This window comes from Mixophyes fleayi, chromosome 4 (genome assembly GCF_038048845.1).
Source record: "Mixophyes fleayi isolate aMixFle1 chromosome 4, aMixFle1.hap1, whole genome shotgun sequence".
NCBI lineage: Eukaryota > Metazoa > Chordata > Amphibia > Anura > Limnodynastidae > Mixophyes > Mixophyes fleayi.
The window spans coordinates 193015524-193085319 of NC_134405.1; the positions used below are offsets into that span (position 1 = coordinate 193015524).

The following is a 69796-nucleotide window of genomic DNA, read 5'->3' on the forward strand; positions in this document are numbered from 1 at the left end:
TTTTGAGACATGATCTTACTTGAGTCCATATGGAGAGAAAGATGCGGTACAGTAGGTTTGCAGCAGGCACCTGGGTGGGTGGGAGAGGTGTGAATTTAGGGAGAGAAGGGTGGTGCCCATAGACCACCAGAAAGAGAGACTTAGAGGTGGATTCATGGAAGGCATTGTTGTGAGAGAATTCAGCCCACAGTAGGAGATCTACCCAATTGTCCTGGTTAGCAGAGGAGAACATTCTGAGATAAGTCTCTAAATCCTGGGTTATCCGTTCAGTCTGCCCATTGGATTGTGGGTGGTAGGCAGAGCAAAGATTCAATTTGATTCCCAATAGTTTGCAGAGGGACCTCCAGAATTTGGAAACAAATTGAACGCCTCGGTCCGAGACTATTTCGAGTGGACAGCCGTGCAGATGGAAAATCTCCTTAACAAAGTGAGATGCTAAGATGGGAAAGGAGGGAAGACCAGGAAGTGGGATGAAGTGGGCCATTTTAGAAAAGCGATCGACCACGACCCATATGACTGTACAGTTCTTGCTTGGTGGAAGATCGGTTATGAAATCCATACTGATATGGGTCCAGGGTTCCTGAGGAAGCGGCAGAGGGAGCAGTTGGCCGGCAGGAAGTTGATGTGAAGACTTGCTTTGTGTACAGATACTACAGGAAGAGACAAAGTCCTTGATATCAGAGTATAGACTGGGCCACCAATATTTAATGGACACTAATTCTGTGGTTTTGCGGATGCCCGAGTGACCAGAGAAAATGGTGGAATGGAAGTGTTTCAAGAGCTTGTGGCGGAGTTTAGGAGATTCAAAGGTTTTCCCAGAAGGAGGAACAGGAGACTTGAGCTGTGTAGCAGACACCAGACATTTCGGGTCCAGGATAGGATAAGACGGTTCGTCCTCAGAGAGCACGTGCACAGGAAACGTACGGGAGAGCGTCAGCCTTTTTATTCCTATTCCCAGGCTTTAAGGTAATACGGAGCTCAAAGCGGGAAAACAACAAGGACCAGCGTGCCTGTCTGGGGTTTAAGCATTGTTCGGTTTGGAGGTATAGAAGATTTTTATGGTCGGTGAAGATTGTAACTGGGTGTCTTGCCCCTTCAAGTAGATACCGCCATTCCGTCAGGGCCACTTTGATTGCCAGCTGTCACTCACCGGACTGTGAGTGCTACTTCTAAGGTAGCTAGGAACCGTGTCCGTCCATTATAATGAGGCACTGCGCATGTGCAGTCCCTTTTAACCTTCAGTTCTGTTCCTTTAACTTAATTGGCTGATCAGGCAACACTCCCTATATTAAGCACCTGTGGTCAATACCACGTTGCCTGATCTTGGAGTCTCATTCCTCATGAGTCTCTGAAGGTGTTCCAGTGCCTGCTCGTGTGTTCAGCTTATGCTGATTCCTGTTTGCCGTTTGTGGTTTCCAGACCACTTCTACTCCTCGTGTTCCTAGTGACTTCAGCAGCTGATTCCTATCCGCTGCCTCCGTATATCTATAGTTACAGATTACTGCAAACTCTCCTGTGTTTCATCGTGACTCCAGCAGCTGATTCCTATCCGCTGCCTCCGTATATCTACAGTTACAGATTACTGCAAACTCTCCTGTGTTTCATCGTGACTCCTGCAGCTGATTCCTACCCGCTGTATCCGTGTGTCTAACAAGTTACAGATCTCTCCGTCTCTCCTGTGTTACATCGCTACTGTTCCAGCTGATTCCTGTTAGCTACTTCAGCGTGTCTACAGAGTCCTGCTCGTCTCAGCGCTCCAGTCTGCATTCTACCTGCCGTCAGCTGACCCGCTGCCTACTGCTTCTACAGTGTGTCCATTTGTGTCAACTTGCCTGTTAGCATCGAGTCTACGCTCCTCGGCTTCCAGCTCTGCTACATCGCTTCAGCTCTCCCGTGGTCTCCTGCTGTTCAATTCGATATACTACTGCTTCCTGAGTATTTGTCGTCCTTGCTGGCCTACCTACAGTGCGCTGCACCTACCTGCCGCTTCCATTCTGCAAGGACTTCTCATCTCGTCAGTTCCCTGCCGCTCAGGTATCCCTGCAGCTATCTCTAACAGCCTGCTCATCTGAACCACGGTATGCATACTTCTCATTGACTGTGCTGGTGTATTGCATATCCATCTGGACTGAGTTGTTCTCCTCCGGAGTTTCCATCCTCTGAGACTATTGCTATTATTGACTGTGTTTCCTTTTGCTGGACTATTCTAGTGACTTTGTTTATCTGTGCAGTGCTGTTCATTCATTATTATTATTGTGTGCAGTTCAACGTGGGATCAAGTTCAGTGTATCCGTGTAGACTCTGCATAGCATTTATCTCCTCGTGTCCTTCCTCACATATATATTCAGTGGTACAACTTGCTAGAGGCAGACCACTGATTCCTGTTTCCCTGTGTCACCAGTTGCATATATCCTCTCACATAAGCAGTGGTACAACTTGCTACACGCAGACCACTGACTACCTCGTTATCTTCACCTGGATTCCATTCCTTCACTACAGACAGCGGTACAACTTGCTATACGCAGACAGCTGACTTCCACCTCCTTATTACTCCTGGACATACTTCTCACTATAGCAGTGGTACAACTTGCCGTGCGCAGACCACTGACTACCCTCACGTGTCCTTGTCCATCCAGATCCTCGTGTTCAGTTACCTATTGTTTACCAGTGCTGCTAGTCATAGACTTTCTGAGCATTCTCTAACCATCTGCTGTTTCCAGTTCCATTATCACCCTGCCATCAGAGTATCATATACCAACTCTACTGCTCTGATAAGACCATCAGCGGGTGATACTGGGTAAAGACTCCTAGTGCCCGTGACACCAGCAACTCCTTATCCCCTATGGCATAATTCTTCTCCACTGGAAGGAACTTCCTTGAATAGAAGGCACAAGGGTGGAATTGACCTTGGGGAGATTTTTGAGAGAGCACCGCTCCAATGCCCACGTTAGAAGCATCGACCTCTAGAAAGAATGGGGAGGAGGAGTCGGGTTGCCTGAGAATAGGTGCTGAGGCAAAGGCTTTTTTGAGGAATTCAAAGGCCTCTACAGTGGTTGAATTTAGGGTTGGAACCCTTCCGTGTAAGGGCCACAATGGGTGCTACGATGATGGAGTAGCCCAGGATGAAGCGCCTGTAATAATTGGCGAATCCAAGGAATTGCTGGATAGGTTTCAAGCCCAATGGAAGGGGCCATTCCAAGATCGCCTTCACCTTGTCTCGGTCCATTTGTAGTTTAGATCTGGACACGATGTAACCTAAGAATGGAATTTGGTCTAGTTCGAAGGAACACTTCTCCAATTTACAGAACAAAGGGTTTTGGCGTAGCCTGGAGAGGACTTCTGCCACGTGGAAACGATGGGATGTGAGGTTAGGAGTGAAGATTAGAATATCGTCTAAGTACACGACGACACAAACATAGAGCAAATCTCTGAATATTTCATTAACGAAACTTTGGAATACAGCAGGTGCTTTGCATAGACCAAATGGCATTACCAGATATTCGTAATGACCACCATGTGTATTAAATGCCGTCTTCCACTCGTCTCTGACTCTGATCCGAATAAGATTATAGGCGCCTCTTAGGTCTAGTTTGGTGAAGACACGAGCCCCCTTGATCCGATCGAAGAGCTCAGTGATGAGTGGGATGGGATAACGTTTTTTTATTGTTATAGCATTCAATCCGCGATAGTCAATGCATGGTCTCAAAGATCCGTCTTTTTTTTCATAAAGAAAAAGCCTGCTCCAGCAGGGGATGAAGAAGGTCTGATAAAACCGCATAGAAGGTTCTCCTTAACATACTCTGACATAGAGGAGGTCTCAGGTAATGATAGTGGGTATACACAACCTCGAGGAGGAATCTTCCCGGGCAAGAGTTCAATAGGAAAGTCCCATGAACGATGGGGTGGCAGATGTTCAGAGCGAACCTTATCAAACACATCCAGGAAGGAATGATATTGCTCGGGTAGAGTCGTGGATTTAGGTGAAGTAGAAATGGCTCAGAGAGGTTGAACCCGAGTAAGACACTTCTTGAAGCACACAGGACCCCAAGAGAGAAGTTGAGAAGTAGACCAATTTATCTGGGGGGAGTGCTGCTGGAGCCAGGGTAATCGCAAGATGATGGGAGTCGTGGCAGAGGAAAGTGCTCCAACTTGCAAGATGATTGGTTTGGTATGAAGTTCCACAGTACCATTAGCAATTCGGGACCCATCTATGGTTGTAATGGAAACAGGAATCTCCAAAGTCACAGTTGGTATGGAAGCCTGTGAAACCAAAGAAAAGGAAATAAAATTCCCAGCTGCTCCTGAGTCCAGGAGGGCAGAGGTAAGAATGGGACCGGAGGGCCCATAGAGGGTAACAGGAAAGGAACAGATATTGGGAGTTTTAATGGAGGGAGAGGTTTTTGGAAAGCCCTAATCTGACCTATCCGGAGCAGGTTAGGGTCTGGCATTTCCCGGCCTCTTGGAGCAGGAGTTCAAGAGATGTCCTGGATCAGCGCAGTATAGGCACAGTTTGTTCTTGAGTCTCCTGTCACGTTCTTCTGGGGTCAGGCGGAAGCGCCCAATTTGCATGGGCTCATCCACCGGGATGGATGGGAAAAGAGAGGTGCAAGTCTAGTCGGGGTATGCCGGGAAGCATCCTTCTCAGAAGATCTCTCATGGAAATGAAAATCCACCCTGTTGCAAAGCGAAATCATAGCCTCATGTGTAGAGGGTAATTCCTGTGAAGCTAAGGCATCTTTGATTTTATCAGATAGACCTTGCCAAAAGATAGCCACTAAAGCATCATTGTTCCAGCACAGTTCAGATGACAGTGTTTGAAATTGGATGACGTATTGGGCCACCGAGCGGGAACCTTGACGAAGGCGGAGGATGCTAGATGCTGCTGAGGTGACTCTTCCAGGTTCATCGAATATTCTACAAAACGCTGTTATAAGCAGCACTATCCGCCAGGAGGATCATCATGTTCCCAAAGAGGTGAAGCCCAGGCTAAAGCCTGGCCTGATAGGAGTGATATGAGATAAGCCACCTTGGACCACTGAGTGTGAAAGTTCTGTGGCTGGAGTTCAAACTGTATTGAACATTGATTCAGGAAACCCCGGCATAATTTGGGGTCCCCGTCGAACTTAGAGGGAGTTAGAAGGCGCAAAGTAGAGTTGTAGGGTAAAGGTAAGACTGGTTCCGGAGGACTTGCTGCCTGGACAACTGGAGGTGCTTGAAAAGAATCAAAGCGGACAGCGAGGCTTTGAAATCCTTGTAGAAGCTGCCGCTGAATCGTGTCCTGTTGCTCCACTCGGCTAAGCAAATGCTGCAACATGTCTTTCGCCGAGGGTTCCACGTTGGGATCCGTCATGGTAAAGAAAAGTTTGGGCCTGTTATTACTGTCACGGTCTCAAGCGATAGCAGGTCTTTACGATGCGAATTCTAGGGTCTGTACAGTTTAGCGCTACTCCAACAGGGCGCGGAGTCTAAGGAGCAGACGGTGTTCACCAGGAACTGCCGCAAAGCAATATGGTCTTAGCTGCGCCTGCTCGCAGGTCACGGCCCCTGCCAGAGTACTGAGCGAGACCCTCTTGGGAAGTCAGGAGACAAAAGGACAGTTGAATTACCAGAACAGCTGAAGGAACGTCAGCTCCGTAGACCGAGGATGGATCTTTAGGTATTAGTTGGAGCGTGAGCTCAGAAGACAAGCAGGTAGCATAGCAGGTACTTGATTGGAGCGTAAGCTCTGTGGACAGTAGAGTAGAAGGTACTTGATTGGAGTGTCAGCTTTGCAGACAAGTAGAGTAGTCAGTACCTGATTGGAGTGTCAGCTTTGCAGACGAGTAACGTAGCAGGTACTTGATTGGAGTGTCAGCTTTGCAGACAAGTAAAGTAGCAGGTACTTGATTGGAGTGTCAGCTTGCAGACAAGTGAAGTAGCAGGTACCTGATTGGAGTATCAGCTTTGCAGATGAGTAAAGTAGCAGGTACTTCATTGGAATGTCAGCTTTGCAGACGAGTAACGTAGCAGGTACTTGATTGGAGTGTCAGCTTTGCAGACAAGTAGAGTAGTCGGTACCTGATTGGAGTGTCAGCTTTGCAGACAAGAAAACAGGATACAGAGCAGCCACGTCTTAGGCACCAAAAGGCAACTGAGGAACAGGCACTGAGTGAATGGAGGAAGTGCCTTTTTGTATTTGGAGCCAAAATTGCATGGCCAATGAGGAGGCAGCCATAGGTTTTATAAATCGCGGGTCTGCGCATGCGCAGGCCCAAATCCAAGATGGCGGCATGTGGGATCGAGCGGAGCAAGGTAAGTTTGCCAGGGGTCGGGTGGGCTGCCCGATACCCCAGCGAGTGACACAGACAATGAGCATTCCAGGAGAGAACCCGAGCAGTACACCAATCAAGGTGAGGAGAATGGAGGCGAAGCCAAGGCAGACCAAGAATCAGGGAAATGATGGCCCTCGAATAACCAGAAGTGATATCTCTTCCTTATGTAAGATTCCAACTTGATGGACGAGAGGAACAGTCTGATTTAGAATTATACCATTACTAATCCTGTTTCCATCAATCGCAGTGAGACCAATAGGTCGTTCTAAAAGAACCATATGAATTGAGAATTGGTTCACAATAGAGGCTGAAATAAAATTGCCCGCCACACCAGAATCCACGAGAGCAGGAAGGTGTATGGGCTGGGACCCAAGAACTAGGGAAACAGGAAAAAGGAGGCTATCTGCATTCTGGGAACTGGAGAGAGAAGGACAATTTAGGACCAACACGAACTCTCCTTGTCTCATTAGGCCTTGTCGTTTCCTGAGCATAATGGACAAGTACTCAAGAGATGGCCATTCCCACCGCAATACAGATAGAGCTTGTTCTTGAACCAGCATACCCTCTCCTCAGCAGTAAGGCATGCTCTACCTAACTGCATGGGTTCCTCTTCAGAGGGAGATGGGGCCTGAAAATGAGGAGATTGGCGGATGGTACTACGCCTAGACAGTTTTTTTTCTAGAGACCTCTCCCTGAAGCGCAAATCTACATTAATACACAAGGAGATAAGATCATCAAGGCTGGTAGGAAGTTCTCTTGAAGCCAATTCATCTTTTATTCGATCTGATAACCCCGTTCAAAAAGTTTGCGCTAATGCTTCGTTGTTCCAAAGGAGCCCAGAGACCATAGTTCTAAACTGAACTGCGTACTGGCCGACAGTCTGAGAACCTTGCCACAGATGAAGAATTCCGGTGGCCGCATTGGAGACTCTTCCAGGCTCATAAAAAAAAAATTCTGAAAAATAGATAGGAACTTCGAATAATTATAGAGAAGGGGGTCATTGTTCTCCTACACAGGAGATGCCCAGGCTAGGGCTTGTCCCAAAAGGAGAGATATAATATAGGCGACTTTGGCTTTCTCTGCAGGGAAATTGCCAGGAAGAAGCTCGAACTGAATGGCACATTGATTCAAAAATCCCCTGCAAAGCTTGGGATCCTGTAGAACTTGGGAGAATTGGGTGTCCGCAATTAAGACTAGCTGCCAAATAAGTGATAACTACCAGTTTAGGAGCAGAAGCAGTAGAGCTTGATGCTGCAAGGGTATTCTGGAGGGTGTCGATACAAGCAGACAAACCCTGAAGAAATTTCAACAATTGCTGCTGATTTGCTTACTGTTTGTCCACTCTTCCTACCAAACTTTCCAGTAGATCTTTGGAGAAGGATTCTCCACGGGGTCCATTTTAGGGTCAGAGCAAACTGTTACAATCCAGAAGCAGTGGACCCTTGTACTAACTCTGATTGACGCTGGCAGACCTAGAGGTGCAGAGCTTAACGGATTCCCTGGTATTCACCAAGAACCGTCGCAAGGCAGGATGGACTTTGCTGGCGGGAACCCATAGGTCGCAGTCCTCTAGGGTGCCCCAAGGAGTAGTACACGGAGATAACTGGTAGCAAGGTATACAGGGGAGTAAGTAGGAGTGAGGTCTATAGGCCGAGGTTCGGTACACCGGAGAGAATCAGAAGCATGGTCAATCAAGCAGAAGTTCGGTACACTGGAGAGTAATCAGAAGCATGGTCAATCAAGAAGAGGTTCGTTACACTGGAGAGTAATTAGAAGCGTGGTCAATCAGGCAGAGGTTCGGTACACAAGAGAGTTTCCCTACGAACAAGCTGGCTAGACACAGGAATCACCACCAGGGGTCAGGAGCGGGCAACAATGCTGCTCTGACACTGAGCGAGTGTCAGAGCCCAGATTAAATACCCTTTGCAGATTTGAAACTCCCACCCCAGACTGCAGTCACGTGAACCACCACCCGGAAGTGCCGAGCAGTGGCAAAGCGAGACAACATTGAAACGAGGGCTGCTAAGTCAAACCGAAGTTTGAAAAGCCCACCCGAAGTTTGAAAAACCCACCCCAGGTTGTGAGCCGCCACCCGGAAGTGCCGGGCAGCAGAACCACAAGACAGCACTGGAGCGAGGACGGGTAAGTCGTGACAGGTGCATAACAATATATAAACAGTGGTGGCCATCTTGAGAAGGTCACTGTTAAGGATAATGATGGCCATCTTTGTATTGGGCAGATATAGTGATAATACCTAATTATGCACAAGAAAATTACATATACAATAATATAGACTAGTAAATATTACAATATTATAAATATTAGGTAAAGCAATACTAAACATAATCATGATAAAAACAATATAAATATCTAAAGTGCAAAATCTAATATAAATCTTATATAAATATAATCTATTATTCCAACTGTTCCCAACGATTATAATGGAAGGACACTAAACCAAATCTAAAAGAATGATAGGGCTAATATGAAAATGTTAAAAAAAAAGTATATATATATATATATATATATATATATATATATATATATATATTGTCATTTCCAGTCATTTGGTTTTCACAGTAAATGCAGTTTTATTGAATTTTTCCTGATTCTAATCATTCTGAAGAACTAATTCTACCTCTCTAAGTGATTTTTATATTATAAAACTATAAAGTATATTCTTTGTGTGTGGAATGAGAAACATTGTTGTAACCTATTTTTACATTATTGACTATATTCCAAGAATTAAAATAATTAGTTCCTCAAAACCTAATGGTAATATTTTTAAATATAGTTATTTTAGCAGGTAAACCAATACCATTTGCTTTCTGCTAGTGTCATCTCAAACATTGTATGCATCAGGGCTGGTGTTGGGATATTTGTCAATCTACAAATTAGCACCCTTTTATAAATTAACATTTGTTCACACCTACCTACAACCCAGGAACACTGTGCATGCTCAGCTCCCTTCATCCGCACCAGAAGGATCAATTTATCTCTTCTGGGGGGTGTAGGAATCTGTATTCAGCTCCCCAAAGTAAACGGAACTGGTAGCCATGTAGCCAGAATCACTTATCCAAGCACCCTACACTTACACACTCCTTATCCATATCTCCCAACATTTGTGAATCATGATTCTATTCAGAGTATAGGCACCCTTGTGGTGCTCTGTCAAGAAGGGTTGTGGCCATGTCCCATTGCAAGCCATTCCCATCCCGTCCCCTAAAATCACCCCATCACTTAGTGGGTCATACTTCCCACATGTCCCCAAATTGAGACTAAAGTCCTTTTACGTGGGACTGTTGGGAGGTATGACCATATTTCAACTTATTACCCCAAACCACTTTGATGCTTAGATTTCTAACTACTAAAAAATGTAGTTACTCACCTCATTGCTTTATACACTTTGATCACTGGGTTAGTTATATCACAAACATAGTACATGGTCATAAACTACCATACAAAGCTCATGGGGACACTTATTCACTTTATGGGTGTAACATTGGGCTAAAACTAGATCAGCCCAACTGCATTTCCTGAAGTGGCCGCATACGATACATGCCAGTCATCATGATTAACTAGTTTTAATGTACATTAAAAAAGGAAGAAATAAGTGAAATAAATAAATAAAATACACTGTACTAGGGGTGAGCTGCTGTGACGTCCCTGTAATTAACAAGAACCAAAAAATAACAAGAACCAAAAAATAGGAAATACATTGTTTTAGATATAAAAATGCTTTTACATAATTTATTTTAAAAAGTCTGTAACTGAAAGGCTGTTTTATAATCGCAAAAAATGTAAATAATATATTTTAAAAAACATGAATGTAAAATATACAAATAATGTACACTTAACTAAATAAAATATGATATAATATTTCCTCTTTGTATCTTCTGTCTTCTTTCTGTTGTCTATTGGGCTGGCCTAGTCAAGATGATGCAGGCTTTGAGGTTTGTTGGTGGTGAATGAAGAGGCTTCATAGGGCGCCCATAGTCAAAGTTGACTAATGATGCTTGCGCTAGCATGACAGGGTGTGCAGACAGTGGCATAACTACCATTATTGTCCCATAGATTGTAAGCTTATGAGCAGGGCCTTCTCACCTCTTTGTCTGTTTTACCCAGTTTGTTTATTAGTTTACTGTGTTTATCCCCAATTGTAAAATGGAATATGTTGGCGCTATATAAATAAATGTTAATGATGATTATGATCATTGCACAGTGTGGTGCCTATGGGGTCATCTCTGGACACCATAGTTACTGCACCCCCGCAATGACGGCATTCCACCACTGCACTCACAGATTATCGAAGGCAATGGATGGGAATTGCAGAGGAGCCTTTTTCAATAGATGACTAGCCTTTGTCTCCAAGAAAGCACTGCAGCGACAGACTACATTATGGTTTTGAAAAACTAGCTCAGAACCTTTGAATCTCTTCTTATTCCACAAAAAAATAAAATTTTCTTGCTTTATACTAGGTTATCTTCATCTGTGATGCTTATTTCTCCATGAAGCAAATACCAACACTTTACTTATTTTCCATGTTAAGTGTGAATTTTTGGACATTTATTAGAAAGTCACATTTAATTACCATAACTTGGAATAAGATGATAATCTTCCAATGCAAAGTTTGTCTTGTATAGTAAATTGCTGTGACACTGTCTATTTACTTCACTTCAACCAATTAATATATTTTGTTCTAGTTGGGCTAGAATTCAGTTCCCTGGATATCTCATAAAATCAGAAAATATATGCAGCTTTTAGCAGCTTTCGGTCTCAGACGTCAAGCTGTAGAAAATATATACATCTGAAAAGTGCCATCTGGGCATGTTGCTTGATGCTGCCTGTCTGCTATCTTCCTGAATAATAACTATGAATAAAGCCATGAGCTTAGATCATTGTGATAAATAGGCGCAGCTTTAGTGCGCTCTGTGATTTGTGAATGTTTGAGAACATGACAGAATTCTGGTGGAAATGTAGCATAGCATGTGGGGAAAGACTGACACCTTCTATATCATGGGTAGTACTTTATCAGTCAGATAATAAAACTTAGATATACATTTCTAAATACACTTCTTCACCAACAATCTCTAAGTAGAGATAATTTATATTCTATTATACTAGTGTATGCAACAACAATATACATATATATATATATATATATATATATATATATATATATATATAGATAGGTACAACTGAAGGATGGCGCACTGGTGAGGTTTAGCAGAATAAGACTAAACAAGTGGGAACAATTGAAATAAGCATAAGGATCAAATCTAGGTCTCTGGGTTGGTGTCCAACACTCTATAAATGAATCCAGTTCTTAAATCCAAATGCTAGACAGGATGGATAACCATAACAGACTTAGTGTATAGAGAATCAACTCTAATGTCACAATATGCACATGCAATAAATGTTCAAACATAGCTGGCTGAACCAGCACAACACAGCCCACAACGTTTTCCAATAATATGGCAGCTGAGGGAAGGAGATAGGTGTGCAGAATATCACAGTTCACCAAATAACAGTGTAATAGGTGGAAGCGTACCAGAAGGTAGTGCAAAATTAGCTTATCTGTATTAGGGTCTCCAAGAGGGAATCTCAGCTTCGTCCCGTGTGTCAGGAACCGGTAAACCAGCGAGTGCAGTACGCAGTACTTCTTAGTCTCGGGCAGCCGTCCCCATACAAACACCGCAATCAACTCCAATCAACCGAAATAGTAAGGATAAAGGAGCCATATAGTGTAGTAATTTATGTACAAAGGATTTATTAACAATGGTTACAAATGCTAACTCACATTGTGCAAAAACATAATAAGCTTATCTGTATAGAGCAGTAGGTCAACTTGTACCAGTATGGATCCCTGGAGGGTTTTGTAGGTATTGCCGGTGATCTCCACACAGAAGTATCAAGGTATATACACTAAGTGTCCAGGATGGTAGAGTGGCCTATGTCAATGTATACAGAAGATTATTGGACCTCAACGCGTTTCATCTCAAATGGACTTCTTCAGGAGGATATATGAAGTGCCCCTGTACAGGGCTTGTTTTTATACTGTATGCAGTGGCCATTTTGCGCATGCGCAGTGCGCAGAGGTTCTCGCGCATGCGCAGTGCACGGCCGCTACTGCGCATGCGCGGAACACCCGCGATCGCGCGGGTGTAATAAACTAAGGGCTGGGATGATATTTACTCTGTATAGGTAGAGCAAGAGCCCAGGGCGCTAGTGGAACATGTCAGATACCATATCTGAAGTTAGAGGGACTCCTATAGGTAACATTAAAAACGAGTGCGGCGGTCATCTTGGATCAGGGCACTCACTATAGATCACTGATGGATTGAGTCTGTGGTGGCCATTTTGGACAAGGGAATATGGATGGGTAGTACATAATAATACAAAAACATAGTAGTATACAATATATGCATAATAAAAACATATTAAAAACATAAGTAAAAAGACTATGACAACAGTAAATTATAAAAGTGTGCACAGAGCAAATAAAACACACACTACCTTAAGTAGATGGTGTTAGTAAAACAAACATATGCAACTATACAGTAAAATAGACACATGCTAAGAGATAAATAAAAGATGCATACAGAATAATGTGATGCCATCTTATGCAACCTGGGATACCAAGTTATGTGGTCATTAACACCAGGTAAAACAATATCTAGAATCCACAGGATAAAACCAGTAAACCATAATACTATAAAAAAAGAAGCAATTTCATATCCTTCATTAAGACCAAAGGGGGTAAGGGTATTCAACTGGAAGATCCAAAACATCTCCCTTTTTGAGAGCTTAGGCTGGATATCACCTCCTCGGCATCCTAAGCGTACATTCTCTATCCCTTTGAAGGTGAGTTGACTTGGATCTGAGTTGTGTTTTTTATTAAAATGTCTAGAAACAGAATGCGATTCAATCTTATTTTTAATGTTTCTGACATGTTCTTAAATTCTTAGTTTCAATGGTCTTTTCGTTTTACCTATGTATTTAAGACCACAGGAGCATTCTAATAGGTATATAACAGAGGATGTTTGACAGTTCATGAATTCATTTATGTTGAACTTTAAGCTGTTTTCGTGATTGTAAAAAACTTTCTTTTCTGAGCTCGCGAACTTGCAGATATTACAGTGATTACACTTGTTGAAACCCTTCACCGCTAGGAATGTATTTGCAATGTTGGTGTGAGTCTCAGGTAGCATACTAGGTGCAAGGGCATCTTTCAAGTTCCTATTTTTGCGGAAGATGATGTCAGGTCTTGTAGGGAGAATGGTAGTTAAAATAGGGTCCATACGCAGAATCTCCCAGTGTTTGGAGATGGTTGATCTTATTCTGTTTTCACATGCGTTATAATTAGTAATAAAGGGTATACGTTCCTTTTGATTATCTCTAACTTTGTATTGTAATAGATCTGTTCTGTTAACCCCTTCAATTTTCGTCAGGGCTTCTGAGATAAGTGTGTCTGGGTAACCTCTTTCCTGGAAGCGTCGTGCATACATGTGTAGTTGTTCCCTACATTGTGAGTCATTACTGCAATTTCTTTTTATCCTATGGAATTGGAAGTATGGGATGTTGGATTTCCATTTCCTTACATGGCCGCTCTTAAAGTGGAGATAGCTGTTGGTATCTACCGTTTTAACAAAATTTCTTGTTTCAACCTTATTATTAATTCCTGTAAGGACCAGATCTAGAAATTCAATGCTGATAGTATTCTGTTTGGCCGTGATTTTTAAATTGTAATTGTTAGTACCAATGTATGTGAGAAATGAGTTGATGGATTCCTCATCACCTTCCCAAACCATAAGGATATCATCTATATATCTCTTGTAGACCTTAATGCAGTGAGAGAAGGGGTTGGGCTTATAGATGTACTCGTGTTCCCAGCTTCCCATCAATAAGTTGGCGAAGCTGGGCGCAAAAATCGTGCCCATAGCAGTGCCACAGATCTGAAGGTAAAATGTTTCTAAAAATTTAAAATAATTATGAGTAAGAATGAACCGCATCAGTTCGGACAGAAAGTCTTTATGTTCTAAAGAGAGGTCAGGGTCCGGATCTAGAAATTCCCTGCAGGCTTGGATACCCTTCTCGTGTTCAATTGCTGTATACAGCGATTGGACATCAATGGTGAGCCAGATGTAATTTGGAGTCCAACAGAAATCCTCAAAGAGGTTCAGGACGCTACTCGTATCTTTAAGGTAGGATTCGAGCTTAACCACGTACTTACTTAGGTTAACATACTCGGAGATATGAGATGTAAGGGAATCTATACCGGCCACTATGGGTCTACCAGGGGGTTTAGTCAATGTTTTGTGGATTTTAGGCAAGAAGTAGAAAATAGGGATAATAGGGTTAAGGACTAATAGGTATTGGTATTCGTCTTTAGTCAGTACACTGTTACGTAGGCCTTTAAGGAGTGTATCTCTCAGTTGTGATACATACTCTGTAGTAGGGTCATTTGGTAATCTAGTATATGAGGCTGCATCACTCAGTAACCTCTCAGCTTCCTCGATGTATGCTGATCTATCAAGTAAAACTACTCCTCCCCCTTTATCAGCTTGTTTGATAACTACTTGTTTGTTTTCCGCAAGGGTGTCCATAGCTGAGAGTTCCTGTTTAGTAAGGTTGTGAGTTTTTGGGTTGTTATATTTATCTCTACATAAATCTTTAATTACCAATTCCTGGAAGAGATTGATGTGGCTACTCCTAGATTCGAGAGGGTAAAATTTAGAGGTCGGTTTTAAGCCTGACTTGGACCTGTTTTCATAGTTAGAGATAATGGCCGTATCCTTTCTGGCAAAATGACGTTTAAGCGTTAATTTCCTAGTAAATTTATTAATGTCTATGAACATCTGAAACCTATTAGGTTTATGTGTGGGGGCAAATGAAAGTCCCTTGCTCAATAATGAAAATTCTGAACTATTAAGTTGGTGTTTGGATAGATTAAAGATCCCATTTTCTTTTAACGTTCCGTTGTCGATGAATTGAACCTTTTCCTTTGTTTTTTGTAAGCCCCCTCGTTTTCCCCTTCTTCCATGTGCCTGCGCTTCATGGGCGAAGCTATTTTGATATTTTCTCTGACGTTCCGCTTGTTGCCCCCTCTCTCGTGCAGCAAGCGTACTGGAGATAAAAAATCATCGCTATCACTAGCGTCAATGGTGTCTAGTGTAAGGAATCTATTCCTAAGAGGTAGTTGTTCTGTAGGGGGGTTTTTCTTAGTAGGGGGGCTATAGCGTGCTCTATCATGATTTCGTTTCACAGTATTCCAGTGATGATCTGACCTATTTGTATTCTCAAGATGTGAAGAAGAATAATTTTTATTTTGTGGTTGTGTTGTCTGCCTTTTCCACTGTTTAATGTTGTTTTTCTCATAATCCTGTTTATCTCTAATAAACTTCTTAGCTCTCAAAAAGGGAGATGTTTTGGATCTTCCAGTTGAATACCCTTACCCCCTTTGGTCTTAATGTAGGATATGAAATTGCTCCTTTTTTATAGTATCATGGTTTACTGGTTTTATGCTGTGGATTCTAGATATTGTTTTACCTGGTGTTAATGACCACATAACTTGGTATCCCAGGTTGCATAAGATGGCATCACATTATTCTGTATGCATCTTTTATTTATCTCTTAGCATGTGTCTATTTTACTGTATAGTTGCATATGTTTGTTTTACTAACACCATCTACTTAAGGTAGTGTGTGTTTTATTTGCTCTGTGCACACTTTTATAATTTACTGTTGTCATAGTCTTTTTACTTATGTTTTTAATATGTTTTTATTATGCATATATTGTATACTACTATGTTTTTGTATTATTATGTACTACCCATCCATATTCCCTTGTCCAAAATGGCCACCACAGACTCAATCCATCAGTGATCTATAGTGAGTGCCCTGATCCAAGATGGCCGCCGCACTCGTTTTTAATGTTACCTATAGGAGTCCCTCTAACTTCAGATATGGTATCTGACATGTTCCACTAGCGCCCTGGGCTCTTGCTCTACCTATACAGAGTAAATATCATCCCAGCCCTTAGTTTATTACACCCGCGCGATCGCGGGTGTTCCGCGCATGCGCAGTAGCGGCCGTGCACTGCGCATGCGCGAGAACCTCTGCGCACTGCGCATGCGCAAAATGGCCACTGCATACAGTATAAAAACAAGCCCTGTACAGGGGCACTTCATATATCCTCCTGAAGAAGTCCATTTGAGACAAAACGCGTTGAGGTCCAATAATCTTCTGTATACATTGACATAGGCCACTCTACCATCCTGGACACTTAGTGTATATACCTTGATACTTCTGTGTGGAGATCACCGGCAATACCTACAGAACCCTCCAGGGATCCATACTGGTACAAGTTGACCTACTGCTCTATACAGATAAGCTTATTATGCATACTTGCCAACTCTCCCGGAATGTCCGGGAGACTCCCGCATTTTGTGAGAGTCTCCCGGACTCCCGGGCGAGTGTGGCAATCTCCCGAATTCTGCCCACTTCACTAGGAAGTGCCCCACTTCCTAGTGAAGTGGGCAGAATTAGATCCCAAACGCCGCGATTCCCGGTGAATCGCGGCGTTTGGCCCCGCCCCCGCTGTCAAATGACGACATTTGCGTCATGACGTCACAGGGGGCGGGGCCGAAATGACGCGATTTCGGCCACCCCGCCCCTTCACGCCCCCCTCCACTGGCTGGCTCCCGGAAGGGAGCTGAAGAAAGTAGGTAAGTATGTTATTATGTTTTTGCACAATGTGAGTTAGCATTTGTAACCATTGTTAATAAATCCTTTGTACATAATTTACTACACTATATGGCTCCTTTATCCTCACTATTTCGGTTGATTGGAGTTGATTGCGGTGTTTGTATGGGGACGGCTGCCCGAGACTAAGAAGTACTGCGTACTGCACTCGCTGGTTTACCGGTTCCTGACACACGGGACGAAGCTGAGATTCCCTCTTGGAGACCCTAATACAGATAAGCTAATTTTGCACTACCTTCTGGTACGCTTCCACCTATTACACTGTTATTTGGTGAACTGTGTTATTCTGCACACCTATCTCCTTCCCTCAGCTGCCATATTATTGGAAAACGTTGTGGGCTGTGTTGTACTGGTTCAGCCAGCTCTGTTTGAACATTTATTGCATGTGCATATTGTGACATTAGAGTTGATTCTCTATACACTAAGTCTGTTATGGTTATCCATCCTGTCTAGCATTTGGATTTAAGAACTGGATTCATTTATAGAGTGTTGGACACCAACCCAGAGACCTAGATTTGATCCTTATGCTTATTTCAATTGTTCCCACTTGTTTAGTCTTATTCTGCTAAACCTCACCAGTGCGCCATCCTTCAGTTGTACCTATCTATTTTATTCCCGGCCCTACCAGCCAGAGTTTTGTAGGAAGGCAGCCTCCTTACGTGGAAGAGGTGGTTATGTGGGTATAAACTCATCTATCTATACAATACTGTTTTGAGCGCCAGTGTTTATATTTTGCATACATATATATATATATATATATATATATATTTATCTATAATATAAATGCCTAGTGGCGTGTGTTAGTCTGTCTGTGTGTGGAAAAAATAAAACCAAGCTGCAGCGCCACCTGCTGGGCGGAGTTATACACTGACCTACTAAATTCTTAGTGTGTGTGGAAAAAAAATTCAGAAAGGGCTGAAATTTGGTATACTAAAATGTTTTTAATTTGTTAATTTCATTTGTTAATTGTTAAAAGTGTTTATAAAGATTTTAAAAATATATATATATATATATATTTCTTGAAGGAGAAGTGACAGTTGGGAGTGGTTGGTGGTTGCTGGGGGTGACAGTGGGGAGTGGTTGGTGGTTGACGGGGGTGACAGAGTGAGAGGAGTGTGATACTCAGGACCGCTGAGAGAGATCCCTGTGTCTGGATAGACATCTGGATAGATGTGGCGATGAAAATGAAGGCTGAGGTGATGGAGAAGAATGATGAGGTGGTGACATGTGGACAAAACCACGTTAAAAAAGGGCGCTTGTGTCGGGAAGTAACGCTCTTCCCCTGAGGAGGCCTGGGCTATGGCCCAAATGCATGACAAGAACCTTTTTAACACCTTAAGTAGCTTGATTTGACTAGAATGCACGGGTTAACTTATATATATATATATATATATATATATATATATATATATATATGTGTGTGTGTGTGTGTGTGTGTGTGTGTCACCCCTGAGTATCAGGGCTGCCGGGGGATATAGATAAATCTCACTTCTCCTCATGCACGGTGGCTCCATCTGAGTCAGTCTCATCACTCTCTTTGGGATTGTAGGTCTTAATGATGGCTACAAAGGGTTGACTCGTTAAACTCTGGCCTGGCTCACAGGAAATGACTGGCGATTACTCACACACACTCATACCAGGTAAAAAGGGACAAGCCACTTGGCACTTTATTAATTGGCCTGGCAACTGGAATAACAGTAAATCAATGGATAACAAATAGGAAAACAAGAACTTGCCTTTGGATAATTTAAAGTGGATTAATTGCCTTTTTGCAGCAAAAGATAAATTGCATACATATTGATAATAGGAATTTGGTACAAAATATTAACATGAAAATAAGCACAATTTCATAACAATCATTAGTGACATGCATTATGCAATGATAAGCATAATTGTTGAAGACAGGATTTCACAATAACAAAGATAACAAGGGTTTAGCATATATTATGCAACAGTTATCAATACAGTAATACAGTAGCATGCAACCACTCGAACCTACGGGTGGGCCTTACATGGGCAATATTTACATCTAGCTAACAGCATGTAAATGAACAAGATAAAGGTAACCTAAAGAACTGTGGCTCAGAAAATTCTCCATCTTATTGTTCACCATGCACACAACAATGAACACACGCAACTGTCCGTTTGCCAATAAGCATGGAAATACACATGGTGGAGGAAGCAAAACACTTCAAAATGTAGTCTACAGCATACCTGCCAACTCTCCTGGAATGTCCGGGAGACTCCCGCATTTTGGGTGAGTCTCACAGACTCCCGGGAGTGTATAGTGAAGTGGGCAGAATTAGGGCCAAAATGCCGCGATTCTCCGGGAATCACGGCATTTGGCCCCACCCCCGCTGTAAAATGACACGTTTGCGTCATTACATCGGGGGGGGTCCAAAATTGCGCAATTTTGGAGCACAGCCCCCCGCACGCCCACCTCCCCCAGGGAGGCTCCCGGACGCCAACTCCAAAAAGTTGGCAAGTATAGTCTACTGTCACATTAGAACCACCTTTTATATTAATTTCAAGTATTTATTTTAAATACTCTACAGTTTAAACAACATGTATGTGTGAGAAAATTGGTAAGCTGTGTTTTGTCAGCTAGACATGAGGCCTCCCTACAACTATGGAATATAATGAAAAGCATTGGATTTGTTTTTGTGATTTGTTTAGCTATCAGTTCGTGCATGGCTAAGCTGCATTTATAAGCTAAATAGGGCTCCCTGATGTTACGAGCCACGGCGGTACTCACAGCCGCCGCGGCTCGCTTCCTGTGTGCCCAGGCGTCCCGGCCATCACCATGACGACCGGGACGTCACTTCCTCCTAAACCCCGGCTGTTGCCAAGGCAACGGCCGGACTCTTTACAAAGCAGCGCCGCGTCCCGGCAACAAGGGGGCAGCTGGGCGCGTGCGCACAGGTCTGCAGTAAGCTGATGGCTATTAGGTCTTCAGTATTTAATTAACAGGCATTAGCCTGCAGCTGTCCTCTTCATGGTCCTGATTGGCCTGTTGGTCTGGCAGACAATTAGTCTGCAGCTGTGTATCTCCCAGGGGCAAACCCTGATTGGCTGTTGTCTGTATTTAAGGCAATGAGGTCTGCTGCCTCATTGCCGGTTATAGCTTCTGTGCTCCAGTCTGCTGACCTGCTTGTTCTTGTTCCTGTATTCTGATACCGCTACTGATTTCCCGTGTATGACCTTTGGCTTTGAATTGGACTTCGCTTGTGTATCCTCTGACCCTGATCTCTGGCCTGTTTACCATTTCTGCTATCTGCCTGTGACCCCTGACCTCAGCTTGTTTACCGATATTGTTGTCTGCTGCCGGCCCTTGACCTCTACGTGGACCTCACTCCGCTTGTCTGGGTTCTCCCCAGCCGGTACACACTTCACGACCCTCTGTCAGTCTGCGGCCCAGTCTGTCCCCACCATCAGGGGCTCCAGTGAACACCTGATTGGCAGAGTAGATTCCGGGTTTTGTTGTGCCGGCTGGAGGGGTTCCTAACACCTGAGAGCTGCTCTTACCACATGTTGCAGGACTATGACTGAATTTGAGGTGTGTTTGTGGCTACCCTGCTAAGTCCCCCTGTTACTTTTGTTGCACAGGCGCGCACTTATGGGGTGTTTCTAGTTGTCCAGAAACCCCCCTACCAGTGTGTTGGAATCACCCGTAGTCTTCAGGAGGCTGCCGGAAAGCTATTTTTTCTTCTTTAAAAAAAAGTTGGTACCCAGGAATCCGTCCTCTCCTCTCACTATGGGGCACATTTATCAATATTAACATAAAGTAAAAAATAGTTTTCAATCCTTATCGCAATGATAAGGATTGAACTATTTCTCACATTTATGTACAACCCAGCACAGAAACAGCATTTCCGAAAAACTGCTGTTTCTGTGATAAAAAAAATCATACTTACCCCCCTCTTTGGAACACAATGTCCCTGGATCATCTCCTAGTTCTTTTCGCTCTTCTTCTTTCAGCAATTGCGCATGTGCAGTTCTAAGAACTGCACATGCGCACAAACATCTCGCTCGGTCTCTGCAACTATAGTTGCAGAGAGCGAGCGGTGATTGACAGGGAGGGATCACATGATCCCTCCACACATGCGCTGTCCAGCTCTGCTCTTCGGAGCAGAGCTGACAGCACTGAGATTTCTCATTTATGATAATGTACTCCAGCTTCAGCTGGCGTACATTATCAAGACAAGTTCCTGAAAAAAAACTATTTTTCGGAACTTGTTAGATTGCAAGAGGGAGCAGTCACCATACTATTAAATGGTGACTGCTCCCCAAAACTAAGCAGAATGCAAAGCAGCAGATATCCACGATATCTGCTGCAATGCACCTTTAATAAATATGCGGGGGACACATCGGGGCATGGATTGTACGTTAAGTGCACGATAGTGCACCATCACAATTTGATAAATATGCCCCTATGTGACTGGTGAGTGTGTGCAGCCTATTGTTGCAGCACACAGACCCTATTGACAGCCCTGCAGGAAGAAAGAAAGGAGATTGTGGCTTCCACACTGCACTACAGAAAACTGCAAGAGGAAAGTGAAAGTATGTTAAGTAAGAGAAGAAACAGAGTAACGGAGAGAGGGATAAATTAAATGAGAGGTGGGGGAGTAAAGAGAGATTGAACGATAGAAGGGATAATGATGGAAGGGAAGGAAATCCACCTTCCTCTATACTACAGTCAATATCCATGTATGCTATTAAACAAAGCATATCCTCTACTCAGAGGAGCAGCTAACTGTCTTCACCTACAATTTTTCCCCAGCCCATTTCTGATACCTGTCCCCCCCCTTGTTTGTGTCTCTGTCTCTATCAGCTTCCTCTATCTCTGTTAGTTTTTTCTCTCTTTCTCCAATTCTGCATGTGTACCCCTGTCTCTAACTCTGTATTCCCATTTCCATGGCCTCTTTGTTTAAGTGTGCATAGCTCTATCCCCTTTGTGTGTTTAGTCTTCCCATTTGTGTTTTTCTGCCCCCTCCCCTTGTGATTGTCTGTCTCTGTCTACATTGTGAGTGTCTGCCCCTTTATTTTCCTCCCCTTTGAGTGCATGACTGTCTTCTTTTGCCACCTGGCGCACAGATGTAATGAGAGGTCTGACAGTGTGAAGCCGCGGAGAGTTCAGTGAAAAAGAAAGGGGCGCATGCGTGATTTAATCGCCATCACGTGACGCAGCCTGAGCGTAACACAGCAGAGATGGCACTTCTTATACCCCCACAACACGGACGACAGGATTTTTGTTGAGAGGTGAATGGCTGTTATTAAGCTGTAAACTATATTAGAGACATTGGGGCCTATTTATCAATAGGGCTCTTACTCCAGCGATTAGTAGAAGTTTTATAGCTGTAAACTATGCTAACCATATAGGGCTTTAAGTTACAATAATGAGGAATAAATAAATTCAAGTTCAAAAAATACATTCAATTTATTAAAAAATATATATATTAAAACCTTCTTTCATTAAAATACTTTATTCTAAGAATAAATTGTTTTTAAATTTTATTAATCTGCTTTCTTCATACTGAGAAGGCAATAACAGAACAGAGTAGTAACAACAATAAACAATAAATAATAGAGAAGAACAATCTAACCTAGGTGTTCTTTGACAAGAAGGGCAGAAAAATTCTGCTAACTCTGAGACCTAGTGCATCCAGTCCAGAAGAATTTTAAGGGCGATCTTAGCAATAGTCTTCTGTAGGATAAGTGCATTGGAAAGTATATTAAGACTGTGTTAACCATAGTTGCCTACTCTCCCGGAATGTCTGGGAGACTCCCGAATTTCTGGGAGTCCTCGTTGGCTACCCGTAGAGCAGTGCAACCTCCCGGATCCCGGCCATTGGGAAAATTAAATGGAGGGGGCAGGGCTTATTGGTGCAATTCACACGTCATTGTGGCCCCAATTATGCAATTCTCCAAGCCCCACCGCCACACGCCCACCTGTCTCCCAGACCTCCTGGAACAGGGATGGCCAAAGGTGGCAAGTATGGTGTTAACTGAGACTGAGTTTAAACTTTTAAGGCATAAAGGTATTACTGGTATGATACTGCACTTACATGACTGAACTTAACAGCACAACAAATGTGTTTAAAAACAATGAGACTATTGTTTAAAGTGAAATACTGCCTCCTGAAGACTGGCCTGGTGTGTTAGGAAAGTCACTGTCTGTTATTGGACCTAATACAGAAAGACTCATTTACAACCCAGAAAAAATGCACACATTCGCATGACACTAATAATAACACATACAAAGAAATGAAAAAAAAAAACAAAATAGGTAAATAGCAAGTCTTGGGAGCAATATAACTTTAGCCCTGAATCAAAGGAGAACATCCCATAAAACACAATTCCCTGTGCAAGGTTCTGATGTACCAAGTACAACCCCCACTACCATTCGAACATATTGCAGTGAACACCCCTCCATGGACATCAATACATGGTACTTGTACCAGGGGAAGAAGTTTTAATAGGTAGAAGAAAGTAAAAAGTCATATTATGTCCTTTTTGATCGTTTTATTATATTTATAAAGTGCCAACATATTACGCAGAGCTGTACTTTCAGGGGTTAATTATACAAACAAATTGCAAACAATGATATGGAAAAAAAAAGATTGGGGCAGCACGGTGGCCTAGTGGTTAGCACTTCTGCCTCACAGCACTGGGGTCATGAGTTCAATTCCCAACCATGGCCTTATCTGTGTGGAGTTTGTATGTTATTATTATTATTAATTTTTATTTATAGGGCGCCACTAGGTGTCCGTAGCGCCGTACAGGGACAAACGAGATTACAATACGAGGTGAGACAGCACAGTACAGTAAACAATAATCACAGTAACTCAGTGAGCTCAAAGCACCGCTAGAGGGGCGGAGGAGGGGAGAGGGGAAGGTCCGCAAACGACGGAGTCCAAGAGGGAAGGCACGGATGACAGGGAGACCCCTAGAGGGGAGAGGAGGGAGCGAGAGGGGACGCGGGAAAGAGGGTCCTCAAGGAGGAGGGCTAAGTAGCTGGAGAGCAGAGTTAACAGTGGTGAAGACAGAAGGAGAGAATACCCTGCTCAAAGGAGCGTACAATCTAAGGGGTGGGGTAGACAGACAGAGAGACATGGGGGAGAGATGGAGGAACGGAGGATAAGGATAAGAGGGGAGGAAGAGGCAGAAGAAAAGTTAGGAAGTTAAGTGGGAGACTGGAAGGCTTTAAGAAAAAGGTGGGTTTTTAAAGCCCGTTTGAAACTGGACAGATTAGGGGAAGTTCTGATGGAGGGAGGGAGCTTGTTCCAGTGGAGGGGGGCAGCACGGGCGAAGTCTTGGATACGCGTGTGGGAGGAGGTGATCAGGGGGAAGAGAGGCGACGGTCATTGGCAGAACGGAGAGGGCGGGATGGAGCATGAATAGAGAGGAGGGTGGAGATGTAGGGTGCAGTGGAGTTGGCGAGGGCCTTGTATGTAAGAGTGAGGAGCTTGAACAGGATTCTGTAGGGGAAGGGGAGCCAGTGAAGGAATTGGTAGAGGGGGGAGACAGAAGAGGAGCGGCGAGAAAGGAAGATGAGCCTAGCGGCTGCGTTAAGTACAGATCGAAGGGGAGCGAGATGAGAGTGGGGGAGGCCAGTAAGGAGGAGGTTGCAGTAGTCCAAGCGGGAGATGATCAGAGAGTGAATAAGACATTTGGTGGCATCTTGGGAGAGGAAGGGCCGGATGCGAGCGATGTTGCGCAGCTGGAAGCGGCAGGATTTAGCAAGAGAGAGAATGTGGGGGCCAAAGGAGAGAGAGGAGTCGAGGATGACACCGAGGCAGCGAAGTTGGGGGACAGGGGAGATAGAGGTGTTGTCAACAGTGATAGAGAGGTCAGAAGGGGGCGAGGTGTGAGGTGGAGGAAAGACTATGAGTTCAGATTTGGCGAGGTTAAGTTTGAGGAATCGAGAGGACATCCAGGAGGAAATGGCAGAGAGGCAGGCGGACACCCTAGAGAGGAGGGAGGGAGAGAGATCAGGAGAGGAGAGGTAAAGTTGAGTGTCATCAGCGTAAAGGTGGTAATTGAGGCCGTAGGAGCTGATGAGTTCACCCAGGGAAGAGGTGTATAGAGAGAAGAGTAAGGGTCCTAAAACAGAGCCCTGAGGGACCCCGACTGGAAGGGTGGACGGGGGGAGAGAGACCCAGAGGTGGTGATGGAGAAGGAACGGTCCGAAAGGTAAGAGGTGAACCAGGACAGGACAGGGCCGGAGAGGCCAAAGGACTGGAGGGTGTGGAGGAGGAGGGGGTGGTCCACGGTGTCCCCTGGCCCCTGGCTTTAGCAGAGAGGAGATCATTGGTGACTTTTGCCAGGGCAGTTTCAGTGGAGTGAAGGGGGCGGAAACCAGACTGGAGAGGATCAAGGAGGGAGTGTTCAGAAAGGTAGGAGGAGAGACGGCTGCAGACGAGCCTCTCGAGAATTTTGGAGGCAAAGGGGAGAAGAGATATGGGGCGATAGTTAGAGGGAGAAGTGGGGTCAAGATTAGGTTTCTTTAGAATGGGGGATACGAGAGCATGTTTGAAGGAGGAGGGGAAGATGCCGGTGGAGAGGGAAAGATTAAAGAGGTGAGCGAGGTGGGAGCAGGTGGTGGGGGAAAGGGAGCGAAGAAGGTGGGAGGGGATGGGATCCAAGGGACAGGTAGAGGGGGGGAGGATAAAATGAGAGAGTGGACTTCCTCGCCCGTGGTGGGGCGGAAGGAGTGGAGGGGCAGGTGGCTAGGGGGGGAGGATGGAAAAGTGGGGGGGTGGATGAGAGAATGGAGGAGGAGATTTCAAGTCGGAGGGCCTCAATTTTAGAGGAGAAAAAGGAGGCGAAGTCAGAGGAGGTCAGGGAGGAGGGGGTGGGGCCAGGAGAGTGCTGAAGGTGGCGAAAAGACGGCGGGGGTTAGAGGATTTGGAAGAGATGAGGGACTTAAAGAAAGATTGTTTAGCGAGTGAGAGGGCAGAGCTGTAGGATGCAAGGATGAATTTAAAGTGGAGGAAGTCAGCCAGGGAGCGGGATTTTCTCCAGTGGCGTTCAGCGGTACGGGAGCATTTTTGGAGGAGGCGGGTAAATTTGGAGTGCCAGGGTTGGGGTTTGGAGCAGCGAGGGTGGATGGAGTAGGCAGGGGCGACCGCGTCCAGAGCAGAGGTGAGGGTGTGATTGTAGAGGGAGGGAGACCACCTGGTTGGGGCAGGCCAGGGAGGAAAGTGGAGAAAGGAGGGTATCGAGAGAGGAGGACAGAGATGCCGGGTTAAGGGCGTCAAGGTTGCGTCTGGACAGAGTAGGTTTGGGCAGGGGGAGGGGAGCAGGAGAGGAGGAGAGAGAAAAGGAGAGGAGATGGTGATCGGATAGAGGAAAGGGAGAGATGGAGAAGTCAGAGAGACTACATAGGTAGGAGAAGACCAGATCAAGGGAGTGACCAAGGCAGTGGGTAGAGGAGGAGGTCCATTGGGTAAGACCAAGGGAGGAAGAAAGGGTGAGTAATTTGCTGGAAGCAGGGTTGGTGGGATTGTCCTTGGGGAAGTCTCCCCGTGTTTGTGTGGGTTTCCTCTGGGTGCTCTGGTTTCCTCCCACACTCCAAAAACATACTAGTAGGTTAATTGGCTGCTATCAAAATTTACCCTAGTGTCTCTCTCTCTCTCTCTGTCTATGTATGTTAGGGAATTTAGACTGTAAGCTCCAATGGGGCAGGGACAGATGTGAATGAGTTCTCAATGAGCGCTGCAGAATCAGTGGCGTTATATAAATAAATGGTGATGATGATGATGATGGCATATTCAAGCCTACAATCTCAAAGATATGAGGTTCTCTTTAACAATAAGCAGAGTGGATTAACAATAATGTAGTTGTTAGTGGGTGGGGATACATCTTCATGGATGTGGGCACTCTGCTAGATCCTGACTGTGGGCAGTTGGTGGATCCTGGTACTGTGTTAGTTCCTGGCTCTGGGCAGCTGATGATTACATTCACTGTGCAGGTTTCTGGCTCTGGGAACTTGGTGGCTACAGGAAATGTGCTAGTTCCTTGCCCAAAGAACTTACCTTCCCCAAAGAACTAACATTGTGCTCATAATCATAATGAGCCCCCTCTCCCTCCCATATTCTCCAGCGGCCTCTCTCCACATTTTCTCCAGCCCCTTCTCTCTAGCTCTCCAGCTCCCTCTCTCCACATTTTTGGCGCCCCCTCTCTTCACATTTTCTCCAGATCTCTCTCCCTCCGTTTTCATTGTATTACTGAAATTACCTTTTATTTTCTCATCTACCACAAGGCAGAACAGACTTTCTTTACAGGTAGGGACAGCGGCATGGAGAAGTAGCAGGTGGGTGGGTGATCGTAACGCCTGCACCGCCCTGGTCACCTAACTAAAATGTCTCATTTAGAGACATTGTTAGTGTGGGTACCCGGCCACAGTGCCTTCCCCCAAAGCTCGGTGTCCAAGGCAGCTGCTCAAAGTTGCCTAATAGTGGCGCCGGCCCTGAGCTAGCCTAACAGTCCTACTCAAACCACATCAGTGGCGGGCTGAGTGAGGCCCCCGGGCCGGTCGTCCATGTTACATTTTGGACCGCCTAGTCAGTAGGTGGGCGCCATACCCGCCCGCCCGTAACTACTATACTAACTATTGAAAGAGAGCCGGCGCATCGGCTCTCTCTCACTGCAGCGTCCTGACGTGAAAGAAACCAGGACGCTGCAGTGAGAGAGAGTCGATGCGCCGGCTCTCTTTCAATAGTTAGTATAGTAGTTACGGGCAGCCCAGAACACAGGAGATGCTTTGAGGAGCCAGCACAGACGCAGGAAGAAGGAGGAGGAAAAAGCTCTAGAGAGCTCAGGTAAGTAAATTACAGTGGGATGGTGAGAGGAGAAGGGGCACTGATGATAAAGGGGGAGCTGATGAAAAGGGAAGCTGGAGACTAGAGGGGGCTGTTGAGAAGGGTGGGCTGACGAGAAAGGGGGGCTGATGAGAAGGGGGGCTGGAGACTAGAGGTAGCTGATGAGAAGAGGGGGGTTGATGAGAAGGGGGGCTGGAGACGAGAGGTAGCTGATGAGAAGGGGGGCTGGAGACTAGAGGTGGTTGATGAGAAGGGGGGCTGGAGACGAGAGGTAGCTGATGAGAAGGGGGGCTGGAGACTAGAGGTATCTGATGAGAAGAGGGGGGTTGATGAGAAGGGGTGGTTGGAGACTAGAAGGGGCTGATGAGAAAACGGGGCTAATGAGAAGGCGGGCAGGAGACAAGAGGGGGCTGATGAGAAGAGGAGGCTGGAGATTTCAGAGGGCAGGAAGGTGGAGAGAAGGGAGGATTTTTTTTATAGTATGATACATACTATAAAAACATAAGTAATATAAAAAATAAATCAGTAAAATATTAATTTGCAATAATAATCTCTATTAAATGTGAGGAAAGTTGTAACACGTAATTTGATTGTGGGGCTGGTGGGGAAATAGACATGTGTATTACATGGGAATGTTAATAATTTAATGTTGGGGATAGTGATGGGTTAAATCGGTCTGTTTGTTAAATGTAGAGTTTATCAATTTAATGTCTGGGCTGATGGGGGTGTTATGTTTGTTTATTAAATGGGAATGTTATTAAATGTTATTAATTTATTATAGGGGATTGATTGGGGAGAAGGAGGCTTTTAATTTAATGTTGGCTGGTTAGGGGAAAGGAGGACTAATTATTAAACATGGGTGCTATTAATTTGATGTCGGGGCTATATGGAGGAAAATAGACATTACACTTAAATGCTATTAATTACATTCTGGAGCTGATTGGGTGGAAGTATGCCTGTTTATTAAACAGAAAAAACTACTGATTTAATGACTGTCTGGTTGTGGGGAGGGAGGCCTAGATTCTTCACTCACTGCTCAACTTTTCAAAAGGTGAATAATAACTATCTTTTATCCAAAAACATTTCAGGATCCAGCCAAGCAGCAAGCAGAAGACACCGGTGATGCGTAACCACTGAAAGGCAGCATCTACTCCCACTAAGGTATGTTGTAGAGGCAGAGAACCTAGTGGTCCAGTGGCAAACTCGGTGCAGGAGCCTATGCAGTCTGTACATAGTCAGCAGCATAATGTTCCCAGGGTGTCAGAATATAATCCATTATAATCAGACAGCTATGTGAAAAAGGGAAGAACATATGCAATAAATAACATACAATATAAAGGGAGGTTTGTTTTTTGTTGCAATATTTATTTTCATTATTTAAGAGTTACATTTATAATAATAAAAGCACCGCTGGATTAAGCAACACTAAAATAACCTCTTTTTTATATTGATAAATATATATTATAGTTAAAACAACCCTTTTAGGATAGGCCGCTACTTATGGGCCAGTGCTGTGTGCTTGCCCCCCGGGCTGAAGTCTGCCAGCCCTCCCCTGAACCACATATCTCAACTGTCCCTCATTTCCAGGTAGAATCCCTCTTATTCTATACCATGTTGTGATAATGAAGGGGAATATTTTTTTTTTTGCATGCAGGGAAAATATTGCCTACTTTTGCATGTGGCACAAAAACACTGGGCAGCTGTTTTATACTGCGATTTCAAGTTAAGCTAGGACACATCTGCACTTTAACACCGCCCCTGTAGCTCATGGAATGGTTTCGCAAAGGTCCAGAATTGCACTTTGCAGCTGGATTTACTTTTAACTGTAAATAAGACCCAAAGTCGTAATGGATGTAGTATTAGAGTTATCTTATTTTCAATATTATTTTTTTGCATTTGACCTCTGCCTTCAAATATTACTATTTAGTAAAGAATAGAATGTTAAATGCAAAAATATGAGACTATAACTATTCTCAGCTAATGATTTTGCTGGTTTGCTTATATTGCATCTACTCTTATATTACTTCTACTCTGAATCTTTCTCCAGAATAAAATTTTTAATGTAGTTAAAGGACTCAACCTGTGAGATGTTACATCTGCAAAAGAAAGTAACATTTATGGTTATTTTTGATGTGGCTGCTTAAAGTCAGCCATCTTCTGGGCAGACATCTTCTGGGCAGTCATCTTCTGGGCAGCTCAGGCACACTGTGACATCATCAGGAGCCAGGTTTCTGTGAATTGGGTTTGAATGATCACATGACATCAGTAACAAAGAGATTTCTGACCTCACCAACAGCTAATTTAAAGAATAACTTAAATAAGGCATTTATAGAACATAGAGAGAGGAGCACAGTTTTATAGCTCTATGGGGCAGATTCAATTCAGAAAACATCCACGTGAGATGCCTCCGGAACGGCCACTGTCACATCGCGCGGATATTTTCTGAAAGAAGCAATGCTGATTTCTGCTCGTGCCCCATAGAGGTGTGAGCAAAAATCTGCATTACTTTCTACGGTAGTAACGGTAATAAAGCACGACCGCGATATTCTGAGGAACATTGTGGCCAATTCAATCTGCCCCTATGTGTATTAATAACTTTACATTGCCAGTAAGCTTTTGCCCAGGCTTCCCTATTAATACTATTAATTTTGAAAACTGCATGGCAGGTCCATTTTAAGCTATACAAATAAAATCACAACACAACAAATACAGTGCGCTCAAACACAATTCTGTTAGACCACCTTAAACAAGGTATAAAATGTATAAATATCTTTAGAAATGTCCATGTTAAATAGTCCTTCATAAGTAATATTCCCACTGACGATGTCAGCACTAGCAGTCACTGGTCTGCGCATCTTCCTCTTCACTAACCCGATCTCCACGGGTCAATCACTTCCTGGAATATCAAACAAATGGGGGCGCTCCCATAGTGCGTTATCCAAATAAAAGGTTTTATTTAAAAACAGAATGTACACGTACCAGATATACAGTATAATCAAGCATTGAACCAGCAATCAATTGACTCCTGCAACAGCGGACATCATAAATTAGACCCTGGATCCTGGAAACGCCCCCATTTGTTTGATATTCCATTTTAAGCTATATTTAAAATATTTTGAATTTGTAGCACTCGCTCACTCTTTTATACTGGAAATTCATTTCTACTTTGATTAAAGCTTACTATACACCTCATAACTGTCCTCTTTTAAGGCTTGTACAAGACTCACCTAAAATATTGTGCTTTCTCAGAGACACTAATAAAATATTTTCAGGTGACGCCAGTTCCGTAACGAGGGTGGTGCGGGCGGTGCCGTCGCCCAAGGCGCAAAGCCAAGGGGGCGCAGCAGCCGCCCACTACCTGCCTTCAGCCCTTAAGTTCCACTTAAGGGCTGAAGAGAGAGAGAGATTTTAACTTATCGGAGTGTGATGCTTCAGCCGTTAAGTTCCGCCATGGAACGCATGTGCGTTCCACCGACAGGAGGTTCGTTCCACATGCGTTCCACGGCGGAACTTAACGGCTGAAGCATCACACTCCGGTAAGTTAAAATCTCTCTCTCTTTCTCTCCTGCTACACCACCACCACCCCCCACCACCACCCCCCTCCTTAGATGGGGGGCGCCAGTGCCCTGTCTCGCCCAGAGCACCAAAATGTATAGTTACGGCACTGGGTGACACACATTTCAACGCGTAACTATAGTCATATCAGCCAATGCAACTGTTATAGTACCAACCAGTAGAAGGAGCTGTGGACCCACAATAATCACATGTATCTAATGGACTCTTCAGTCTGTCTGCAATTATATTGAGCAGCTGGTGAGGCTGAAGGAAGGTATGCACAATATAGTTCATACACTAGTGTTAGATTCTGTGGTAATCGTTTTTACGATTACCACTATTCCGACAACTTTAAACCCTACAACTAAAATCCGAAATGCTGAAAAAACGATGTGAAAATAAACAGACTTACCTTCAACCCGACGCTGGACATCTCCGCTGAAAGACCCATAATGACAGCAAGTGGTCGGCACTGCAGGCTGACATCAGCGCGACGTCTGTCAATAGAAATTTAAAGCGGCAATGTGGGGATTAGTAAATATGTAAAATGTGTACTATAGTGTGGGCTATTACTTTGGGATGAAGCAACTGTTATGGAGGCGAGAAGCCTCATGTGGATGAACAAACAGAGCTGAGGAGACTCTTACATAATCAACCTAAAATTTCAGACAATTTTCATGATTACTTCACAAAATAATCAGTGGTAGACAATATGAAAATATTTTGCAAATCAAGAACTTGTCCGTATAATAGATAGAAGAGGTATCGTCACAAACATATATAACAGCATCTAAATAGCAAAATTAGCCTAGGCCTAGACTTTTGGCTCCTCATTGGATTGCTTTACATATTACTAACTTCCTTAATGTGAAATATTCCATGAAATTATAATTATCCTATTTATGTACAATATAATATTGTATTAAAGTGTAATATACACGAGAGAATAGTGTCTTGACACTGTTAATAAATGCAAATGTTGCATTTACCATATATAATATAACTAATTACAAATTTAATTTAATTGAATTAAATACAAACATATGTTGTTTTCCTCTTTGAAAATCAAATGAGAATCTTATTTCCCGCTGCAGTCCAAATGGAAAATATCAGTTAAGCATTGTAAATAGACAGTCGCAACTTCATATAATATAGTAGCCCCTCCAGATACAGCTCCTGACAGGTGTATTTGCACTGGCGTGCATTTCTACTTTTACTTACCTGAACATGCCCTTACTGTACTTGAATTATGCTTGCCAGGCCATTCTCTCTCTTCTTCTCCGCTCCACCTCTCCAAGCATAAGGAGTCGTAAATCTAAGGTGCAACATATTGCAGTGCCAAAATGAATATTTGACACAATAAAACAGATGTACGTCCAACTCTACATGAGTCCCACTATGTGTCCCTCACCATTATGTTTGAATAGGTTAATGGGCCTATTATTTCCAATCACTGACACCTTTGCCCTAGAGCTGCTATTTTTACTTTTTTGCTATTTCTTAGAAATTAATAATTTGTCAATCTAAAAGAAAGCTTAATAATTGTCCTTTAAAAAAATGTGATATCAACCCTGCTTACTCTGTAAGAAGTACTGAAAAATCTTTAAATTAATTATTTCTCCTTTAAGAACTAAATTGCTGTATATGCTTCTGAATAAGAGATTGTCTCAAAGTTAAACATGCCTGAATCTTCACCTAGCTGTATTAGCTGGTAGAATCTAGAACAAACTAGCTTTTACTTCTAATCAGTAACTGATTTTTCTCCTTGTTATTATGAGCGTTGATCTTCTGACCCCTAACATATCTTTTTTTACTCTACTACCATCTACAGCAGGCCTGTCCAAACCATGGATCTCCAAGTGTGGTGAAACTACAAGCCTCAGCATGCTTTGCCAGTACATTGCCAACCGATAGCTGTCAGGGTATGATGGGACTTGTAGTTTCACAACACCTGGAGATCCGCAGATTGGCCAGGTCTGATCTACAGGCTAAAGTCGTAACTGTTTCATGTTATTTTAATCTATTCATTACATGGAAAAGAGGTAGAGCTATTGTGTTAAAACCTAAATGATCTTTATAACTATTCAGAACAAATTAAATGCATGCAAATCATTGTTCTCACCAATTGGTTTAAATAATATTTATTTTTGTATCCATTTCTAGTCTCTTTGTCAAAATGGAACATTCTCTGTCATTTAAAAAATGGACACTACAATGTTTTTATGTGTAGGGGGTTTCCTTTGCAACTAGAAACACAAGGGATTTTGGGCCTTGTTACAGTTCTTCCTCTTCAACAGGTGCCCACTGCCAGAATTCCTTGTCTAAGACTGGGGAACCCTACTCTTCATGCCTCCTAGCAGTGCCTGAAGCTGGGTCTCATTTATCTGAATGCAACAGCTGCAAACATATATGGCAAGACTGCTCAATCGGTCCAGTCCCAGTGAAGAAAGAAGAACCTTATGCTCTGCTTTGTTGAATGAGATTGAAAAGTCTGTGAAATGCAGCAGTTGTATTCAGATAAACCTCACAGGACCCCCATCATTCCTGGTTGGAGGGTCAAGATATTAAAAGATGGTTGTGCAAAAGTAGGTAACGCCGTTCATGTTTTGGCATTTTTACAGTAATCAGCAAACTCTAAGACTTAGCAAATTGTTAAGCTTTATTTCTTTACCATACAGTAGAAACTAATGTCTGAATGCAACAACAAATTTGTCTACTTTTTCAACGTTACCTCTGGGAGACCAAGGTCCAATGGTCAAGGGCGCTGGGGGGGAGGGGGTGATGACACAATTTGTATCACAGTCCCATCCCCCACTGAACTATGACACAATTTGCGTCATCGCACAGCTGGACACAGGGCCATGATCAAGCAATTCACTTCCTCAGTCCCTGCCCACCACTCTGCTATGACGAGAATCAGGTCCTTGCATAGTGGCGGCGGTGCCGATGACAGGTTTGCATCATCAAGGCCCCGCCCACTTTAAAACAAAGAGAATGGGTTCTTCTTTCCTTGGCAAGAATTTGGTACATTCAAATTTATTACATTTATTAGAACTTTGACATTTTCTCAGGTTAATAGGTTCATTGCATGCATTAGATTTTGATTAAGTAAATATCCACTCTATACCGCACTGCAAATCACAGAGTCTCTAGGTTTGGCTATTCAAAGGCTCAGGAGTGTAAAGGTTTACAAAATGCTGGCGTGTATATGTGAATGTTTAAATCAATAAACTAATTTGTATTCTGGCGACTGAAGATTAATCATTCTCTGTTTGGCAGATGTTATTTCATAATGGTTTACAACTAGATACTGGCCGTCAGCCACTGACAATAAACAATTTTAGGCATAAATAAAATACACCTGCGGTATTGCTGGCAGAAAATGGACTGTGATAAAATGTAGTAACTATGAATTAACGGTAGAATCCAGATGCTTAGTCAGTTTACTTTAAACACATAATTTGTTCACAATATCTTAGAATAATTTATTGGCTTTTCAGCATTGCAATGCAGCATAAACTCAGCATTGCCTAATGCTTATAATTGGTCCACCAGCATATATTTACATGCAAATGTAAACATTAAAGCTGTGAGACTTAATAACAACGTATTATTAAGAAGTACTCTGGGATTTGGTCTGTGTGTGTCCACTGAGGGAACAGCATTCACAGGTAAACAAAAAATGTGAAATGTTAAAAACTTGTAACATTAACCATTTTTGCAACAACAATTCTGATAATGGAGGAAAATTGGAATTTTTTTCACTTGTTCATTATGTGATGCCCTACCTGGTAATTATCAGGCGTTCTCTGTCATACTGTTTTCTTCTCTGATAACAGCACATGCCACGATAAGTGGAAATACGGTATATGTGGTGCGGATTCTGAACTGCCATTACTGCTGTAGATTAATATAATGACATGACAATATCATTAGTCTATGACATCTCCCATCTCCTGCATCACCAAACAGCTTTAAAGAACAATTCATTATCATCTACATTTATTTATATAGCACCAGCAAATTCTGTAGCACTTTACAATTGGGGACAAACACAGTAGTAAAACAATACTGGGTAATACAGACAAGGAGGTAAGAAAGCCCTGCTCGCAAGCTTACAATCTATTACAAAAAGAAAACACACAGTTGCTACTCATAATCATAATTAAGTCTAAATAAAATCAGCTAGCTACCGTACAGCAAATATCCAAAGAGCTATAAAGGTCAGTTTAATTAACAAATCTCAGGAGCCAGACAGCTAATGCACCCAAATATTTACTGCTGGTGTCTAACTTTTTGGAGACATTTCTATTTATTTATATGGAATTACTTCTGTCTGGCTCCTAGATTTGAGTTCTATGTTCAAGGAGGCCGACAGGGGGGAATGGCAGATACAAAGTGGTGGCGAAGGGCAGCATGCTTCTGTCACTGAGGGAGGGAATGATTACGATCCTGTATAAGTGTATGGTGATCTTAAAAATTGGCATCCAATCTCTCTCCTGAACACGGACTAAAACATCTTCAACAAGGCACTAGCCAACCGACTAAAGACTATCATAAGGCAGATAGATCTCCAGGATCAGACCTGTGGCATACATGGCCGCAGGATTGCCTATAGCCTTGCACTTCTCAGGGTCATGCTCTGTTACTGCAACGACAATTGATTGCATGTGGCCCTGGTCAGTCTTGATCAAGAGAAGGCCTTTGACCATATTTCACATGAATTTATACGTAGGGCACTGCAGAGATTTGCTTTGGGGAAAATATTTTGTTCGTATGTTAACTTGATGTACAGTGATATTTACACCTAAGTGCTGGTGAACAACTGGAAGACTGACACCAGTTTTGTCTGGGGTCAGAAAAGGCTACCCTCTTTCACCTCTTCTTTTGTTTGTGGTAAAGAGCTCTTCACGATGTGCATCACACATAATTCAGATATAAGAGGGATCACTGTACCTTGACCCAACTGACAAGAGGCCAAGTGTTCCCTCTACATGGATCACATCACCCAACTGACAAGAGGCCAAGTGCTCCCTCTACATGGATCACATCACCGTCTTCTGTGCAGATTAGCGGCAGGTGACAGCAATCGTCCACACCTGCAAGAACTATGGTCGAACTTCTGGGAAAATGATCAACTGTTGGAAGTTAAAGGCAATGCTCTTTGGGCAGAAGCATCCTCCGATATAATCCCCTTCACTGTGAAGCAAGACTTCATCAAAATTTTGGGAGCTTGGATCGGTGGAGAAGTGACGGGAGGAGAGACTGGTGACAATAAGATAGAAAATTCGACTGTGGAGTCTCAGAGATCTTACCATTGGTGGGAAAGCACTGGTGCTGTTAAATGGGATCCTTCCTGTTCTGCAGAGTAAAGTAGTGCAGTTATGTACAAGGAGCCCCTTAAAGGAAAAAGGATTCCAGATATCCTCAACATGTATAAGTGTATGGGGGAGAGATTTGATCTTAAAAATGTGAGCTTTCTTTGCTTGTAACTGTATCTGCAAAAAGAACACTGTGTCACGGTCACTAGGAGTCTCAACCCAGAATCTACCAATAGTTGACTTTACCCACGAGAGGCGCGGAGTCTAACACAGCAGCTGGTCTTTTCCAGGAACTCCCGCAAGGAAGTATGGGTTTTAACGGCTTCCACTGTGCAGGTCGCGGCCCTCTGGAGAGTATGGTAGAGTAGCGGATTACAGCTATACAAGATGGTGGTCAGGTGCTAACCCGAGCTGGGTAGTAGGAGGAATGCAGAAGGAACAGGAAAGTCATTGGGGAGTTGGGACTGTACTGTGGTCAGCGGATAATGAGCACAATGATGAGAATGCTTCAGAGATTGACAGTTCAAAGGTAGATAGTATATAGATGAACTGCGGCTGACAGATATTACCACTAACGTGAAGATGAGATATCAGATAACAGATGCGAAGGTAAGTAATACTGGAGATGTACTGTGGCTGGTAAGTATTACCACAGACGTGGAAACAAGATATCCAGATGACGGGTACAATAGCAGGTAATAGAAGAATGTACTGCGTCTGACAGGTATTACCACTAATGTTGAGGTGAGACGTGTCCAGGCTGCAGGTACGATACAAGGTAACGTGGAGATGTCTGCGGCTGACAGGTATTACCACTAATGTGGAGATGAAACTTGTCCAGGCTGCAGGTATGATACAAGGTAATGTGGAGATGTCTGCGGCTGACAGGTATTACCACTAAAGTGGAGATGAGACTTGTCCAGGCTGCAGGTACGATACAAGGTAACGTGGAGATGTCTGCGGCTGACAGGTATTACCACTAATGTGGAGATGAGACTTGTCCAGGCTGCAGGTACGATACAAGGTAACGTGGAGATGTCTGCGGCTGACAGGTATTGTAGCGGGTACACTGGAGAGATTCTACGATAGGCAGGTAACATGATCCAGGAGGTGAGAACTCCTTGGTTACCCCAGCAGAATGAGGACCAAGAACAGGCAAAGGAAATAGGACAGGGGTGCCTTAAATAGTGAGAGGAAATTAGTGAACCAATGAGAAGAGGGAAAGGGTTTTAACAGTCCTCAGGTCTGCACATGCGCAGAAATATAGCTAAGATGGTGGACGGCCCCGGCATTGCACAGGCGCCGGCAGAGCAATAAGTGACTTAGATCTTGGCCTAGAGGAACCAGCGATTGGGTGAGTGATACACTGGCTCTGCCGGTAACTTCATGTCTCGCTATTTCCTCCTGTCTCTTTAGAGATACCTTGGCTGGGACAACTGTTTTACCTGGATGTGCCCAAATTTGTGAGGAAGCACTATCTATAGGAAGTTAAACTTGTGAAAACCAAAGATTATCCACAAGCTCATTAGAGCCCAATGGTGTCTATTCCAAGGCTCCCTTCAGCAACAACAAAGTCTGTATGTTAGTATGTGGCCTCCAAATGGCTCACCAATAGTTACAAAGACCTGGCGTAGATGTCTATCTAGGACTTCAAGCACTCCCAGAACCTCTGTAGCTATAGACACTGTGCTTGGTGCCTTGTCAAGTAAGAAAAGCCTAAGCCCCTCTTTTGGGATTGTACATCTGCACAGGCCCTATTGGATGCCCTGGAACATGAACTCAGAGACTGTGTCCAGGAATTGTCTATCATACAAATCAGTAATTTATGGACTATAGTCTGGCACCTACAATTATGGGGCAATCCAGGAGGCCTGGAGCCTTATGAACGCTTTATGGCTTGCCAGGAATTGGCTCATATTGAAAAGGACTGTCGCAGGCTGATTCACAGCCTACTAAAAGGCTATTCCATCATCATCACCATTTATTTATATAGCGCCACAGATTCCACAGCGCTGTACAGAGGACTCATTCACATCAGTCCCTGCCCCATTGGAGCCAACAGTCTAAATTCCCTAACATACACACAGACAGAGAGGGAGACACTAGGATCAATTTTGATAGCAGGCAATTAACTTACTAGTATGTTTTTGGCGTATGGGAGGAAACCGGAGCACCCGGAGGAAACCCATGCAAACACGGGGAGAACATAGAAACACCACACAGATAAGGTCATGGTTGGGAATTGAACTCATGACCCCAGCGCTGTGAGGCAGAAGTGCTAACCACTTAACCCTCGTGCTGCCCATATCATGGACAGTTCACGCCCTTCTCCCTATAGGTCATGTTTTTTTCAATAATGCCTTGGGTCAGTGACACCCCCTGTCTTCCCCTCCTCGATTTCCCCATCATACTGCATGAACTTTGTTGATTCTCATGCCTTATTTATGCACCCTTCATTTATATGTGAATATCAGTAAAGCTTTGGGCCTTGATCTCCCTCACTTATCCCCTTCGCTTTTTGAAACAGATATCTCGTTGAAGTGATGCATGAATAGTGCAGTACTTGATGTATAGCGTAGGATGCGATATGGCATGCTATGTCTTGCATTGTGCTATAAAGTATGTCCGATTTAGCTTTCACTGTTTTTTTGTTTTCAGCAGCACTGTGACTTAGTACACTTGAATGTAGTGTCTTAGGACTGTGTTTTTGATACAAAATAAAGTATACATTTTTAAGTAGTCATCGTTCAATCATAAACTAGTGACACTGAGAGCCATTGGGGGGGGGGGGGGTTTGAGTGTACTGTGGGGTGGTTTAAGGACACTGTATAATTATAGGGTACTATGGAGGTGTTGTTTACTGTGTGGTGCTGAACCCAAAAACAACTGTTGCAGGGAGCACACGAAAAGCAGACAGCAGAGCCCAGGACATTATAATTAACTTTATACAGGGTACTATTGGGGTGGTGTGTGTACTTCAATGGACTAAAGTGTGCACACTGAATACTGCAAGGTACTCTGGGGGCAGTGTTTTTACTGCAAGGTACTATAGGAACTCTCTGCATACTATGGGGTACAGTGTGGGAATCAAGGACTGCACATTTCATTTTTGACTCCAAGGAAGTCCGACTCACAAGCTGGCTCCGCCCCATAGCTAGTGTTGATGAATCAACCATGCCCCAATGTTGCATGACTTGCTCACAACAGTGTCCACACCCCCTTCATTGGTACGCCTAAGCGTCTATGAAGTGGACCCAAGAAAATTGCTGTAGTGGGGCACGAAATTCCTCTGTGCCATGTCCACATAATTTTGTCCACCCCTTGTTAAAATCGAGAAAGCTACAGGGGAGCTAGGTATGACATCCAAACAAGGGAAGGTTATTTTATTATTCCTTAGATCCTAATGAACCTTTCATTAAGCTACCCAAATAGTTGAGCACAGATGGCTAGGTATAGCCATACATGATCCAGGATTAGAATGATCAGCACAATTCAGAACTTTTTTCCCTTTGTTGCTGCAAACAGTAATTACAGAGGCATTCTTAACATGTTTCCTCCATAACAAACATGCAATTATCCTGCTGTTCACCCAATGCCACTGTTATAAAGCCATAAACAATCAGTATTGAGTTTATCACAGTATTGTCACTTGCTTACCACGGCATGAGCTGCAAACAGCAATGACCAGGGATGTGATTTTAGGTTATCAAAGCTGTAGTTTAGTAAGGTCACTAGCTAGTTTAAAAGGTCTACGCAAACCCACGCAGGGTGTTATAAGGCAAAGAATTCAAATAGGAATAGAGCTTCAAAAACACAGTCAAAACTAAGCCATAACCATACTGTCTGGAAATATCAAAATACAGTGTATAGTTTCTATTTATACATATCCATGCTCCTACTGGAAAATGGGTAGAAATAAAGACGGATCTTGTGGAATGGCTACACAAAACCTCCAATTCCATTTACTGTACCTGTATAAACTGTGCTGATCCAATTAGTGGTGTACAGACAACCACTTGTAATACCAGCATCTTCAGTCTGTACTCATGTTACTTGATTGCCAAAGTAAATTAAACACACCGAAACAGTTGAAGTTACTATATCATTTATTTTCACTCAACACATGAGGTAAGACAGGTGGCATTTCCTATTATCCATAGGATTAATAGTCATATGGAGTATGCCAGGAAAAGTGCAGTAATATTAATACACAAAAATAAAACATCACTTTGCACACAAAAATATTGCACAATGCAAGTGTTCCACAGCTGCCACTGGCTAGGCCAATAATGTATTGCTTGTATAACCATGGAAGCCAATGTAACCCATTTAATGTTGCAGGGAACTGTAGTATGTTGTGGGGAAGCATATTTTCTAAAAAGACCACAGGGGGTTACTGTAAAAGGAGAACATAAGCAGGAAGACAGGTGGTTACATTTACATTGCACCTGCAAAAAAGATTCACAGTTGCAATTGACTGGTATTTTCTACACGTTATCTGAATTACACTGTATTATGGGAACGGCATTTAGACAAAGTAAGAAAGAGTATCAGCAATCAGAAAGCTTCATATGGTCATTTGTGGCTGCTTGTTTAGGCCCTTCCATCCATTTTAACTAGGGCATATAACAAGTTATAATCCAAAACACTCAAATAGTGCAAGTCAAACAGTGTTAAGAGCCATCAAATTACCAATTTAGACAGGAGCAAACCAAAACAGAAAATATGCAGTTTGTTCAGCTTCAAATAGGAAAAGTGCATTAAAGAATATTACGGGTACAGTTCACAGGCTCTCAGCTTTGCAAAAGTTGCGCTTTATGTGCAAAAAAGCGGTGTTCATTGGCCTGAACAATCTGTATAGGTAGTAACCATATTTCCTCTTCGCTGAGTGACAGTTCTACAGTGCTTGCTGGATCCATGGAATGTATTTTCTGTTTTTATATTCTGTCTCTGTGCGTTATCAAAACTACCAAATGTAAACATTTTTTCCATGTCTTCAAACATGTCATTAAATAAGTTTCCGCCAAATGCAAAGTCATCAAAGTGACGTCTGTGCCTACTGGAAGGATCTTGGTGGCCCCTAAAATGGTGGTTTTCAAAGTGTCTTTTTGACCGAGTGTTTTGGTTCTCTCCAAAAAAGTCAAATTCTTTGAACAAATCAAAGTTGAAATAATGGTCGAAGTTTTTCTCGCTGCTTCCTCTTCCAGCATTTGTAAAAGCATCATGGCCAAATTGATCATACTCTTTCCGTTTATTTTCATCTGAAAGGGTCTCATATGCTGAAATATATAGATAAGAAAAGTTAGCTACAAAACAAAACAACAAATCTTTATTTTTTATAAAGACTATAGTACTATAAAGGCTAGTTAGACACCATCTAACAGTACCTGTAGACAGATACATATATGATCTCCGCTTAAGCTAGTTACACACTACAGGGTTTTTGTCCAATAATCTGCTCAACCAGCTGACATACGGCGGCTCATTCGAAAGTCAGGTCAGTGTGTGTAGTGACACGATGGTCGAAAGTCTGCCCAAATGGACGATTGTCGCCTTATTTGGTTGGTCGTACTGTTCAATATTTTTGTTCCAATCTCCTTTCCGTTGTGTAGCGTGTATAAACTGCCGACCGATCCACGACAATCCTCCGATACTTCCTCAACCTGGGGGCGTGTGTATGTAAAATTGTGATGTCTGTACCAGTCCCACGTCAGACATCATTTTGTATAGATGTGCATTGCACCTGTCTGGCTGCAGACCATTACACTTGTATAAAGCACATGTGTTAACATCCTTTGCATCTATGTTAGGAATCTATTCATATTTACCCTTTGTAAACTTTTATCTTTATAAACCATTCAACTTATAAAGTCATATTAACTTATTGTATTTTATAGGAATGAATGAAGAGACAGTGTTGCCTTCTCTTTTTATGCGGCTTTGGGTGTTAACTATAATGAAAACTCTGCCCCTTTATGCTAATGTCTTTGGTATATCATGACATGCCCCGCAAATGCTTCAGTGTGTATGAAATTAAAATTATTGCTCACGACAATATGGCTGTAAAAAGTCGCTAACGGGGCGGCCGCTCTTCCCTTTATCGTCTAAAACAAGGCTAGTGTGTATGTAGTCCATGGACCAAGCGATCGGATGTAAAATTGATAGGCATAAAAAGTTGGTGGAAAATTCTGTAGTGTGTACCCAGCTTTACATACAAATCTCCAACACAATACCAATTTGGTTAGTCTTTGGATTGCAAAGGAAAGCACAGCCAACAGTGTATACAACCTATGCACACAGTGCTGTGAACTGAACAAGTTAATTATGTCCAGAGAAGACAAATTAGTAACATTAAATCCAGTAAAATATAATTTTATATTTAATTAGAAGATTAACCAGATATTTTATGGGTCATACCAAGACAAACTGCGAAACAAAAATCAGTTAACAAAATATAACTACATTATCATTAATAGTCTTACCTTCGGCAATTTCTTGAAACTTTGCTTCAGCATCAGGACTTTTATTTTTATCGGGGTGATATTTCATTGCAAGTTTGTGAAAAGCTTTTTTGATCTGTCGCTCAGAGGCATTTTTTGGAACCCCCAAAATGTCATAATAAGTCTTTTTTGCCAATATAATCTCAGTTATCAATAATATACAAACTGCAAATGTGAGCACAGATTGAGCTGAAGCCATCACTGAGGTTTCTGCAAGACAAATAACTTGTTACCAATTGCAAGATGGGTTGCATCATCAAATTGCAGTAAGTCCCCAGGCAGTACTAAGTCTAGTATCATCAGGTTTGGAGAGGACTTCCAGAAATTTGCACAATTGTTACAGCTATGTATACATACCAGGTTATTTATCTACCACACTTACAAAAGGGACAGTGAACTGCAATAGAAAACAGAGCATTACAGCTTGTGGGTGAAGCTGTCCCAAGTTCAACATGTTGGACTGGCGGCTTGATGTCACATTCTATGATTAGAATGCTGCTTCTATACCAAGACTGCTTAAAATAAGCACTAGAAACACATAGGCCAATATAATGTGTTATTAATACAATCTAACCCCATACATACTCTTGTGTCCACCAAAAGAATCTAAACTGGGAAGAGGTGCTACCACAGCAATTCATAACTGTAAATAGTTCAGAAAGGAAAGTAAAAGAAAAATGTTTATGCCCATGTTTGGTGCACACTTTTCATTTGCAAACAATAACATTTATTTTAATTCTATTAAAATGGCAGCAACCCCATAAAGAAAATTAAAAAAATACAGATTAGAATTGTAAGAAAAATATGCAAATTAAACTAGTCCACTGTGATTACTATAGTTTCTGTTGAATACATTTGGATTGTAATGCACACTGAATTCACAACTTGTAGATTTCTTAATTTTCTACTGAATACAAAAGCCACATATGTGCACATTTTCTGATGAAAACAGTAACCTCTTATAAGAGTAAATTTTCTGAATTTTAAGTAGAACATACCTTAAGACACTAAATAGATTTGTACTATATAGATACAAAGTAATAATGGACCTGGAAATAAATAAAAAAACTAGCTGATCTGTATCTTTATTATTCAGCTGTGTAAGGGATTTGATCCCTTAATACTTAAATAATTCCATAATCTGTGAATTCTTTGTGCATTACAAGTAAAGTGTATTCAACAGAAACAGAAGACAATTTTAATCCACATACTACTTTCTTACACTTCTGATCTATACATCTACTACTTCACTTTTTATGGAGTTACTGCAATTTTATCATCATTTAAAAGGGGGGAAAAAATGCACCAAACAGGTAACTACATTTTCCCCCCTTTCCCCTTTAAATCCTTCATAAAAGAATGCAAGCAAGTGACCTACAGAGCAATATGATGGAGGCACCAAAAAGTGAATCTGTAGAAAGCAAACAGTAGATAAACTGTGCTAGAGTGCAGGTAGCAATCAATTAAAACATTAAAGGACATTGCCACACAAAAACTAATCTAAATCAATAAGCAATCGCAACTGAGGATTGCCAGTACTTTGAAACAAGCAACAATATAGTGTAACCACAACAGCTGACACCACTGACAAGGAATCACACTGCAAGGGATGAGGTCAAGAGTTGCCAAGCAGCAATGATAACAGGAAAGTAAGTTGGCACCTCCATAACAATTGGGGTTTGTAGTATTTTAATTTGGTTCCTTCCTCTGTATATTTCACTCTTTGCGAATAACAGCAAGTCAAGTTATAGGAGGTGGAATCATTCTAACACACCACTGTTATATTCTATAAATTAATACTAACATGTAGAGCAGGAGCAGATAAAACCATACGCAGTCCTTGGAGCACTATAATAAACCATACTGCGATAGACAGATATATGATCTACAGATATCTGTACATATCATAGCCGTCAGCCACTCTCACCCTAACCCAGCACACTGCGAGCTAACAGAACACTTACCTGCCTCCCTCCCGCTGAACAACACCCGCCCGCAGCTAGGACTTTTTCTGAGCTGACAAAACGGCCCCGCCCCCTCCGCCAGCCGCTCAGTTACACGACACGCTTTGCCATTGGTCACCCCCGCGCACATGATTTTAGGCGCACGTGGAAGGCTGTTGTTACATGGATAAGGAATCGGCGTCACTTCCGCTGGGTGGGGCAAGTGTAAGAGTGCGAGCTGAGGCCGCGTCACTCTTTTAGGGAGAAATGGGCTTGTTAGAATGACTAGCGATATGGGCGGAGCAGCCGTTGTCACTGGTGTGCCATGTTTAAGTAGCCAGTATGTAAAGGACACGCAATGTTACACTTCTCGGTGATGTCATATTCTAGGATGCAGTTTCTCCTTGTAATAAAATAGTCTTTCACTACTTTATTTCCATGGAAGATGCTAGCCAGCATTCACAGTATGAACAAATGTAGGCTAGTGACTACAACACATACACATAGTAGTGTTTTAGTGGTGTCTTCCTCCATCCATGCATAATAAGAGAGCTCAGTGCTCTGAGCCTGAGGGCACTGCCAGATAACAGGTTATTGTTGGTGACAGCAGATCAGGTGTCCGGATGCGGAAGAACAGACTCTCCATAGTTATTTTACTACCTGCCCCACTCGTGTATAGCGCGCTGCTAGCTGCTCAGTGTCCAAGGCCCGGAGAGTACGTATATGTCACACGCCGCCTCCTCTGTCGCATCTCAGTGGCTCTGTACACTACTGATCGAGGTCAGACGTAGTTTTGCCGCATACATCTAAATCACGTTTTAGAGAACTGACCACAGATAGTAATAGTGGCCACTCGAGGCTGTGAAATGGGCTTTTCCAGCTGCTGTGGAAGTTCATGTTTCAGTATGTATGTTGCTTCTTTAAAGATGATAAATTCCAGACAAGGAATCTATCATGTAAAGGAATTTGGTCGCAAATAACAAGTGGAAATTGGCATTCCCTGCCCCGAAGAGGAAATATAATGTATGAAAACGTACAGATTAGGACGAATTATAGTTAATTTCCGAAACAAGTGCACTCGAGATCATTTAGTAGAGCAAGTCCTGTTTTCCTCCTGGTCTGTGGAAATCATGGGAAAAATATTCCCCTATTGATGAACCTTTATTTAAAAAAAAAAATGTTCCAATTAATACGATAATTTGCAATGTATTATTACCTTTTCTCATTAATTCTAATATATTAGGGCTTAGAGAAACTCCTACTCTAAATAAACCATGCTCATCCTTCAGTAAATAGGAGACACCCACCATATTCCCTCAGAAATATTAATTTTAACATTTCAAGACAGGGGTGTTGTCTCTTAATGAACAAACACATTTCAAAAAAACATTTTTATTGAAGCCCAAGGTGCTGTGCTTCAAATTTCTCAGTGCAGTGCAAAAATGTCTGTCTGGGTGCTTGGGCCTTTGGACCCTTCCATAAAGGCAAATGGCCTTGTTACTCCGATCCCCTGGAGCCATAAGGCCATGGGTCTTCAGGCTAATCTCTCGCCGCAAGATCTGGGTGGGACTTTTTCTCCTCAAGGCCGACAAGCTTCCCTAGGGGAACGAGGAGGGAACTTAAGAAAACTTGGGGAGAGGGATGGCCACAAGGGTATATGTCCTACAGGTCTAAGCTATTTAGGTCAAACTTGTTAATACACTTTTCAATAGAGGAGACTATATAACAGCAATACCCATGAATATGTAGGTCAATGCCATTATTATACACCTTTGAGCGCCAGGGTTTTGCAGTAGGCCCAATTACTCAGTTTCCAGGGAAAAGAGCAGAGGGCCAAGGACAGAACCAGGTGAGACTCCTACAGAAAGAATGCATGAAGGGGAGGAGGAACCACAGGTAGAAACAGATAAGGAATGGTTGGCGACTTTGGAGGTGAACCACGAAAGGACGGTCTCAGAAATCCCAATGGTGTGAAGAATGTGAAGTAGGAAAAGGCAATCCACGGTATCAATGGCCACAGAGCGGTCCAGGAGGATAAGAAGGGAGAAGTGGCCCCTAGATTTGGCCAAGGGAAGATCATTAGTGACTTTGGTCAAGGCAGTTTCTGTGGAGTGGAGGGGTCGAAAGCTAGATTAGAGAGGACCAAGGAGGGAGTTGTTAGATAGGTGCTGCCGAGACCGTTGTAGGTAAACCGCTCAACTAGTATGGAGGCAAAAGGGAGAAGAGAAATGGGGCAGTAGTTAGAGAGTGAGGTGGGGTCAAGAATGGGCTTTTTAAGTATGGGCGAGAGAAAAGTTTCTCTGCCTTTTGGCTAAGATCAGGTGTTGATGCTTATGTACGCAGTTGGGCTTAAAGACGGCCCCTGTAGGCGATAGGCTGTCACCCGGTCTTCTGACCAAGAGGTAGGCTGCTTGAAGCCCGAGGTGACCTCCATCAGGGGGTGTTCCAGCTGTTGATAAATAGATTTAGGGTTCCTCAAGTCAACATCATGGCAGAAAGGCAAACGTTTCCAGGTCCTTCTCACAGCACAAGTCTCCAGAGTCAGAGGGAATAATTGGTCCTTCACAAAGGCACTGCGGGAGGTTTGTGTGGATCACATTGTGGGTCCATGTCTCTACCTCAGTATTAGGAAACCACTTCAAGGGCCACATATGTGGCCCACCAACCTTAAAAAGGCACACACATTACCCATGATTTTACTCCCCCTCCCTGATTTGCTTTGTGACCTCCCTGTGTGAAGTTCAGAGGAAGTTGTGCCGCAAAAAACGGATTCAACTGTTCGGTCTTATTCTCTATGTTATGACCTATTTATTTTTTAGTATAATGATCCCTTAAGTTGGGCACTACACATTGAAGTTATGTCATCCATGGTTTTGGCACTCTATGCTTAAAAGTCATCCTTAGTGCATGCATGTCAGGGCTTGGGAAGGAAGGCTTTGTCCTTCCAACACATTGCCTGTCGTACCCATCGTGTCTCCTAGTTAATACATTTTCTAAGTGTATTCATGCATCCTTGGTGAGCATGGCTGTACTGCATACTTCTGTGCTGACTGCAGGAGAACCTGTATTACATTCCTTAAGCTATTACTTTTCTGGTTTGGCTAATTAGTCTGCTGAATACACCAAAAGTTGAAATTTGCAAATATGACTATGGAGACTGAGTTGATTGTTGTTTTGTGATTATTTTCATTATTATATTCTTATGTTTGTGTTTTCAGATTGCAAAGAGTTATTTTGTGGACAGACAAAGCCAGACTGTGAAATGCCAACCTGCCAAACTATGACATTTGAGCTGCCTAATGCCTCCCAGGAAAATATATTTATTAACACATCATCAGACTCCAAGATGTCTTTTGAAATTCCATTAGCAGAGCAGGGTGACATTGTCACAGCAAATCTGCATAGATTTCATGTAGATAATTTCAGCAACAAACCAAAAGCCTCTGACAAATCAGTTGTGTTTTCTGCAATTAAGCAAACAATAGAACAAATGGATTTGCCCGAAGAACCTGTTATAACGATTATTGTGCCAGATGGCATTTCAGAAAAACAGCCTATTCTGACAAGTCAGGTCATCTTGCATCATCAGTTCACTGAAGAAGAAAATCTTGATACAGAAAACCTATTTTGCAAAGAATCGGAAAAAACTGATGAGATCTTAGAAACTGAGCATTCATACTGCAGACATGAGCTTGACAGGAATCATCTGTGGGAAACCATTGCTAAACTCCAGTCTAAAATAGCACTTCTTGAAGTGCAGGAAAATGTAACTCTCTTCCGCCTGCGATCACTGGAGGCTGTTATTAGAAAATTAAATCAGGAAAATTTGCTATCAGATGAAAAGTTGGAAATTATTGATAGTTGTCAAAATAACTTTGATTTTGCTATGGTGCAATAAATATTGAATATTTTATTTTGTACATCTTTATTGATAAGGTTTTCAAAAGGCTGGTATTGGGTTCTTTGCTAATTAGATAATTATGATTATGATAATTAGACCTCTTCTCCACTCTTCTATACACAGCAGCCAATAATTTTGCCATGGGACTGATATTTTGTGAGGGAGACATTAGAATTCCCTGGGGTGGTTTTTCACTTGCAATACTGAGTAGATTGAAAGTGGAAAAGAGTAATTATGAAGCGCTGGACTATGACAAACTATGTGTCAAACTGTCTGTATTCCAGTTATAAGACTAACCCATTGCATTATGTACATTGGAGGAATTGGCCATCTTAAAGCCTCATACTCATTAGCATCAAGTGACTAGCATTTATTAGGGGTTTTAACGCTAGTACAATGCATGTAAATTGGGGTGACATTTAAACGCATTACATCCAAAGTCGCCATACCACCATGTTTTTCGGGAGCAGTGTGGCGCAATTTTAGGACGCTGTACTCCATTGCTTATGTTCAGCTCAAGTCAAATGCATCAATGTCATTGTAGGATATTCCTTAAACACAGGTTCAAATACTTGTCAACCACAACGTGTCATACACGTTCATGTTTGAAATGCAGTGTCACTGACTTTTGGACTTTCATTGTACAAATGCCAGTGGGTACCCTGCCTAAAGGACCGCTAAACCTAAATTACGAGTAGCCTTTTATATATAGAGAGAAAAAAAGCTTCTAACAACAAATAAAAATATATATGCTAGAGTCCCCATACCTTTACAGAACTTAATTTATTTACTCACTTTATTTATTTTTGTTGTGCGGCTGAGTGTAATCTTGTTCATATCTGCCATTTTCCTGTTAAATGGTGCTCAAAGATGCTGGCTATAGTGTCCTGCAGTGGGATGACTGCAACCAAGTCTTTTGTGTTTCTGGAAATATTTCCTCACACAATGTGTCCTCTGTAATGAGCTGATAATGTCTCACATTGCAATACATTGGAGGGGAGGGGGATATTCCTGCCAGAGAAAGAAAGCCAGCTTGTTTACCTGTTTTGGGGCGAGGCCTGCTAATGGGCATATGTCTGAAGAAATGTAGCTATAGTACACATTGTGGACTACTTCACTGTCTAACTGCTTCATAATATTTGGAATATAGTACAGATCTACAACCCTTTTTATGGCCAACTCTAAGCCTAAATTAAACTTAAGTTAAATATTTAGATTGGTGTTAGTTAAATCCAAAAGCACCAATTAAAAGAAAACTCAACATAAAAAATAAATAGCAATGTCTTTGTCCTGGAGTATCAGCTGGGACATTATTGGACAATCAGTTGGCTTACAGCTAACAACCGTGCACGGAACCATTTCTATTTCTCCAGACTATGAATATTGAGGACCATGGTAGCAGAGGCAGCAAAGCAAGGGATGCAATAGTTTTACAATGTGGGCGGAAGGATTTAGAGGAAGGGAAATAGCCATGGAGTTTGTTTTTCCGACTTGTAGATAATATAACATAATGCATGCAGACTAAACCTTGCCTGCTGCAGGTCCATTATTGTTAAACTGTCCATAACAATACCTTTTAGAATCTAGATCAATCCTAAGGCAAAACATTTTAACAGGTCTGCCAGAGTTACACTGAAAATTAGGGAGTGCTTAACAAGGGTGGGGTGATCCCCATTAGTTAGGATAGACTCCCATGTCTCTTGCCTCAGTAACCAACCACCGTTTTAGAGAACTGGTAATATGGCAGGGAAGAGGGTACAAGGCAGTGATGGGAACCTCATACACTTCAGGGGGCGCACGGTGCAGTCCTCTAACCTTTAAATGGGCCGCGCATTACCATTAATCTGTTATGAGTTAAAACTACATTTAATCATTGAGAGACGTATCTGTAACAACATAGCAGACATTTTAAACAAGAGTTATAATAAACAAACCTGATAATTAAGCAGAAAGGAGCTGAGGGCCACAGATAAAGGCTCTGCGGGCCGTCTGTTGCCCACAAGGTGTAGTTCTCCCACATTGTCTTCCACACAGAATAAATAGTTTTGTCCAGTCTCTAACTGCTAATCCCTTGCTCATCTTCAAACCAGCCTTAAACATAAACACTGCTCTGCAGGAATGTAGAGCACAAAGCTTTTGTCTAGCTCTTCTCTGTAGGACCTTTTTCTACTGCCACTTATTCATGTATATATCTTCCAGGGCTTTGTAGTTTGGTGTTCAGCATATTGTAATGTTTCAGGACCCGAGATGGACTAGATTTTTCAGCATACCTCTCTACTGGCTGGATTTCTAATTTGGTAATTTGGTTAAAACATTCACAATGCACTGTTAAATTAGATTGTATCATAGTAAAAACCCTAAATATGTGAATAATCTATTATGAGATTCTTATTTTAAAATGTAAAATACCTGGCAGGAAAAAAAAAGATTATATTTTCGTATGTATTTAATTTCCCAAGTCTTGGTAAAGGCGCAGTATGTGTCACCACTGCTGGTCAGAAGCTCGTCAGTCTGCCCAGTGCTGTGATTTGTGACATGCAGAAGAGCCAAAACCACAGCTGTCAATTCAAAGACTGATAAATTAATATTTTTATGCATTTATTTTTTTGCATTTCACATTGTATCAATAAAAATATTTGTAATTACACCTTATAGAGAGGTTGACAAATAATTGCTTGTTCATTTCTTCTGCTGGTCCTCCATCAGTTGCTACAGTAATTAATATTGCCTTATGTAAAGCTCAAATAAGCAGGGCTAAGGATCTTGGCCACCTAGGGACATCCTCCCTTATACGTCACCTGAATAACCTTCATAATTCAGTGTTTAGTTCAGGAACTGTGGCTAGGACCATCAGCAGTCCAGGGAATTACCTTCTGTATGTATATTGCTGATTTTATGAGCCTTGCTTCAACTGAGTGACTCTTCCCCCCCCCTGCGTAGGGGGTCCCCCATGTGTTCCTCCTTGTGTGATTTCCCCTCTTTTCTTGTTTCTGTACCCCATATATTTTTGAAAAGTTTCAATAAAAATATTGATGATAAAAAAAAAGAAAAATGACCCTTTTTACTAACCATCAATAAATTTTACATCCCAGCTGCAGAACGTTCTTTGCTTTTGGCACTTCTTACTGCTAGATGTTATGTTAAAAGATTATTGCATCAGTAGAAAAGCACACCTGAAACAGTGTTTTATTTTTATGAGTTTCCTTTTAGAACTGTCATATGCAAGTGTTGCCTCAGATTCTAGCATACAGCTGCATCTCTAGGGAACATGAGCTTTTCTAAACAAGATGTCTTGTATCTGGTAAACACATGCTTCTCCAGATCAAATGTATAACCTAGCTTAACACCTCTAGCTTTTCTTGAAACCTTTTACATTATTTAATTTTTTTCATCCTTGTGCTGCTTGGTAATGTTTTTGCAATGCCCTTGCTTTAATAAAATAGATACATTCTTTAAATGGTTTCCTATGAGTTCCTGTAGTAGAAGTAAAATAGAGTTCTTGTAGGTAATAATTTTATTAGACAACTTAAATGACATACCTTTTTCAGAATGCATTGCCTGGAACCCCTGAAGAAATTTGTACTCCTCTAAAGAAGACACAATCTGAAAGCTTACTATCAAGCCCATTTGTTCATGCCACTGCATCTTTTTATTATCTAATTAGATTTGAAAGTCACACTGCTGATAGTTCACATTTCCCTTTTCCTTCTCCATGGCAGCAGATATGAAGGGATTAATCTTCCCTCCAACTTGAGTCTTGACTGGAAAGAAATAGCTTTGGAATGGTTGGGTGTGTTATTTCCCATGCAGTGTATGTACCAGGTACCTACACTGAAGGGAAACTATTATTATTATTATTATTATGATTTATTTGTTAGGCGCCACAAGGTTTCTGCAGCGCCATACATAGTACAAACAGTAGACCATAGAGGGTGACATAGTACAGAACAATAAACACAAAGTACCAATACTTCAGAAACTCCGGGCAGACATATGGGTAAAGATGGAGCAGAAGAAAAGGTATGGTGACAGGAGGGGAGAGGGGCCCTGCTCATACGAGCTCACATCCTAAGGGAGGGTGAACGAACAGGCACAAGAGGGAGCCATTAAAGTAAGGGAGAAAAAGGCGGGGCTAGGGGAGAGAGGGGAGAACGAGAGAAGGAGGTTAGCGAAGGAGCAACAAGGTTAGGGGTAAGTGGATGGTTGGTAGGCTTTGAGGAACAGGTGAGTTTTAAGTGCCTGTTTGAAGGAGCAATCACTACAGACACCGAACAAGCCAGACTCCATGAAAAGCCAAAGGGAAATGACAAGCTGAGCAATCTAAGCCATAGAGTTGGCTAGTGACCTATCCCAGGCATTTAGAGTTTCAACTGGAAAAGGTAAACTTTGTCATATAAGTTACCCTGCCATAGCCCTCGAGGATCAACCGCCAATCTGACATAAGCACAGATAGAAGAAAAAATACAAGAACAGACAGAAGCTGCACACAATCACAAAACAGTGAGCTTGCAAGGCAGCCCTAAAGCCCAATAAATCTTTGGGACTAACCACTTAGTAAAACACTGAAAAAACCTATTATCTTAAGAGAAACAGAGAAAAGGAGTTCTGGTGACTGCACACGTGGAGTGACAGACCAACGGAGAGAAAGTGCACGGAATGGAAAGAAGCATCTCCCCCCAGAAATGCATTTGTAGCTGTTCAAAAGGATGCACCCTTCACCAGTCCAGTGCTTATTGGGGGCTTACATATACCCAGTATCCTCCACCTGACCCAGACCCCTTAAGGAAACATGAAGCCTGCCCCAACACTAAGAGGTACCCATTCCTGTGGCCCACAGCAACTTGCTAAACCTATCTTCCAGCACTATGGTGGGAAAGGTTAACACTCACAGTCTTTCCGTCCTACAGAGCACTGTGAAGCAGTGACTGACATTCCTGCAATCACTGCCTGGGAAACCCTGTAGTGACTACGGCCAGGTCCTGCAGAGGAATCCAGCATTGTGAGTGGGGGCATTAGCGTAAGCACCACCTCATTACTTCAGATCTCCTGCTCAGAGCGTTACACAGTCATCCACGTAGTGACACTAAAGTTGCAGACTTTAGAGACCATCCCAGTATTAAAAAAATCCACCCTGCCACACTGGGCAATTAATCAAAACTGAAGGCCTAACAGGAGAGGGGTATAGAGCAGGAGGAGTGTCAGTGAACTTCTTGGATGACTTAAATTGCCCTTTTGCCTGGTCCCAACACTATACTCCAATGGTTCCTGGTGTCCGGCAATGAATGCCTGAAAAATATCAAAATTTAAAAGTTATGGATAAGTGAGAAGGCTGAAATATGCCACCAAAAACAAAGTGCGTAAAAAACTGGATGTATTGTTATTTTTGTGAGATAATTGAGAAAAGTCTTTTATGTACGGTGTTGTGACAAAAGCAGTTATACTCATGGCCGGTAATGATAATATTATCTGAGTAAAATGTGACTAGATACAGTAAACTGTAAACAGTAAACAAAACCACAACATCTATGGCAATAACAGTCTCTGTTTTACTATCTCATTTCCTGGTAAGGATCTACTCTTTCAAATAAAAGGTGTCTTTTGTCATTTTGAAGAAAGAGAGGGACTGAGGCAGCGGGCATGTGAGGGAAAAGATAATGAGCACGTTTCATGGGGAATATCAGAGAAAAGCTGGTGAGTGTTGTCAGGGTATTGTTGGTTGAGGAGGGGCCATGTGGGGAAGAGGCTTCTCCCTCACAAGCCCCCCTCTGCCCAGCACCTTCACACATGCCCCCCCTATGCCCTGCAGCTTCAATCCCACATGTCCCCCTATGCCAGAGCAGCTTCAATCACACATGCCCCCCTGTGCCCTGCAGCTTCAATCACACATGCCTACCTATGTCCTGCAGCTTCAATCACACATGCCTACCTATGTCCTGCAGCTTCAATCACACATGCCCCCCTGTGCCCTGCAGCTTCAATCACACATGCCTACCTATGTCCTGCAGCTTCAATCACACATGCCTACCTATGTCCTGCAGCTTCAATCACACATGCCCCCCTGTGCCCTGCAGCTTCAATCATACATGCCTGTCTATGCCCTGCAGCTTCAATCACACATGCCCTCCTCTGCCCTGCACTTCAATCACACATGCCCCCCCCCTATGCCCAGCACCTTTGGCCAGGCCACACATGCTCCCCCCTCTGCCCAGCACCTTCACACATGCCCCCTCTCTGCCCTGCACCTTTAGCCACACATGTCCCCCCTCACAGCACCTTCACACATGCCCCCTTTCTGCCAAGCACCTTTAGCCAAACATGACCCCCTCCCAGCACCTTCACACATGCCCCCTCTCTGCCCAGCACCTTTAGCCACACATACCCCCCCTCTGCCCAGCACCTTCACACATGCCCCCCTATGCCCTGCAGCTTCAATCACACATGACCCCCATACCCAGCAGCTTCAATGACACATGCCCCCCTATGCCAAAGCAAATTCAATCACACATGTCCCCCTATGCACTTCAGCTTCAATCACACATGTTTGACTCACACGCTAGCTCCCCATCACATTACCCCTTCCTCTTACCTTTATCTACACGAGGGACTCCAGGAACAGAAAGAAATGCTGCAGCTCCTGCACTGACTACCATAGAATTCCAGCAGCCCGCCTACACTGTGTACCATGTGACCACTGCAGACCGAAGCTGAAATTTTACAAACTCGCCCGAGATTGCAGTGAAAATCGCCAGAATCAACACACTGATCTAGGCGAGATCAGCTTTACACTGCTGGCCAATGTTAACATAACAGGAGGCACAATACAAGTTTTAATTATGAGGGTAATCATGATTTCTTGTTTAGAGGGGCATAAATTATTATTAATTATATTACGGGTGCCAAATTATTTTATGAATAAATTAGTGGGCTAAATTCCATTAATGATTATAAGTAAATGACTTTTTTTTATTTTATTATATTATTGTGGCATACTATTTCATTACCATTGGGGCAATAATTATTTTTTACTGATGTGGCAACACTTAATATTTCTAGATGGGGACACCATTTAAAGTACATACTTGTGGCACTACAAGAGGCAGCATGCACATGGGCCCAAGTGGATGCTAACACTGTGGACCACTAACTTCTCATACAAATGATGCATTCCCTAGTGTGGTACCCCGAGTCTGGTGTAATGGTACAAAGGTATAAAAAAGGCGAATTTAACCTCAGGGTGGTATGGGTCGAACGATGGCTTAGTTGTTAGCACTTTTCCCTCACAGCACAGGGGTCATGAGTTTGACCATTGCCTTATCAGTGTGGAGTTTGTATGTTCTCCCCATGTTTGCATAGTTTTCCACCGGGTGCTCCGGTTTCCCGCCACACTCCAAAAACATACTAGTACAGTGGTTCCCAAACTTTTGCAGTTCCCGGCACCCTTAGAGTCTCCAAATTTTTTCAAGGCACCCCTCCAAAATAATTACTGAGCAGTCCTGTTTTAGAAGTAGTTGGGTCAAAAAATTGTAATAAGTATTTAGGTCACGACAGAAATACTTATTTAGTTGTATGCAAAAATGCCCCTCTGCATCCAGACACTCTGCCCCCTCTGCATCCAGGCACACTGCCCCCTCTGCATCCAGGCACACTGCCCCCTCTGCATCCAGGCACACTGCCCCCTCTGCAACCAGGCACACTGCCCCCTCTGCAACCAGGCACACTGCCCCCTCTGCAACCAGGCACACTGCCCCCTCTGCATCCAGGCACACTGCCCTCTCTCACGTTGCCCCCTCTGCCCTCTGTCCCCTCCTCTGCCCTCTGTCACGCTGTTCCCCTCCTCTGCCCTCTGTCACCCTCCTCTGCCATCTGCCCTCCTCCTCTGCCATCTGTCCCCCTCCTCTGCCATCTGTTCCCCTCCTCTGCCCTCTGTCACCCTCCTCTGCCATCTGCCCTCCTCCTCTGCCATCTGTCCCCCTCCTCTGCCATCTGTCCCCCTCCTCTGCTCTCTGTCCCCCTCCTCTGCCATCTGTCCCCCTCCTCTGCCATCTGCCCTCCTCCTCTGCTCTCTGTCCCCCTCCTCTGCCATCTGTCCCCCTCCTCTGCCATCTGCCCTCTTCCTCTGCTCTCTGTCCCCCTCCTCTGCCATCTGTCCCCCTCCTCTGCCATCTGCCCTCCTCCTCTGCTCTCTGTCCCCCTCCTCTGCCATCTGCCCTCCTCCTCTGCTCTCTGTCCCCCTCCTCTGCTCCGCACCAGGCGCCAGCTATAGAAAAAAGAAAGCAAACAGAAACTTACCAATCCGCGCGGCGCTAGGACCCTGCAGCCTCCTTTCTTGCGCAGCTGTCACTGACGTCGATATTCAGTGACAGCTGCGGGAGAGAGGAGGCTGCAGGGTCCTAGCGCCGCGCAGATTGGTAAGTTTCTGTTTGCTTTCTTTTTTCTAGGGCTGGCCCGCGGCACCCCGGTGCCGCGGCGCACACTTTGGGAACCGCCGTACTAGTAGGTTAATTGGCTCTCAGTGTATGTGTGTATGTTAGAGAAGTTAGACTGTATGCTCCAATGGGGCAGGGACTGATGTGAGTGAGTTCTCTGTACAGCACTACGGAATAGTGATGCTATATAAATACCTGATGAGGATTATGATTATGAAGGCTTCTGTTACGGTCTCTTTTCCTCTTGCCTCACCGGATCTGGTGGAACACCCACGACAGCAGAGAGGCAAGAATCCCCCAAGCTATAAACACAAAAGAATGCCCACAAGAAGAGCAAATGAATTAATAAATTCAAAATAAATAAATTAAAATTTATTAGATAGCTTGTAGACAGTAAGACATGTACCGGCTTTCAATATGGTGATAAAATGCGCCTTTTCATAAACAAAAACATTGACATCAACAACAGCTAGCATTTATAATCTGAAAGTTATATATTATACAAGGTCAAGTTACACAGACCCACCTCAGGTCTAGTAGGAAAGAAACCGTGTGCCGCTGCGTAGCGTCGGCGCTGAAAAGGGCGTGACCACATTGTGTTGTGGGTGTGGCCAACATGGGGCATTGATACATACATTATAATAAAACATTACATTTATCACGCCCTTCCAGCCACATCACACCATCCCCCCAGGCACATTATGACACCCCCAGCCCACTTTACTTATCTATGCTTTTGCTGCTGCTGTCATTCATCAGGGTGGGAACTTCCTGTAGAGTGAGCAGGGAAGCTCTTAGTCTAATGAAATTACCAAATCTTGTGGCTTGCTCTGCAGGCTGTGTACTATCCAGGGACTGGGAGCAGCTATCTGCTCCCTCCTGCTAACCAGAGCTGGATTATCGCTCGTGGGGCACGAGGTATTTAAGACAGGGGGCCCCTATTATGTACAATGGTTATCATTTTAGACAAATGTTAGACAACTACACAGCAATACTGTGTGCACTACTGTTAGTTGCACGCAGCTCTGCCTTCACAAGCAGTACAGTGTGAAGTGGGACATACCTCCCAACTGTCCTTGTAGTCGGACCAAATCTCACTAAACGAGACAGTCACCAAAATTCGGGATTTCCCTACCAGATTCAGGACAGTTGGCAGACAGTCCTGCTCTCTCCTACCTGTTCTTTCACCACCTGTGGTGGCTGCTGTTGTCTTTAGTTGCTGCTTGTCTGGATCCTTGAATGCTGGAGGCTGTATTTGGAAAAAAAAATGTGTGCATGTAATATAGAAAATTCCAACCAGCCCTGGGGGTAAATGTATGAACGTCCGATTTCTTCAACTCGCCGGAAATCGGCAACTTTGCAGGTAAAATTTAAAGCGGCGATGGCTTGTAAAGGTAACTTTGCCTTTACAAGCCATCGCCGCTTTAAATTTTCAATGCAAAGCCGCCGATTTCCAGCGAGTTGAAAAAATCAGACGTTCATACATTTACCCCCTGGTGTTTAATCAATACAACCCATGTTTTATAATTAGGCCTCCCTCCAGCCGCAACATTAAAATATTAGTATTCACGTTTAATAAATAAACCTATTTACCTCCCTCCAAACAACCTCAGCAATAAATTAAATAGCATTTACATTTAATAAATATACCTATTTCCCGCAACCATCACTGCCATTAAATAATTCCTATTCACATTTAATAAATAGACATTATTTTTTACCAAACAGCCCCACTTTCAATTAATAGCTCCCAAATCATATTATGCTACAATAGTGCCCCAGTTCATACAATAGTGCCCCATATTATATTATACCACAATACTGCCCCCAGTTGATATTATGCCACAATAGTGCCCCCAAATCATATTATACCATACAGTAGTGCCCCAAATCATATTATGCCATACAGTAGTGCCCCAAAATCATATTATACCTTACAGCAGTGCTCCAAACCATATTATGCCACAGTACTGCCCCCAAATCATATTATGCCACAGAGTGAACATATTAACAACACTAAATTATATTTGCATAATCCTCCCTCTGCCCCCCCCCCCTGTTTGACATCATCACACTGCCCTTCCACTATGTGTGGCATCCTTTCTCTTCTCCCCCACCCCTGTGTGGCATCCTCTCTCTTTTCCCCCCTCCTGTGTGGCATTCTCTCTCTGCCCCCCCCCCGTGTTGCATCATCACACTGCCCACTCCCAATGTGTGGCATCCTCGCTTTCCCCCCCTACAATGTGGCATCCTCTCTCTCCCCCCCCCCCCCCATGTGGCATCCTCTCTCTTCACCTCCCCTGTGTGGCATCCTCTCTCTTCTCCCCCTCCCCTGTGTGGCATCCCCTCTTTTCACCCTCCCTCATTTGTGGCATCCTCTCTTCCCCCCCCTCCTTTGTGGCATCCTCTCTTCTCCGACACCCCCTGCCCCCCCCCTTTGTGGCATCCTCTCTCTTCTCCCCCCCCCCATTGTCTGTGTGGCATCCTTCCACCCCTTCCCTGTTTTCTGTGTGACATCCTTTTTCTCCCCCCCCCCCCCGTTTTAGTGTACTTACCTTTTCATCTTCTTTTCTCTTCTTGCTGTCTTCTGCTTTCTTCTTCTGTTGTCCGCTCCTCTGACCCGATTTGACAGTGCAGCGCTGCACATGTGATCTGGTGGCTGGTTCCTGGGGAGGAGCCAGCCACCAGGGTAGCCTGTCACTGACAGGCTGTCAGTGCACGGTGGGTGCGTGCACTGACTGCCCGGGACCAGACCGGCCCTTCTGACCATCGACCCTTCTGGCATTTGCCAGAAGTGCCAGATGGCCAGTCCTTTGTCTAAAGTGAAGAGGGGCCCGGCGGTGGACTTACCTGCTCAATGACGCAGAATGCAGGTAAGCCTTCTTTCCTTTCAGCATCCTCCGGCATTTCTTACAGTGAATCAGAACCAATTTTCCACCAGCCAATCGGTGGCCAGGGCGGTGAGCCTCCGGTCATATGAATTTTTGGCTGCGCGGAAGCCAATCAGTGCTCGCCGCATCTTCACCAAGCGGAGGCTGATATTTAGTCATCACTAGCAGTGTGATTTCAGTTTGATGGCTGAGACAGACCAGGAACGAACTCCGGAGGCCCGACATCAGGATAAAAAAATAAGATGTTGCACCCATGAGGAAGAGCAGCTGCAGGCCCTTGGGAATAGCAGCAGTCAGCGGACAAGATCAACGACAATGGGGAGACCATTGGAGACTGCTGGAGGCAGGTAAGGCCCTCGGTCAACCATCTTCCAGGCCCACGTCTGCACTCCATACACTTTGTGCACAAGTCCCGTGCAGGATTGGTGGGCATAAGGCCCGTGGTACCAGTAGGTGGTTGTAGGTTTCTTTTATTTACTCTTTTGGCACAGTAGTTTCATGGCACCAGTTAATGTAGGATTAGCCTGTGGGCACAGTTAATTCAGGATTAGCCTGTGGGCATAGTTAATTGAGGCACTAGGCCTGTGGAGACAGACTTTGGCACCATTCCTGATACCAGTAGGAGGCAGCCCAGTTATTGTAAGACCGTGCCTGGTGTAACCCCATTTGCCCATTTAACCCCTAGGTGTCCTTTTTGTGTTGTTCTCTTATAGACCTGTAGAAATACCTTCATTGTGCCCTTGACCTCAATTTGTCAGGCCCCCATTAAAGGTAGGCTTTTGTAGTGCTTCCCAGTTAGAAGATGCAGTAGTCAGTCCCTCATTAAAGTTTTGGTATCTGATATTGTAACTTGACTGGTTTTCTGTGGATTGGTTTATTGAAAATATGGGGATTGTAGAAAGGGTAGTACACTACCCCTTGTGCTAGACGTTTAAGTTGCGCAGCATACTGGTCATGTAGAATGTTGTTAGGTCCAGGGCGCTGCTGTGGTATTGTTGTTGTAGCTAGCACTAGAGTGAGTGGTACATGCTAGCACTAGAGTGGTACTAGCTAGCACTAGAGTGAGTTGTACATGCTATCACCCGATTAGTATAATTGTTCGGTTTTGTCTTGCTCATGGTGGTGCACTTACAGTATGATATTCAGTTGGGATACTGCCCTGTCTTGAAGCCCTGCGCCCAGACCCAGACCAAATCGAGGTGTTGACAATAGGAGTAGAGGGCAGGTTCTCTACTTCTGACCATCAACTCGGACACCCCCCTTCCTTCCACTCTGTATTATTGTCCACAATGCTCCGTCATTACTCCACTCACCTCTATTCAACACTCATTAAGTTTTGTCCTATTCATATACACTAACAGGACCAGCCTCATCCTGTTGCCAGAAAATAAAAGGTCACACATTTTACAATCATCTTACCAATCTTTTCCTCTCTCTGCTTAGCTGGTGATATATCACTTAATCCAGGTGCCCCACACTCCTCCAATACACATATATCAGAACACTACCGCAATCCAGCACACCTCAAACACATTACCTGTCTCTCGTCTCTTCCAAAGTGCTTTAAATGTGTCTTTTGGAATGCATGCTCTGTTTGTAATAAATTTACCGCAATACACAACCTCTTCCTCTCAAACAACCTCAACCTTCTGGTAATAACTGAAACCTGGCTTATACAATCAGACACTGCCTCACCTGCAGCCTTTTCACATTGTGGCCTCCATTTTACCCACACCCGCAGACCTAGATCCAGACAAGGAGGTGGAGTTGGACTACTTCTCTCCCCACAGTGCCCATTCACAGCTCTACCAAATGTCCCATCACTTCTGTTCACATCTTTTGAAGTACATGCTATTTGGATTTTTAGTCCATTCACTATGCATGTTGCTGTCATCTATTGCACCTCCCTCTAAACCACACCAACAATTTCTTGAACATTTCTTTGCATGGCTCCCTCACTTCTTATCTTCTGACATCCCCACCATCATCATGGGTGATTTCAATATCGCCATTGCTAATCCACATTCCAAGTCTGCTTCCAAACTACTCTCTCTAACCTTCTCCCTCCATCTCTCCCAATGGGTTGAATCCTCATCGGGATAGCTATTGCCTTGATCTTATTTTCTTTAGACAATGCTCAGTTTCTGATTTCCTTAACACTCCTTTTCCCCTCTCAGATCATCACTTTGTCAAATAAACAAGGAGTGGCCAACACCCCCTGACTCTCTCTTTTCATTTGATCCCACGAATGAAGATGAAGTATCTACTTTCTTCTTATCGTCTCCTGTCATCTTGATCCTATTCCTTCCCTCACAAATCATAAGATCCCAGTCTCCTGTGCTCATTCCACCTCTAACTAAAATCTTTATTCCCATACTCTCTACTGGTAAATTCCTGTCATTATTTAAGCATGCAGTGATTACTCCTATTGTGAAAAAACAAAATTCTGACCCAAACTTTCTCTCCCATGCCATACCTCTCAGCTCCCATGCCCCTCCAAGCTTCTGGAGAGACTTGCTTACACTTACCTCACACGCTTCCTTTCCGCAAGCAACCTATTGGATCCTCTTCAGTCAGGCTTTCGTTGTCAACACTCCACAGAGAATGCATTGACTAAGGTTGTCAATGATTTGATCACAGCTAAAACTAAAGCCCATTACTCTCTCCTAATTCTCCTGGATCTCTCTGCTGCATTTGACTCTGTTGTCCACTCTTCTACAATCCCTAGGTCATCAAGACAGTGTTCTATTCTGGTTCTCATCCTACCTCTCTAATCACTGTTTCAGTGTTAATTTCTCTGGATCCACCGCTGCTCCGCTTCCTCTATCAGTTGGAGTGTACCGCAAGGCTCAGTCCTAGGTCCTCTGCTATTCTCTATCTACACCACTTCTCTAGGAAAACTAATAAGATCCTTTGGATTTAAGTATCATCTCTATGCAGATGATACTTACCCAAATTTATCTAACCTCTCCTGATCTTTCACTTTCTGTGTGATCACACATTATTGTTTTTCTTTCTGGCATTTCATCTTGGATGTCCTTTTGCCAACTGAAACTCAATCTTTCAAAAACAGAGATAATAATATTCCCTCCCACCAACAGAAGTTACCTACCTGATGTTTCTATTTCTGTTGACCACATGACCATAAGTCCCACCCCGCAGGCTCGCTGCCTAGATGGGATCCTTGACTCAGAAATATCCTTTGTTCCCCACATCAACTCCCTCCTACCTCCTGGGTCCTGGCTTGCAAGATGTCTCCCACCAACTGTCAACTGTTACACTCCCAACTGCCATACATGTTCTGATCCTCCCATACCAGCCTTGTTGCTAAGCAACCCTCCTGCTGTGTCTCCTTTGGGTCCCAGTGCAGAGCCACACACAATCACTGGCATAGGCAAACCGAGGGGGAATTCCTAGTGCCTAGAAACCCCCTCCAAGTCTGGGGCACTGTATTATTAAGGTGGCTGGACCCTGCTCCCGCTTCACACGGCTCTACTTGAAAAGAGAGAGCTGCATGCACCTAACAGTAGTGCACGCAGCATTGCCCATGTATATTATGGGGATAGGGAGAGTTGGAGAGCAGCCAAGCACTCTCTAAAATTATAGACACACCCCCCATGCATGATGGTTACACCCACTGGCGGCATGGTGTGGAAACCCCCCTCTGCAAATCCTGCATTTGCCCCTGACTGGGAGGCATCAAGAACAACACCAGAGGGGATGTTACATAAACATTGTCACATATATATCTGCTAATCAAGTAAACATCCAGTTTTGATAAAACACTTGTACTGCATAATGTGTACAGGCCATAAATGGCTATGAAACACACAATGCATTTTAGAGATTTGCAGCAAACCTTAAAAACATACAGCACACATAAACTGATACATTATACATAACTCAACTTAGTAACATTTAATAACACTAAAACAAAACTGAGATAAGGGTCCAGCATTAAAAACACTGTTTGCCTCTATTTCCTATATTCAAGTGGATAGGCTTGGTAAGTATGCAAAAAAACTGATTAATATGTTGGTGCACCTTAAACGGCTCTGTTGATAACAAGTGTTTGAACTTCCCTTGAAATTGAAAATTATATATTGTTATAATTTAGGCTGTTTTACTGCTGGATTGAGAAATTGCTATTGAGGGTTGACAGAGTTGGAGATTAGGAGAATATATTTGCCTGCAGATTTACACTCCTATCTGAATTAGTAAATTCAGTCCAAGATATTCTATCTGTCTCTAATAGGTTTGAGTATATATAAACATTCCTTTATTTTAGATATCGCCTGTTGACAATTTTCGATGTATCTCATGGATCAATGAGCATGATCACTTCTACAGTCCTTTTGATCACTTCTACAGTCCTTTTGATCCTCTTGCTGTATATTTTATTTCTCTTTACTTGCATGTCACAGTACACCATAATTGCCTACTCTCCCGGAATGTCCAGGAGACTCCCGAATTTCTGGGAGTCCTCCCGGACTCCTGGGAGATCAGAGTAACCTCCCTGATCCTGACCCGTACGACTAGTTGGCTGATAGGGACGGGGCTTAGTGATGCATACCCGCGTCATCGCCCCCCCCCCCCCCCCCTATAATAGGCCAAACTGACTGTGACACATTAGTGGGCGGGGCCAAGTGACATGACACGCTTGGTCACGCCCCCAAAAAGCACCAGTGAGATCTCCCCTCCCGGAAGGGAGATCTCAAGAGCTGGCATGTATGCAGTACACCCACCTTTCCATAACATACTTCCCCAAGATTTTCCTACTAAAAGCTCTTATTTTGACCGTTTAACTAGCATTTTACTTGCCACTGCATTCTTGGGTATGTAGTTCCAGAGTCCAAGATGGCCACCGGCACCTCTGCTCTGTTCAGAAGTGTTATCTGGCATAGCAGGTATCACACTAGGACTTCAGGAAACATTTCTATCCTGGTTCTCATCCTACTTTTCAAGCTCAAAGAGTGCTTTTGTCTCTGGATCCATCTCCTGTCCATTTCCTCTATCAGTTAGAGTGCCACAATGGTCCCAGACCCTCTGCTCTATCTATACCACTTCTCTTTCCTGAAGTTAATGTTGCCTAGGTGTCATCCTTGACTCTGAGCAGCTGATTGTTCACCACATCAAATTTGTAATCACATATTGTTACATACATCTAAGAAACATCTTTAGAATATATGTATCTCACAAAGACTGCAAATTTTAATACATACACTTTGATTGACAATTTTCTCCTTACGGGTGTTCCCTGAACTGAATTATCACCCCTACAATCTATTTGCAATGTACAACACACATCGATCTACTGCTGCTCTGTCCTATAGTGGTTGCCTGTACTACCGAATTCAATATAACATACATCTATTAACATATAAAGCCATTAACATACATCTCTTCCCTTGTCTCAAATATCTCCCAACTCAAACCCTCCACCTCTCATCCACAATAATTACTTATTATCATTCTTGGTTACAGGCAGGGGCGGGCTGGCCCGGGGGGCAGGGGGGCAGCGGCCGCTCAGTCAGACCGCTATTAGGGCCGGGGGGTACGCCGGGCGGCCGGCCCTCCCCCCCCGCATGCAAAATACCCCATTTTCACCGGCGGCCGCATCTGATGACATGAGATGCGGCCGCGTTAGCGCCCAGGCGGCCGCATCACATGACAGGCGATGCGGCCGCGTCATCAATGACGCGGCTGCATCCCGTGTCATGTGATGCGGCCGCCTGTGTGCCCCCTGGGCTTCCCTCTCCCAGCCCGCGCCTGGTTACAGGACTTTGTCTGGCTGTACCCTCTCTTTGGAACTTCCTCTTTTGTTTAAGACTTTTCCACGGCCTCCAAATTGTTAAGCTTTCAATGAAAACTCACCTCTTTAGACAAGTGTATCAATATCCTGAACCACCGGCTTAGAATATTCTTCCCGATTACCTCCCCTCTACAACGTTAATTTAAAACTTATATTAATTATCTTTCAATTGTCAAAATGCCCCACTATTGCAATCTGGCGGGAGCAATTTGCAATCTGGAACATTTAATCTCAGGTAAGAAACTCCTTTTTACCTATAGATTGTAAGATTGCCAGCATAGGCCCTCTTACCTATTTGATTGTTAGTACCCAGTCTTGTTTTATCACTGTGTTTGTTCCGAATTGTAAAATGCTGTGGTGTATGCTTGGGCTATATACATAAAAGTTAAATAAATAAATATATTGAAGATAGGTGCTTTTGTTAGATTGGCTAGTGTTTGTGCATCTGTTTTAATTAAACACTAGATGGAACTATAGTTATACTAAAACAGATTGATAAATGCATATCTCAGAGGAAACATACTACTGAATGTTTCATATTATGATAATATTAATTTGCAAATCTTTACCTCCCAACATTTAACTTTTTGAAGTTGTGACGATAAGAGGGCATGTCACATTCCCCAGAAGTGTGCCTTGCTCTTCTGAATTAGACTGTCCCTAACCTCCACTTCTCTCCACCAAAACACTGGTGCATTGCTGTGCGTACCAGTTACAATGTAATGGTCTGTCCCACCTAAATAGGGACAGAGATGACATATGCAAATAGTGTAACATATTTTGTGAGCATGCATATACTTTTCTACTATATGAAACCCTTTGGTGTCATTGTATGCTATTATAGAGTGCATGTTCCATATGGAACATTTTTGTGAAATTCTATACTATCATATACAGGCAAGGCTGCCAAGAGGAATTTTGGGCCCCGGTACAGCAACATCATGGGGCCTGCCTATAGTCGACTAGAAGAAAAGTCTATGTGCGCCACGTAGCAGTGGCACACCGTCAGAGGGGTGTAGCCATACCATTGGAGACGTGACTGCGCATTATTGGGAGCATGCCTAGGAGGTGAAAAGCGCAAAGCAAGGAATAATTTAATATATCCTCATTAGAGGATACAATCATTGGTTCTACAGGGCTCCCATAGTCTAGGGAAGGAGCCCTGTAAGAATGTCATTACAGAAATGCCCAGCAGATTTACTAACATATGCCCCCTGTGCCTAGCAGCTTTACTCACACATGTACCCTCTGCCCACATGCATGCCACATCAATGTCTTTTTGTTTTCACAATGTGGTCAAACCCCTCTCACACCCCAGTTTTTATTTTGTTTCTTTACATTTATAAAATACTGTTGTAGAGCACAATACTTTTATAGCCCTCCCTGATGCCAATTGAAGTTTGCGGTAATAAATTAAAATACAAAAAAAAAATGGAGTTTAGTATGTGGCACTACTGCTCCTAGCAAATAGCCATTGACTATTTGGTCATGCTGGCTCTTGTAGAACTACAAACACCAGCATGTCCTGCCAGGGTCCATGGAAACTAGTAGTGCGACATATTAAAGGGAAATTATAAAACCCACATCGTTTATATATCGATAGGCTATCATTGATGTTCCAAATGGAAGGGTTGTGAATGTGTGTACTGCTACTTACTTGGGAAAATGGGATAGAAAAAGGGGAAAATCGTCAACCCTTATAAAGTATGCAACAATGTTTTACCCCTGGGCACAAAGTTATATGTAGAAGCATGGTAGAGCTGTAATGTTCATTTTGACGTTACCAATAAACATTGTCCAATGCAATTATTGTTGTTCCAACATACAAAGAGATTTAATAGCAAAAGATAGCAGGATTTACAATAAAGCCATGATGACACATAAAAGGTAAAACAATAAACAGGAAAGTATAAACCGAATACATTACATTGCACAAACGCGTCCTGGGCCCAGGTCCATGTTTAGCCTTGTAGTCAGAAAGAGAGAGATTTAACACTGGCCCAGGGCTTGCTTATATGCAGTTTTAATTTACATAAATAGTGATGATGTCATGAATATACACAGATAACACTAAGAGAGGTCTTCATTGGTCCAGGGTTAACAATAATGAAAAAATTAATACATACAATTGCGCTGCCCTCTTTGTACACTCGGATATTCGTCAACTTGAACACAGACTTTCAAGTGGTTATTAATCGAAACAGATGAATGATGAAGAAACAATTACTCAGTCCACCACCACATGGAATTTTTATAAGTTGAGTTGCTTTAAGTTTTTAGAATTTTATTATAGTATCCCAGCATTTATCTGGGTGATGCACAAGATTTTCTTTTTTCTTTGCGATGCATGGTGTTGGACATGGATGAGGGATCTTTACCAATGGAATCCATGAGAGAGGGACATCTAAAGAAACTTTGAAAAGGTGTGTGATCTTGCGAGCATTTGTAAGCATACATCCTGAGGGGGTTTAGTGGATACAACAATCACAAGGTGTTTTTCCTCCAAATCAGTTCAACACGGGAATAAGAATACATCATCTATCATGTGGTGGTTGACTGAATAATTATTTCTATGACAATTTGCACTACGTTGTATTTTGTGTTTATGTCTTTTTACATGTGAGTTTTCGGAAAGGATATCATCATTCATCTGTTTCGAATAATAACCACTTGAAAGTGTGTGTTCAAGTTGACGAATACCCGAGTGTACAAAGAGGGGAGCGCAAGTGTATGTATCAATTTTTCATTATTGTTTCATTCTTGGGAATATTTGCTGGATATTCCAGGTACAGACGCGGCTGCATACCCTAGTGGAGTGCCCGATATAAAGTCCACTGTTGTGTTTATACATCTGTTAGGTCCAGGGTTAACGATGTTGCAGTAGACTGCTGGTCATAGGTCAGTTCATTTGATCTTTTAGGTGGGGGTTAATCACTCCAACTGTTGTCTACGTGTCTTCCCGCCAAATAACCAGTTTAAACTGACCCATAAACAAAGTACTTTTGAGTATTAATCTCATATTGCTCATAACTTGCAACCGCTAGATGCGATCGCTATTCTCTGTCAAAACCGGGTTAATGCTGGTGAAATAAGCTTTAATATGAGACCACACTCCACACATTTCTGTGGACCTGAACCATAATTACCCTCACTGTAGTATTATCTATGCATAAATAAATCTCTAATACATTTTACTAATAAATAAATGTGCATTGGAACCTTAATAAATGTGTGCTATTTACAAGTATAAGTGCGAATGTAAATGTGTGTGTTATTAGTCTGTGTGATTGCATCATTATGCGTGGCGTACTAATCACAATCACACGGAAAACAAATATCAATTTAGTTTACTTCATCCAATTATTTGACTTGCACAGAGCATACAAATTTCATCATTAGCAGCTTGTATCTTTATATCATACCCTTACTGTATTTCAGTTGCACTTGCCATTCACATTGTACACTAAATTCTAAATCTACTGCCCCAAACATGTATTGTTGAACCAGTTTAGTGATGTCATGCTAAGCTTAGTCATGGAACCTCTATGTA

General features: G+C 43.2%; 2 protein-coding genes across 2 annotated transcripts; one reads left to right on the forward strand and one right to left on the reverse strand.

Moving 5' to 3' along the window:
• Positions 1-40861: 40861 nt before the first annotated feature.
• On the reverse strand, positions 40862-45339 carry DNAJB9 (DnaJ heat shock protein family (Hsp40) member B9). Its single transcript, XM_075209037.1, has 3 exons — positions 45238-45339; positions 43256-43483; positions 40862-42052 (listed from the first exon to the last, which is right to left on the reverse strand). The coding sequence occupies exons 2-3, from the start codon at positions 43470-43472 to the stop codon at positions 41610-41612; spliced, it is 660 nt and encodes a 219-aa protein (XP_075065138.1). The 5' UTR covers positions 43473-43483; positions 45238-45339; the 3' UTR covers positions 40862-41609.
• A 314-nt stretch (positions 45340-45653) lies between these two features.
• Positions 45654-49129, forward strand: THAP5 (THAP domain containing 5). The gene is made up of 2 exons (XM_075209036.1): positions 45654-45996; positions 48435-49129. The coding sequence occupies exons 1-2, from the start codon at positions 45840-45842 to the stop codon at positions 49112-49114; spliced, it is 837 nt and encodes a 278-aa protein (XP_075065137.1). The 5' UTR covers positions 45654-45839; the 3' UTR covers positions 49115-49129.
• Positions 49130-69796: the final 20667 nt, after the last annotated feature.

Coding starts and splice junctions, on each gene's coding strand:
- DNAJB9 (XM_075209037.1), bottom strand. CDS start 43,472: ATGGCTTCAGCTCAATCTGTGCTCACATTTGCAGTTTGTATATTATTG. Junction 42,053..43,255: donor GTTTCAAGAAATTGCCGAAG/GTAAGACTATTA, acceptor TATATATTTCAG/CATATGAGACCCTTTCAGAT.
- THAP5 (XM_075209036.1), top strand. CDS start 45,840: ATGCGGAAGAACAGACTCTCCATAGTTATTTTACTACCTGCCCCACTC. Junction 45,997..48,434: donor TCTGTACACTACTGATCGAG/GTCAGACGTAGT, acceptor TTGTGTTTTCAG/ATTGCAAAGAGTTATTTTGT.